This window comes from Grus americana, chromosome 1 (genome assembly GCF_028858705.1).
Source record: "Grus americana isolate bGruAme1 chromosome 1, bGruAme1.mat, whole genome shotgun sequence".
Lineage (NCBI taxonomy): Eukaryota > Metazoa > Chordata > Aves > Gruiformes > Gruidae > Grus > Grus americana.
The window spans coordinates 189,504,974-189,577,062 of NC_072852.1; the positions used below are offsets into that span (position 1 = coordinate 189,504,974).

At 41.1% G+C, this 72,089-nt stretch overlaps 1 protein-coding gene across 3 annotated transcripts; it reads left to right on the forward strand.

Annotated features, from left to right (window-relative positions):
- Positions 1-8,351: 8,351 nt before the first annotated feature.
- RNASEH2B (ribonuclease H2 subunit B) lies at positions 8,352-52,919 on the forward strand. 3 transcript variants are annotated; one of them, XM_054837303.1, is made up of 11 exons: positions 8,352-8,483; positions 21,053-21,124; positions 24,046-24,153; positions 26,426-26,502; positions 29,086-29,206; positions 34,410-34,474; positions 35,705-35,810; positions 39,165-39,243; positions 40,165-40,207; positions 44,866-44,946; positions 46,893-47,637. In XM_054837303.1, exons 1-11 carry the CDS (start codon positions 8,420-8,422, stop codon positions 46,998-47,000), a joined length of 924 nt encoding a protein of 307 aa, XP_054693278.1. In that variant the 5' UTR covers positions 8,352-8,419; the 3' UTR covers positions 47,001-47,637. The 3 variants fall into 3 exon arrangements, with proteins under 3 accessions (XP_054693278.1, XP_054693283.1, XP_054693293.1); XM_054837308.1 differs by having other exon boundaries at positions 29,089-29,206; XM_054837318.1 differs by lacking the exons at positions 44,866-44,946; positions 46,893-47,637 and adding an exon at positions 50,938-52,919.
- Positions 52,920-72,089: the final 19,170 nt, after the last annotated feature.

The following is a 72,089-nucleotide window of genomic DNA, read 5'->3' on the forward strand; positions in this document are numbered from 1 at the left end:
GTGCAGCCCACATTTCTGGCCCTGTGGAGGTGTTTTTTTGCATAACCTCAGACCGGATACAAGTAGAGAGTAGGCAGATCATCCCTCTCAATATATTTGGTTTTTAGAATAACAACAACAGAACAAATTCACCAGTGAAGCCTGGTTTCTAATGAATTTGTGTCCCGTAGCTGATGGAACTTCTCTTTGAATTATGACATGAGCTCAAGTTCTTATTAGACATGAGATAATCCATGCAGATGCTAGCCATTTTATGAATGGTATCATTCATAGATGGGAAGCCTTCAGAAATACTCACACCTAGTTTGACATGAAAGTATTCTTAGAAGAGAGAAATCTCAGCTATGATGTTGCTACTCCATTGCCTTGTGGGGCCTGAACATCAAAATACTCATGGCTAAGGTGTTTATAAATTGTGTTTCTTCATCTCATAATCCTCTTCTCCCCTAGAAATGTCACCAATGCCATCTAAGATACCTTAAGATATCTGACACATGCATATGGAGCTAGAGGATATGACGAAAGACCTACAGGAGACCAGTACCCCACTGGACCAGAAGTGGGTGGCCAGCTGTTCCCTCTCTGCAACTAAATCAAGCCTGCAGTCAATAAATGCCATGGATTTTAGAGAGCTGTCGGGCTGTCCAAGGGTGGGCATCTGTTTTACGAGAAGCTGAATGTCAGCTGAAGGGTGTTTCTCTCCTCAACCTGGCAGTGTGTTCTCATAAAATATGAACCTGTATCATAGGTAGCTGAAGTCAGTGACTACTTACTGAGAGAGGGCTCAGACTTGCATACATCCACACCACATGCGTCCCTAAGCCCTGCTTCCTTAGGAGACTGGGCTATAAACACCACTCAGAGCTTCCATAATTATTTTTCTGTTGCTGTTAGTTCCCTATCCCATTCTATCCATGGTAGAGGACAGAGACCTTCTATGTGATCTAGAGGAGGACTGTTATGCCAGTTATGGTTATGGTTATGCCAGCCCCAGTGACAGAAATTCAGTGGGTCCACTGCGGGACTAGGTCTGGGTTTGTGCTTGACCATCTTTGGCGACAATTGTGCTTGGCAGATTGGCACATAGTGTTTGCTAGAAAAGAAACTGAGCCTGTGTGGAAGGATCTGTCTGAGGACAGCACTATAAACTTCTTCTCTGAAATCCCACCTGGAAGGTTTTCTGCAAGAGGATAAGTCTGTTGGTTTACACTTGTATGACCAGAAGCAGAAGTTAACTATTTATGTTTCATACTTAGCCATGATGGACCTCTGTAATGCTTTCTGAACATGGAATGCTGTCTTAGTTATTGCTGGATATTAGAATTATGAACGTGTTGCTTTAGTAACAAGATTGCTGTTAGTAAAAAGCAGGGAGGGGAAAAAAATGGCAGAAGTGAAACCATTAAACACACAGAGGTTGCTCAGAGAGAATTCCTCAAAGGGGAAAAATGGGAACAGAGAAGATCAAAGGGAATCATAGCTGTTTAAAGATGGATGAGGAGAAGAAGAAGAGGCATTTTCTGGACTATACAGATAGCATTCTAGGATAAATAGTACTGATTTGTCTGAGAAATCTAGGCTTCTATTCCGCAACATCAAAGGAATGAAGCCTCGGGTCCAATAGACTGGCACACAGACTTCTAAAATATTTCAGTGCACACGAACACACACAGACATATCCATATCCATATTTTATATGAAAAGTATCTACTATATATATTTTAAATGGTCATATCTGTGCACACAGATATATATACACACACATATATGTATGTATGTATCCATGCATATGAAGTGTGGTAATAAGGTATTGTTACAGATACTACATTTCTAACCATTGATACCGTGGAAGGAAAGGGCAGCATTGAGACTGCTAAAGTACTATTGGCTTATAATAATGATAATAATACCATCACATGGCATTTAAGAGGTTCACTGTAACATTCAGACTCAAGTATTGTCGTCTTTCTTACCAGACTGGATATTTTGTTTGCATAGGTTTTTTTCATGCTCTGCTTTTCAAGTCAACACTTGTTTTCTGAGACTCTTCTGATGGGGCTGAGAAATCCCTTGAAATCCACAGTACAGGAAGGCAGGGTTAATATGGCCACTATAATGCTTCTGATGCAACAGCTTTTAATCGGAAAATGTTCAGAAAAGTCTCCATATTTTGCGGCTTTTAAAAAATATGTTAGTGTCTTTTTTTTCTCCTTTTTTTTTTCTTCCCCCCCCCCCCCCCCCCCCCCAGTGTCTGAGTCATAATCTGGAGGATATTTTGCAGTAACTTACTGCTGTGGGTGAATGTATCATGCACATTAAACAAGTGTTGCTACTGTTCACTTTAAGCCAGCTCACAATCTGTATACTCATTCAACTTTTTCTCCAAACAGCATACATCATTCTGAGCAGCTTCTATAAACAGACCAAGTTCTGCTTGCTATAGCAACACACCTCCAATAAGTGAATTTTCTAGTTGATTAAACAGAGGAAAAATAATCTTTCTTAGGTGCTCCGAAAGAAAATTGGGAGATCCAGCATACTTGGGTCAACAAATATCCATTTGTGCTAACCCCCCAATAAGGTTCTCATCCATCTTTAGGGAGGGTGTGATGGATGCACAAAAGACGGGGAAAAATAGTAAGAGATAACGATAACAACAGTATGTAAAGTGGGGCCTGTCCTGATACAGAAAAAGATGATGGAGAAAGGTTCTTACCTGCTGATCTGAGGTATTTGCAGTTTGGATATCTACCTCTAGATAGATGGGCAAACTCTGAGATAAAGTTATAAGGCAGGTCAGATGAATGCTATGCAGTTTCTCTCCATTAACTATAAAAAGACACTAAATAATCAGCTTGAAGCTAGATATTCACAGTATAAAATTAGGCAATATGAATCCCATGGTTTCTGTGGGTGTGTGTGTATTTCCCCATCTAATTCTGATTTCTTTCCTTTTCTCTCTCTTAATCCTATTTGACCTGACATGCAGGCAGACTTTGGAACCCAGTAGGTTATTTCTGTTCAAGCAAAAATTGATAATTGTTACCTATAAATGTGACACAACCTTGTTGCAAAGAATAAAGCGATTTCTGCTCAGACCTGGTTAGAATATTTTTCATCATTGTTTGAATGCTTTTAAATGAATACTGTTATTTTCCTTAAAATGGACTCTTTTCAATAAGAGAAGTACCTGCTTAGATGAATACTGGCATGAAAAACTATTTAAAATAATTATTTTTCAGCTTGAAAAATTGACTCGGAATTTCAGTTAGAAATTCAAACATGGTTTTGAGAGTTGTTTTATAGATTTGTAATGCCTGCATGTGTTCTTCCTGGTCAATGCCATCTCTACGTTAGGCCTCCGTATTTTCTTTTGAATCACAGCAAAATCTTCTGAGGTCACTAGGATTTAAATATAGGGATTAACCAGCTCTTAAGTATTTTTCACAGAGTCACAGAACAGTAGGAGTTGGAAGGGACCTCTGGAGATCATGTAGTCCAATGCCCCTGCTGAAGCAGGATCACCTACAGCAGGTTGCACAGGATGGCGTCCAGGCAGGTTTTGAATATCTCCAGAGAAGGAGACTCCACAACCTCTCTGGGCAGCCTGGTCCAGTGCTCTGGCACCCTCACAGTGAATAAGTTTCCCCTCATGTTCAGATGGAACTTCCTGTGTTCCAGTTTGTGCCCATTGCCCCTTGTCCTGTCACCGGGCACCACTGAAAAGAGTCTGGCCCCTTCCTCTAGACATCCACCCTTTAGATATTTATAAGTATTGATCGGATCCCCTCTCAATCTTCTCTTCTCCAGGCTAAACAGACCCAGTTCTGTCAGCCTTTCCTCATAAGAGAGATGCTCCAGTCCCCTCATCATCTTCATAGCCCCAGGATACCATTGGCCTTCTTGGCCACGAGGGCACGTTGCTGGCTCATGGAGAGCTTGCTGTCCACCAGGACTCCAAGGTCCTTCTCTGCAACGCTGCTTCCCAGCAGGTCAACCCCTGACCTGTACTGGTGCTTGGGGTTTTTCCTCCTGAGGTGCAGGACCCTACACGTGCCCTTGTTGAATTTCATTTAGTTCCTCTCCACCCAACTCTCTAGCCTGTCCAGATCTCACTGAATGGCAGCCTTCTGCTGTATTGGCCATTCCTACCAGTTTTATGCTGTCTGCAAACTTGCTGTCCCCTCGTCCAGGTCACTGATGAATATATTGAATAAGACCGGACCCAGTACTGACCCTTGGGGCACACCACTAGCTACAGGCCTCCAACTAGACTCTGCACCACTTATCACAACCCTCTGGGCTCTGCCATTCAGCCAGTTCTCAACCCACCTCACTGTCCACTGATCCAACCTGCACTTCCTAAGGTTGCTTATGAATTAATTTTTGAATTAAAAAAACCTGAGACTGGGAAATGGTTTTGTGAGGCAAGCACACCTATTCTGGAGGACAAGACTGCACACTTGGACCTGTTCCCTCCTACGTGCCAGCGTGTGTGTTTCATGTGACCGAAATGGCAATTTTCCCCGCCACAGAATGAGATTGTGCCAAGGCACGTGTGGCGAGATGAGCCCATGGCATGAACTGAGGGAGATGGCTGTCACATTTCAGTCAAATCAGGGAGTATTTTTGGTCACACAATGAGGAAACACCATGAGTTGCTTTGGTCAGAACATAGATATTTCATCACTAGTTTATGTTCTGTTAAAGTATGCTAAGAATATACCATTTGTCATTTAAAAGAGCTTATTTTAATGTATAATGAAGTGTGATTCATGTTTCCTTATACAGTTTTATTGGGCTTTTCAGTTTTCACATTTAGCTGTTGTTTTTCTTTTTTTGTGTGTATCCACCAATAGTTGTGAGGAGAAAGGGGTGTGATTCTTGTGTAATAGGAAGAAAAATAAGGGGAAAAAAAGACTGAATAAAATATTTCCTATTTGTTTCAATGCCACACGTGTTTTGAACAAAACCAAACAAAACAATAAATTGACCTGTGATGAAAAGAACAGTATTTCAAACCAGGTAACTTAAAATGAATCATAATTATCTTGGTACATCAGCTAAAGTTACATGGGATGAAATGTAACACTTGCATACATACAGCTGACCCTTAAACGTGCAGATCAATGGATTTAAAGTTATGCATGTAAATGTTTGAACCACTGAAGCGTAAAATAGATAAACTTGGCCCATAAATATAATTTGTTTGTTGAAACAGTATAAAATGAAACATAATTGTAAGTGGAAACATTTTTGTCTTTCAAATGCCAGCCTTGACTTGACTATGAATCACAATGAATATTCCTTCTAAACATTGTTTTGCTTCTTGCTCCCAGCAAGATTTAAAAGTTGCTTTGCTTAATGCTGCCATAGGAGGGGGAGGAAGGGGCAAATCCCACAGCTGAAGGTGGACAAAGGTAGCGTTTGTTTGGCAGCAGAAAATAAGTCATTTTTGTTTGGCAAAAAAAGGTATGGTTGCATTTGCATAGACATTTGGATTATGAGAAGCAGCCCTAGCAGAAAAGAATGGACAGCGTGCAGGTGAAGTCCAAATTCACATCAAACGGCTCTGAAATGTGTAAAACGACTGTCCTATGCCGTCCCATATTGCGTGCATTTAGGTCTCTGGACATGATGAGTCATACGGACCCAAATGAGAATACCCATGTGTGTAAAATTAAGATTTGAGTATTTACAATGATATCACCACAGCAGTTCAGGGCAGTCCGGTGTTTTAAAGTTCAGCATTTTCTTTCTGGGAGATATCATCAAGGTTTAAAAGTGTTGGCAAGCCTGGAGGGAAAGTGTTTAATTCTTAAGCAAATAAGATTTTAGTATCATCAGCTCCTGACAGAAATCCCTAATTAGTATATCTTTTGTTTATAATGATATAGTATATCCTCTGTTTATAAAGACAGATAATATGTCTCAAATGTGCATGAGTAACAACAGAAAGTTTTAAATATTTAATATATATAAATTACTGCATTATTTTTATTCCAAAACTGATGTCATTCTAGAGCCTTAACCAGGCCCATTTGAGAATTTTCATTCAGGGCATTTTGAAGTCTCTGAGAAAAACATTTCTACCTGCAGGTTCCGGGAAAAGGACATTATAGATCCCAAAGCCAATATGTGTCTAGAGATTGTGGGAGATGCTCACAGATCAAAAGAAACGAACAGCTGGAATGACCCATTCAGTTCAATTGATGTTAGGAGTGATCAGCATCTCTGAAAATTAGCTTGCTTACCAGGTGCCTAAAAAAGGATGGATTGGTACTTTGACAAATGTGAGCTTAGTAAGTCGGTTTTGTAAATGCACAGCAATGCTTGCTGTAACATTTCCATCACACACCACAGTCAGGGGGGAAATAGGATGTCTGGAACAACAGCAGGTTATGTCTTTAGACTTGACCTGACACACACGGCAGCTGCAGGCTTGCAGGGATGGATTCCTGGCTTTTCCAGAGCTTTGTTAAGCTCAGTGGTGTACAACAGCCTGTGACTCATCGTCATTTTCAGGACTGGAAGCCAAATCGACACTGTTATTTACAGAGAACCTTTTCTTGATATGGAAGGCTTTCCTTCTAGGAAGGTTTCAAACACAGCCACCAGCTTTGTTCTGCTCTTCCAGTGCTCTTGTATGGATTACAGCAGAACAGTCAGGTGACTCTCTCTTTGCTCACCTAAGTACAGAGGAGGGTTTTACAAGACCCATCAGTGAATGTTGCAATCCAAGCATATGCTACAGCAAATTGCAATCGCTTTGAAAGCAAGTGATTTCAGCGGGGACTTCTTCAAAACACATCATGCGGTGTGGTCTTTGGCACTTAGATTTTGCCCTACTTCAAGCAGGGAAAAAAATCAGGAAAATCAAAATAAAACAAATTTAGATTAATGTAATCTCAGAGTTATGAATGTATATGCTCAAACTTCAGGAAATTATTTTTTTCGGCCTTACATCAACTCAGCTGTTTTGCATATGTTGGCCTTGGTTAGTGCTGCTCTGTCTTGGGGCATAGATGTTAATATGTTTCTAATATTTGTTTCATATCTCTGAGATTTGCAATTGATATGTATACTTTAATACTTCTGATAACATACAATATTTGTCTCCTAAATCTCTGGGACAGTGGCCATCAACCCATTCCTGTGTTGGTAAAGCTAAGTTTATGTATGTATGTACAAACGTATGAAAATATGCATAAGTGTGGAACTTATTTTCTGACTACGGCTCCTCGGTGTGATCTGTAGGTATAGGACCTATTTAACAGGATCATTTTATACACCAGGGAGGATTGTGGCTCTGCCCAGGCCCAGCCTTGGAGGACTGAAGTTCCAGAGTGGCGGAGGCTGGCACCGCACCTCTGGAGAGGGCCTAGTCCAGCTCCTGCTCGGGGCTGGACCAGCTACAGTGAGTGTTCAGGGCAATGTCTGGTCAGGTTTTTAACATCTCCATGGATGGAAACTCCACAGTCTTTCAAGGCAACCTGCTCCAGTGTTTGACCACTCAGCTGGCACCACTGAGAAGAGCCTGGCTCCATCCATCTTGACCCGCCCCCCCCCCCCCTTCCCCCAAGGTATTTATTTACATGGATTAAGATTCCCCCTTGCTGAAGCCTTCCCTTGTCCAGGCTGAACAGCCCCAGCTTTCGGCCTTTCCTCATATCAGATGTCCAAATCCTTTAATCACCTCCGTGGCCCTGCGCTTCTGCCTTTAGGTCCACTCATCGCTCCTAATAGAAGCTGTACCCCCCTCAGGACAAAGCTTTCGGCAGGGGTCGGCGGCGATGGGGCAATGACAGAGACTGTTCAGCTATGGCCGACCGAGCGTCTGTCACAGACCCCTGCAAAACGGTCACCTCCCAGGCTGCGATGGGACAGGGTTAAAAAGAAGCTTTTGCTTGCCTCAGGGTGTGAGGGGGAAGGCGTGCATGGGAAAGCAGTCCTACTGTCTGTCCGCTCCTGGACCGAGAGGGGGGAGAGGAGCTCCGAGGAGCTCCGCGACCCCCTGCCTGCCCGCCTGCCGCTTCCCGCCCCACACGCCCAGCAGCCCGCAAACCACTGGCGGGGTGAGAGGAGAGGAGACGCTTTGCCGCTCTCCGTCCCCCCCGCAATGGCTTGTACCATCTCTCCACGTGGGAGGGGGGAGAGAGGGGAAACGGCAGCGCAGCCCCATTCATCTCAGTGCCCTGCTGCCGCCTGCCCCCCTCTCCCGCCCGCGGGGTGGCGCCGTCCTGCCGCCACGCGCGGGGCTGCGAGGCGCGCGGTCGCCGGGTGGGCAGTAGCGCGCGGCGCTTCTTTCCGCCTTTCTCCCCCCTCCTTCTCCCGCTGTGCGGCCCCGCCCCGGTCGCCATGTTGCGGCGGCGGCGGGAGAGGCGGCGGGAGCGCAACTGGCGGCCGGGCTGTACGGAGCATGCACGGCGCGAAGCAGCGTCCCGCGGACGCGCACCCTGGCCAGTGGGTGCTCATTGCACCAGGTAACCCGGCGGGGGCTCCGAGGTGGGACAGGCTCTGCCGCAGCGCCGATCTCTCATTCCCCACCGCGCCCCGCTGACTGGCCCTGGCGGTGCTTGCCCGCATCGCGGCGTGGCTGGGCCGTCGCTCGGGCAGGAGACGGGTGCTTTTCTCCGAGGAATGGGGCAGGTCTCTGGGCTGCTGTGTGCAGCCAGCCCCAGTCCTGGTGTGGTAAGGACGTTTTGAGACACAGCCTTTATACAAGGCCGTACAGAGTACCCCCTTTCTCCTCTCCAGGGACCGTGTTTCCCTCACTGCATCTGTGCTTTTTATTTTTGTATGTCATTAGGGTTTTCCAAAGGTCAGCTCGCCTCTGGCTTGCGAACAGCGTTGTGAGCCCTGGGGAGAGGAGCTGTAGAAGAGAGGTCTTGTCACCGAGGTCCCTGATGGAGCCTGCTGCTGGCAGCCCACCTTTCCTCTGTCCCCTTACCCCATTCCTGCATTTTTTGAAGGAAACAGTTTAGTGCCCTAAGCCTCAGCTTTAAAACAAACTCCTTGGAAAGCGTTACGTCCTAAGCCAGAGTGAGATCTCCTCAGCTCTTCCTCTCTAGGCTAAAGAAACAGACCTTCACATGGCAGCTCTGCAGATGCAATATTCACAAGGCCTTAAACGCCGTGTAGGCTTAGTTTCTCTCACTTAGCACTGAATAAATGGGAAGATGCCTTTGCTCCTTTACATTTATTTCTGCCTAGTATCAGGTTTTAAAATTTTACATTCACAGATCACAGGAGGTTTTTGTGTTAAAGAGCATAAGTGCAACAGGATGTGCTCAAACTCTAAGACGCTAAGAGGAAGGAGGCATTTCATAAGTGCTTTTTTTTTTTTTAGTTTGCTTTTCTAAGGAAATGAAACTTCCACAATTATCTGTGGGTTAGCTTTGTACTATGCCTATTTCTTACCCCACCCAAAACTTTTGAGGGTTAATTTCAACCAAAGCTGATAAAAAGGAGGAGCTCTTTGGAGTAATTTTAGGAGTTTTGCGAAAATGACGGCATTGATGTGAGAAATGCTATAAATGGCACCACTGAAGGGAAGGTATAGGAAGAGCTTAGTTCAGCAAAGGTTGAAAACAAGGCAGGAGCTCAGTGTTGGGACATGCATCCGTAAGAAACCAGGCTTCTCTAGTTACATGAGAAACAGAACCAATTGTTATGATTTCAGTGATTCCTTTCTTCCTCTGGTTTTAACTTTTCAGTTCCACCCTTTGGTATCTAACATGCTTGATGCCTAAGAAGGTAATTTGTAAGTGAGGAATTCCTTTTTTTTGATATTGACTCTCTGCAGGCTAGGATTTAAAGCTGAATCTTGTATCAGATGACTGGCTATGCCAACAGATGTCCATACTGTGCAAATATTTACAAATATGCTTAACTTATGCATGAGTAGTCAGTTCTGTGCAGTAAGTTAAATTCTTCAGTAAGTGTTTGCAGGATTGGAGCCAGAGCTTGTAACTTTCATGAAGCCAGACAGTTTGTATTACCAATTATGCCAGCACAGCTCAGAAAATTTATATAGTACTCCAGACCTGTAAGAAAGTTTATTAAGCCTTAGTAGAACCTCAAAGCACATAGTGATTTTTTAAAAAAGTCTGTGGCTGATAATCTCAGAACTCCATGGCTGATGAGACTTGCCAATCATATGAATAGGAGTGCTGAAATGAAATAGATTTAATGATTTTTAGTTTGGTTTTAACTTTTTTTTTTTTCAGAAAAGAAGTTTTTAAAGTTACTGTCTATCACTTTTCAAAGTTTTGCATTTCTTACCTGCTTTGTTGAATGGATCTAAGAAGTTCTTCATTGACCATTTAGCAGAATTTGTAGTAGGAAGACCTGATTACTTTTAGGAATGAAGATGGATGTAGTTGGATTTATAACAGAAAATGCTTTTTCTTTGACTACATTAAATTTTATTCATAGGGCAAACCACATCTTCATAATACTTGGCATTATGCTACATACATGCATAAAAACAACTGGTGTAAATAATTGCAGGATCTGGTTCTGGATGTGAGTTTAGTACCATTGGTTAATAAGTCTACCAACAACTTCCAGGTGTAAATAGCCTATTTATCTTTTTGTATCTGTGGCCATTATCCTGTGCATAGTCAGAGGAAGCAGCAAGGTATATTTTAATGCTATGCAAGAGGGTCTAAAACTTTTCTTGTAATAAGGGTACTTTCTGAGGTCCTGGTTTCAAGTGCTGAGAAGCAGAGTTGATGTTCAGTCAGCAGGCCAGTCACCCTGTGCTTCATTTCAATCAGTCTTTCCTATGTCAGTCTTTCCTTGGTCACTGTTCTTAGCAGCAACCTGATGACACTCTTTGCTCTCACCAGCCCCTTGCCACACCAAGACACTCAGGCTGTTTGGCATGGGAGAGTCACACAAGGGAAGTCTGAGTAGGAAGGGAAAAGGAGAGGCTCAGACAGTCACATCTGGGCTGGCTGGTAAGCAACTTCTAGGTGTGGTAGCAAATTTTACCTTTAGAAATGGTAGCCTGCCCTTGTCCCGGCAAGACCTCTTGTCATGGTGTTTCTGCTGATACTTATTTTCATCCATGGAGGCAGGATGATTTGATATGCCAATATAATCATCTTTTGTTTTGCTTTTATAAGCATAATTATTCCTATGTTAGGGATTGAAGCACCAAGGGCAGGACAAAGGGGAAGCCAGAAGTCAGGGGAGAGGAGTTAGCAAGTGTTGGTCTGGAGGAGAAGATAGGATAAGGAGAGGGTGGTAACCATGTTAATCACTCCTGAAAGGCTGGAAGCCACTAGTATACATTGTGCAGCCTACATTTAGAGGAAGGTTGAGAAATAGATGTGAATAGTCAAGAGAGAAAACGATGAACAAACAAGAAGAGGGTAGATGAAGGGATGGTTGTATGGAGGGAGGTGAGGAGGACAGAAAGCTTGGGCATGTGAGTAGGGGTTGAGCCATGCATGCTGGGCTTTAAATAGAGTCGACTCTTTGGGCAGTTTCTCCAGTTGCAGATTAACTATGCTCTGGATATACAGGCACCAGATTTGGCCTAGAGCAGACTCAGCTCAGCACTAACAGTTTATTAGTTCAAGTGCTGTGCCATGTTAACACATCTCTGCTATTTCCAGGACCAGTTTTGCAGTGCAGCTGCTTTCAGACAGTGTCTGAACTAATAAGTCCTGATGGACTGAAGCTGGCTTTGTGCAGACCCACTTGGGTGTTTCTGTGCTGTGCTCCACGTTCCAGGGGATTTTATTAGCTTGGCTGGAAATCCGGATCTGAACTTGCTTTGTGCAGGGTAGTCGACATCAATGGTTAAGAAGACCTCCTGAATCTGGAGTTCTGGAGGAATCATGGTACAGAGACACCAAAGTGCTAATAAGTCCTGAAGGACTCACATGGACTTCATTGGTGGGTGGCTGAGTTTCCAGATTGTGCTTTTCTGCATTTCTCGTAGCAGTTGGATAATCAGGGATGTTATATTACCCATGTATCTGAGCCCCCCTTTACCCTTGAGAATGTAGAGCTTCCTATACAGGCTTGCTGTCGTATTGGTCTAGCTACTGAACAGGTACAAGGGAAAAAAGTAGCGCCTGAGGATTAAAACCCGGCCATCTCACAGCTTGAAAGTTGCTAATGATCTGCTTTAGTAAAGGAGATTCTGTCTGTGTTTTCTGAGTATTCATGTACATTTTTTTTAAATCCTCCTACCTGAACCAATGAGATACTTTTTCTGTGCATATAGGAAATTTCTACTTTCTTTGTGAGTTGGGCCCATGGAACTACCATTTTTAATGTTTTATCTGAAAAAATTGTCTAGACAGAGAAATAATACTGACACCCCACCTAATTGTAGGGTTCTAAGGCCGGTGCTCTGAAAAACCCTCAAATACTGCTCTAAAGTCACTGTGCATGACATAGATCTGATCTAGGCTCTGTATAACAAATAAACATTTTTATGTAATGGCTTCAAACTGGTCTTACCAATAGCAACCAAAATCACACTAGCTGCTTAACAGGATGAGTGTGAAGGGCAGTGCCTTTTCAGTACGCTTTCTCAGGGACAGGTGTTATGTCAGAACTGGAACTATTTATATCCTTCACTGGTTTTAGCAAAGAGGTCAGGAATTTAAGGCAGTTTAAGTCTGGTGTTCCACTCTACACCTAAAGTTAAGACTGCTGTATTTAATTTGTTCTGTGCTTGTCCGTATTTGGAAAAGAAATAGGGGTTAGCTGCAAGCTGAAAATTATTTTCAACCTTTATTTTTCTGAACTAGACAAGTTCAGTTGACTACATTTTTTCAGTCTGCTGTTTTCTTAAACAGTAAATTGATTAGCTTTTTTATTGTTTTATAGGAACTGCCATATGAATAGCACTGGAAGGATTGCAAGGGGGGAGAGAAATTTAACAATCCTATTATTTTTAGGAATTACTTATTTAAAAATAAAAGGAGCAGTTTCACATTAGACTTGGCAAGTTGTTTGAACAAATCTCATATATGCCAAAAGTCAGATGGAGGCAGAAATAAATGGACTGCGATGCCAAACCATAGGGCATCAGCACACATTAAATTAATCCTTCGCTCTTTCAAATGAGACTAAGGAACTTTTGTCTCCATGCAACAACAGAAGAAGCATTTGACTTGAAAATTTGGGGTCATATTGAGAGAAGATGTCATAGCAAAAGAAGCTGTGGAATACTTAATGCATAAAAGTAGTTTGCTTTAAAACCTGAAGTAGGCAGGTTTTGTATTTTTTTTTTTTCCATTCTCGCACCTTGCACTTAACACTTTGGTACATGGTTTTATTTAGCGTTTAAAAAAACAGTTCAATTTATCTGCTACAAAATAGACCACACTGCTGGGCTGTTAGGAGCTTGATTCAGAAGTTGTAATGAATGTCAAAATCAAGCAGGATACTCGAACATTAATACTTCCAGAATAATGTAGATAAAGAACTTGGAAATAATGTTTACAATAAACAAATATGTATAGTTTTTAACAGCTGACTTAAAACATTAGAAGGATTATATAAAATATGTGCACATATTTATATACCTTTTTAATAAGGTGAATGTGAATACACTTATTTTAGAATTTAGCACTCTGTGGGCATATTTTACTTAACCTCCTCCTAAATTGGCATTTGCATCTCCTGAACAAAGCCTTTTGCCTGCAGGTAATTTGCACCGTTTCTTATATGTCATCTCTTAAAAGGCATACTGAGCTCAGCTGTGTATAAAGCAGATATAACTGGCAAGCTAAGGAGCCAGAAGGAAGCACAGCAAATAAAATAACCGAAAAGAGATGTTTTAATGTGTAACACCATCTCCTACTTCTGCTTTCTGCCATCTGGCTTGGAAGAGACCAACTTATGCCAACTTAGGCCTCTCTGCACATGGGAATAGGGCTGATTCAGCCAGTAATACAGCTGCACCAGTGTTGACCCTATAAATATTGAGAAGGGAAGTCTGAAGTTTTTATCCTTTCAAGTGATAACCTGTTCTTGAACTTTTAAAGATTGACCTCTCTCTCATTCAGCTCAAACCCCTGCATGATCTGCCTAGTATCTAGATTTCAGTAACAGATGAATTAGTACTGTCCGTTGCTGCCAGTGAGTGCATGAACATGTTTTTTTTGGCCAAAGAAGTGAACTGTGCCAGCATAAGGGGAAGCAAAAAGATGCTCTCAGGCAGAAGTTTTAATATTTAGCTGTATTGCAAAGCTGTGTACTGGAGCAAAAGACCACTGAAACCACCTAGTAGCGTATCCATGTGAAGTTTTGCTCAAGATAGAAACCAGTGCCATTTTTAGATATCATTGTGTTTTATCATAGGATTTTCAGGTGAAATGGGAGCCAGAAAGACTTTAAGGGGTGTAAACTATGTCACATTAAACGTTATTTCCTTAGGGCACTGAATAATAAATGCTGTGATTACCAAACTGGTAGCCATTCTGTCTTTTATAACAGGCACGGCAAAAGTTTCCTCACTGAAGCTAGTACTACATATAGTCAAGGAGAGGGTAAGTTGGTGAGGTAACATCAAGTTAACATAACTGAGTAACAACTAAGAAGGTATTTCCAAAAATTGAGTGTGTGCAAGTGCAAAGCCCTACCATTATATGCAAGCACCTGCAAAAGAGGCTGCTTGCAGAGGTAAATCGAGCTATATGCCATTTAGTACTCCCCTGAGAGTACTGTGAGCCAAGGAAGCAACAATGAAGTCTTACAGCTCATCTCCTGCTTTTCTGCCTCTGTAAAGTCACATACGATCTAGTTTTCTAATTAGCTTACACTGGTCAAAGACCCCAGTGTCACATATAGACTAGGTTATATGCTATCCCATCTGCTCCTGCCGTGGATTCTGTCCCTTTGTTCCGGTGATCATGTAACCATATGGTGAGTGAGAATAGCTTACTGATCTGGGTGAAAATTAATACTTCTTTTTTGTGACTGGTTATTTCTCAGCTGGATCAGTGAACTGAGCTGACTTGCTGTGTGGCCATGAGATTGCTGGTTTTGACGGAAAGCAAGCAGCAGAGATGCGCAACAGGGAGGGAGCACAGCTGGGGACCTCAGGACTGCGCTTTTCAATGGCCTGTGATCTTTGGTCTTTTAAAGCCATTCATGAAACTATCCTCAGTCTGTATTAATTCATTATGTTAATAGTTAATTACCTTGTAACTTATAAAAATTGTCAAAAGTTTGGGTGATGCAAAGTACTATTTATTAATTTTCATTGGGCATTTTTCAGGGCATGCTGCAGAATAGAGGACACAGGCACTGAATTAAAACCGTTTACTTCAGGGTTGACTGATTCTAAAAAGAACGTAAACAAACTGATTATTAGATCTAACATAGCTGTACCCTTAGGCTACATAGTTTAAAGTCTTCCATAAAATGTCCATTTAATGGGCTTCATCATAATGTCTCCATCTGACACACCTTTCGTGCATGGCTAGAAGTTAAGAAGGGAATGGAAAAGACTTGTGTAGGTGACGTATGGTTTAATATCTGTTTTTAAATGAAATCTTAACTTTATATTTCCAGACTTTTAAATAATCCTGTTTTTCTGCAGGGTGATGGTGGTAGGGAAATTTGTGCTCTCAGAGGGTTTTTTCCTCTTACGCAATTGACAGATATTTACAGCCTTTTTGCTTGCTTGGCTGGCAGCTTTTTGCGTGGGAATTCCATATAACTTGATATTAGTCTGTTATATATAGTATTCTACAAGCAATTTAAAAAAAAAAAAGTGAATAGACCTTGCATCATCCTTAACAGTTTCATAGATCTTAGTGGGAGTTTTATGTTCTTTTCCAATTTATTCAAGTTGCTGTACCAGCTAACACTTTTTTTTTTTTTTTAATGGCCATATTCATTAGTGCCTCGTATCTATCCATTGTGGAAGAAATTATTGCCAGAAATCCTTTGACAGCTGGTTCATTTTCACTTTGTTCTGTTTATATATTTTATAGAATTTGCCTGGTTGTATGTCTGACCTCCACGAAATACGATAGGCTTTTCTCCTTTTCTCTAATGGAAAGCTTTGTTTAAGCTTTTATAGTCTCTTTTGCTCAGCTTCAGGATTCTGAGGTTCTGTCTGTAGACTCCAGTACAACTGATGGATATATCACCCACATTTTTAGATGGACTTTCTGTGATTTGGTTAATAGTGAATGAACAGTAGACTGCAACTTAAGCAAAGTAGACATACTCATCAGCCCAGTGTTGGCATTTAATTGTCCTGCATTGTGCTTACTACCTCAGAACTCCCTCTGGTATAAGCTGTAGCGGTACTGCATCTAGACTGTGCGTTGCTGGAGGTGTTTGTAAGCTGAGTAGAGGCAGAGGCATATACTTGCAGGGGATGATACAGGTGGGTTTAGGCTTTCGGTGAGTTCATCTGCCTCCTGGAAGTGCCCATCGTCTGTCTTCCCTGACAGTTTAGAGAGTGGCTTGCTAATTGAGATACCTCCTTGGAACAGGATTAATTGAACCCCTCTGTACCCTTGTATCAGGTTTTTTTTTATCCTTCTAGTGAATGTTGTCCGAGGAGAACAGCATGCTATACTGGCACCTCTGTTAGTAAGCTGACCTGTACAGTGTGTTACCTGCAGCTTACAGCTGCAAGACAGTTGGTAGAGAGTATAATAGTCAGAAAGGTCTTACCTCTCTCACTTATTATTCTTGTAGATGAACAAGTTTCTCAGGGCTGCGCTATGGAAACTTGTAGTAAGCGTAGTGGCAATCATCTGATGTTTTCCTTTAGGATTTAACAAAAAAAAAAAAAGCTCTTTCTGTAATGTCCCTTTTGTCTGCTTATTTTTTGTCAGATTATTTCTTGTCTGGATGTGAATCCTAAAATGAAAAAAACCCCAAAACCTAGTTTAATTCTTAGTTTTACTAGAAAATTGCTGCAGTACTGCTTTTTAAGAAGTCTTTATTTGTTTAGCTGTAAGAGATCTTTGCCCGAATATAAGGACTGATAAATGTAATGACATTAAAGAAATCCAGTTACCTTTCCTGACTAAAGGCCAGACCACACACAAGTTAGGTTTGGACACCTAAATTCAAAAATCCCTTGCTCAGCATTTTCCTAGTCATGAAGTGTTTAAATTCAGATAAATAGGGCCTTCTTCACCCTTAAGGCCACGTTAAGGCCATTGTATCCAGTTTTCCCAGCAGGTATTCTCCCAATGGCCTCTTTCTATATGCCAACATGACATCTAGTAGAGCCAATCTGTAACAAAAATATGCTTCATGTGCCCCTGGAAATGGAGTGGGGTATTGCCTATGTTTTGAGGAAACTGACTCTGAAAGAAACTCAAAGAAATCACTTTTGCCTTTGCCCACTCCTTCCCTTCTTCTTGTATGTGTGCACATTTGACACTGTCCCGCATGACTTCCTTGTTTCAAATTGGAGAGACATGGATTTGACGGATAGACCACTCGATGGATAAGGAATTGGCTGGATGGTTGCACTCAAAGAGTTGTGGTCAATGGCTCAGTGTCCAAGTGGAGACCAGTGACGAGTGGTGTTCCTCAGGGGTCGATATTGAGACCAGCGCTGTTTAACATCTTTGTTGGTGACATGGACAGTAAGATCAAGTGCAGCCTTGGTGATGACACCAAGCTGTGTGGTGCAGTTGACACGCTGGAGGGAAGGGACGCCATCCAAAGGGACCTTGACAGGCTTGAGTGGTGGGCCTGTGTGAACCTCATGAAGTTCAACAAGTCCAAGTGCAAGGTCCTGTACATGGGTTGAGGCAATCCCAAGCACAACTACAGGTTGGGCAGAGAATGGATTGAGAGCAGCCCTGAAGAGAAGGAATTGGGGGTATTGGTTGATGAGAAGCTCAACATGACCCAGCGATGTGTGCTTGCAGCCCAGAAAGCCAACTGTATCCTGGGCTGCATCAAAAGCAGCGTGACCAGCAGGTCGAGGGAGGTGATCCTGCCCCTCTACTCTGCTCTCAGGAGACCCCACCTGGAGTACTGCATCCAGCTCTGGGGGCCCCAATACAGGAGAGACATGGAGCTGTTGGAGCGAGCCCAGAGGAGGGCCACAAAGCTGATCAGAGGGCTGGAGCACCTCTCCTGTGAGGACAGGCTGAGAGAGTTGGGGTTGTTCAGCCTGGAGAAAAGAAGGCTTTGGGGAGATCTAATTGCAGCTTACCAGTACCTGAAGGGGCCTACAGGAAAGCTGGAGAGGGACTGTTTATGAGGGAATGTAGTGATAGGACAAGGGGTAATGGGTTTAAGCTGAAGGTGGGTAGATTTAGATTAGATGTTAGGAAGAAATTCTTTACTGTGAGGATGGTGAGGCACTGGCACAGGTTGCCCAGAGAGGTTGTGGAGGCCCCATCCCTGGAAGTGTTCAAGGCCAGATTGGATGGGGCTTTGGGCAACCTGGTCTAGTGGAGGGTGTCCCTGCCCATGGCAGGGGGGTTGGAACTAGATGGTCTTTGAGGTCCCTTCCAACCCAAACCATTCTGTGATTCTGTGATGAGTCTATGTGCGTTTCCCTTCTGGTAAACCATCTTCTGTGGTGGCTGTGTGGAGAATGTGATGTATAGTCCGATCCCATCAGCACAAGATACTGTGACTGAAGGCTGCAAATCAGACTGTTCATTAGGGTGTGATTACTGCTGTGCAGTGATGAACCCCATGGAGCTTGGGGACAACCAAAGAAGTAAATGGGCAGAGCTGTGTTTGTCTTCACATGACAAAGAGCTACTGGTTGAGCCAAGACAGCCACAGGGCCAGGCTGTGTATGCAAAGGGGCAGAGCAAAGGGTGCTGAGCAGAGGGTGCTGAGCCTGGGATAGCATGGGGCAGGCCTTAGTGATGGAGGGCATTTATTGGGTTGGGAAGGCAGAGGATTGATGAGGAAGAGATGGGACAGTGTATCCCTTGGGTTTGTTATGCTGAGTGGTCCCTATGTGCAGGTGTCTCCCAGGCATAGCAGGGGTGCATAAATTCAGTGTATTACTAGAAGGTTAGGAAAAGAACATATCAACTAAATAAAGATGTGAACTTCATTAAAAACAGCTACGTTAGGAAGGATTGTCTACTCTAATTGTCCATGTTATACAAGATGCAACTTAGGGCTCAGCTGGACTCATTCCCAGCATTCATAAATCTATGCATGAAGAAAGCAGAGCGCTAGAAGTTCCTTTGGGGTTTTTTTTGTTTTGCTTTTTGTTTTAAATTTTGAAACTCACATTTAGTGTGTATATTTTAACATGTTCATGTGAAACACATCAAAGTAAACACATGCAGTGTGTTTCTTTCACTGTCATTAATCACTGTAGTGTTCTAAAAAGTAACAAAAAATACACTAATGTTAAACTGTGGTCAAGAATTGAAATATACACAGCTCTAGAAATTTGAAGTCTGCCTTTGCCAGGGCAAATGTAGCTTGACAACCGTGTGTGTTTATGTATCAGCATATGAAGCAAGTCTGGTTAGCAAATACGGACTTTTTAGTTAAAAACCCTCAACTTGTATTGAAACTTTTTAAAGCACTTTTTCAATCCATCTGAAGACCCAGCTAAAAATTCAGGGGAAGAAAATGACTGTAAATTCTCCGAACCACTCTGAGAACTATTATCCTCCAACACTTTATCACAAAATGCACTTGCTTTTTAAGCCCTGCTGATGTCTTTATATGGGCAATTTCTGTTAGTGACACAACTGAAAAAACAGGAGTGGATGTGAAAGATGAGCATTATTTGGGGCTTTTTTTGCCACTGAGGTGTGTTGGGGATAAGCTTTCAGCCAGAGTGGAGGACAGCTATTTTTGGTTGTACTTGAGGTTCCTACTTCCCTGTTTTCCATAGAACGGAACTGTGCTGTGTCCCTCTCTGCAAGCCTGGATGCTGCTGAAAGGGGAAGGACGATGTGGCACTTCTGTTCATTCCAACAGCCTCTTTCGTGAATAGCTGTGCAGCCCGCCTCTGCTGCTCTTCTCTACTTTCCTCAGCAGCACCATAACGAAAATGTCAGCTTGATCCCTGTCAGTCCATTCTCTGGGGTCTGGATACTGGTTATGTATGTGAAATGCTTTAGTCATTTTCCTTGCTCTGATGAATGCCTCTATGAAAGGAACTGGGACAGAACTGGCAGTGTGCAAGCTGAGAAAGATGATGCTGTCATGTTGCTCTTCACTCAGATGTGGGAAGTTGTTTTCATAAATATAAGTTAGACTTTCTCTACAAAGAGAACTTGGATAGAATGTAATTAACTGGGGATCCTTATAGATGTTTTTTCAGACTTGAATCAGCATCCTTGTGGGAGCTGTTTCCTTTGTAATTTTTTTTTTTTAATTTCACAGAGAAATCTTACTTTTATGGCTCTGGTTTTCTGGGTTTTTTTTTGCTTAAAGACACAGAAAAGAGAACAACTGTCACAAGGCTTAAGCCAGAGGTGCTCTATTCTCTCACCTTCTTTTTCCTGAGGGGGGAATTAAATGCACTCTTTATTTTTCAAGATTATACATAACAGATAAACAAGTGTGCATATTTTTCACAGAAGTAACAACCACTCAGACAATTCCTGCCCCATATTCCTGATTAATCTGACTTCCTGAAAGCTTTAGATAACCACTGTTTCTTCCCACAAATATTTTACCTTTTGCACTTTTAACTTTCTGATGTCCACACTGTGCTTGGCCTAAATTACCAAAGCATTCTCATTGTCTTTTTGACTAATCAGGGCAACATATCAGTTCATCTCACTTAACTGAGATGTCAAACTTTGGAGCTGTCTTGCCTGAGGCTCTCTAGGGGGAAGTGGTTTTCAAAACCTAAATCATCCCCAGGTGCATATCTTTCCTATGGCAGATAGAGAGTGCCAGGAAGTCTGGAATCATAATTTAGGTGCCTTGATCAGGTAGGACGAATTTGGGCTGAGGCATATAACTTTTAGGCAGAAAATATGTGAGTTTTGAAAAAGTGTCAGTCTAATTAATTCTGAATGTCTTGGAGAAGCATGGCAGAATGTGAAATACTTCTCCACTTACAAGTTCCTAACTTTTTCCTCTCCCCTTACAGAGGCTGCTACTGACCCCCCTAAGACACCTGACAGCGAACCTTTGTTTACAAAACTGCGCAATCCAAGCACAGGCAAGTTTTGGAATTGTGACATTAGCCTGTTAATGTTCTGGTTGATTCCCTCCACCACCAACAGATTCATATTTTGCAAGCTGAAATAATGATGATAGTATAAGTCTTATGTGCCAAAGATACTGCTGGTGATGCCAGATAGTTAATGCTGTGCAAACATTTAGGATTTATTTTATAATTTTAATTGGTTGAAGTGTTTATTCATCAGGAATATTGGCAGCACAAAAGAAGAGGTGTAATTTAAGTTCTGTTTTTAAGTGCATTGGTTTTGGGGAGCTTGCAGTGTTGGGTGTTGAGTCTGAACTTTTTTTTCAATCCAAATTTAGGCTTCATAGCATTCATATTATGCTATAAAATAAATAGTCAGAGTTAGAAGAAGTGATTCAGTTATACTTACCAATCTTTTTGAGTCTTTTCATTTTTAAATCTAATTTTCTTCTTTCCTTGGTCCAAGTAGTGGTGTCTCTTTTCTTGTTAATAGATGATGAGGCACTTTGAATTCAGAATACATTGGAAAGACCAGCAAATGCAGGTGATATAATGACACCACCATCCCACAGTTAACTTTCTTCTAGCCCAGTTGTTCTTTTTGTCAAGGATTTGTTATTATTATGTGAGTCATGTAATAATTGGAGTATGAGATACTGCAACAGAAACTTGCAAGGCCTTTGTTAGGGTTAACATATTTTGTTGAAAAACACATGCTGTTTTTTTTTTCTTTTTGTAAGCTCGTTTTCTGTAGATTTAAGTTGTATGTTTTTGTTTTGAAATTCACTGCTCATTTATATATGTTTGTAACCAAAGTTGTAAGGTACATTTTAATGTCACAATATAGTAACTTCTCCTTGTTTTTGAAAGAGGAAAATAATTAAAAACAATAGATACAAAATGTGAAATCACTCATCATGATACCTGTTTGATTGCTCAGATTTACAGTAGGAATATATAGCCATGGATATTTTCCACCTGCTGTATTATATTGGCTTTCTAATTTTTTGCATTTTTAAAAGCGTAGATATTAATTTGCTTTTCTCTGTGGACGAAGAGATCTGTTTACCTTGTAGAATCAGATATCTTGAGAAAGGTTTCTGGGGAAAACCTGAAGTACAATGATTGCCTGGGTGTGTTCCTTCAGAATTTACAGGAGCTTATTTATAGGCCTGCATAAACTTTCAGTTATGTAGCCTATTATAAGTGTAGCGTCTGAAGATGGAAGGACTGAGAACACCCTATTAATGTATTTTCCTTGCATTCGGGTTTAACAGATGAATTGTTGATGCCAGATATTGTATAAATATGCACTGAAGGACTCAGCACATTATAGAATTCATGCTAACCACTTTATTAAATAAAAGTATGCATGGTCCTTTTTATAGACAGGTAAAAAGGACAAAATTTCTATCCCTTACAAAGACTACAAATTAGGTTCAGCCTGCAATTCAGAAGTATCACAAGAAGCATTTTTCAAAGTGCTGAATGTAAAGAAGGGAAATAACCACACCAGAAGACTTAAGCAACTAATTGAAGTGGTAAAGTTGTGAGCAAAGCTGCCTAGGTTCTCTCTCCATTCCCTAGAGTTTCTATCTAACGACACTGTTGGGAACCTGTGGTGACTGTCCTTTTAACATAAATAAATGAAGGAACTGGAGTTAGGCAATTGAACGGTCCCTTTCCCAGGATTTCGTAGCTCACCACTGCATTTGGCTAGCACTCTCACTGATAGGAGTCTGAAGTTGTTCAGTGAGCACTTCTGTGAGTAGTTTGACGTCTGGTGTTGATCAAACTGTGGTGTAGACCCTTGCTGAGAAGCACATGGTAATGATTGAAACCTCTGCTCCTCCTTGTATCTACTCTTCTCTCCTCCCCCTCCCAAAAGAAAAATTATCAGAGAACTGAAACTGTATCCTTAGGTGAGGTTAAACATCTGGTCAGCCTTTTGGATAAAGGGGGAAAAATGCATTATCAGTCATTTTTGGGAAGAGATGTGTCTGCCCATTTTAGCTGACCTCCATCCGCACCTAGGGATCTCCGCAGACTGAGAAGGCGGTGCTGACATCAGCTTGCAGGGGCTTACATTGAGACTTTTTTGAGCCAGCCCATAATCTGCAAGTCAGTGCAGCTTTGCAATTTATGTGTTTGGAGTAGGACTGCCGTGTTGTAGTTGTTCTTGTCTCTTGAAGATGGATTGATAACCAAGACAGGACCAGACTCAGCTGACCAAATTTCAGTGACCCCTTCTGTGGTTCTGGCAACTTTCTGGTTTAGATATGGAAAATGCCAATCCTGTTTGCAATATATTTGTCACCCTTTCATTGTAACCCAGAACTAATGTGAAACGGCAGAGCTGTGCTATGGAGTGGCCTAAAACAAAGCTTTCCTTTTCCTTTCCAAACTATCAAGACTCTGATGGGCACTTCAAAGCATCTCCCTTTAGTTTCCTTGTTCACCTTCTTTGTCTACCCATATTGAGTCATCAGCAATCCATTTTGATGCACACACACAAAAAAATTACTTCAAATTGTCACTTAAAGGTTTGAGACTTTTGTTCCCCTAATCCAGAGTCTGATATCTTGGAGACAAACTTGGAAGGAGTTTGTTTTCCACCTTCCCCCTTCAGTACAGACAAAAGCTGATTTCTTGAGTGATTTTGTTTTGTGTTTGGATCAAAGGCTTTGTGTTGTAAGATGAATTATTCGTACATCTTATGTATTGATTCAAATTCAGTTTGGTTTATAAAGCTAGTAAATGAACATCTGTATATAATAGTTTTCTTTGTCTGAGCTTTCTTTGTAGTAAGTTTATGTAGAATGTGTGTATGTTTGTGTGTCTGTATGTATATAAGGCGCATTCTTCAGACTTATTGGGTATTCTTTTGATTTTTGTGAAAGCTTACAAACACAAACCAGATTTCTTTTCAACAGGGGAAGCAACCCTTTACTTATTCAATAGTGGTGCACAGCAGCTGTTTGAAGTAAAAGCTTTTCATGAGGAATATCGTTCCTGGTTTATAGGTCAGACTGTTCAACAAGGTGAGTAATACAACGTATCCTTCCCCCAACTGTAACTAATGTTCATACACAGACCTTCCCTCTTTCTCCTAGTAAATTTACAGGTGTTTTTCCTAGTTGTTTGAGGCATGCTGCATCACATCCCCACCTTCTGACACACTTGTTTGCCATCTGGATTTAACCAGGGCTGGGGGCTTTGTGGTCTCTTTAAAAGGCTGCCTTTGGCAGCCTCAGTTAGACAGATGTTCATTTGCCTTTGAGGAAGGGGGAGGGTGCGGGGGAAAGTCATTCAATTGTATTTAAACTGAAGTGCCATAAAATACTTAGCTTGCCTTGTCAATCAGACCAGCAAGTCCTCAGTGTAAGTAAAATACGTGTTATCCTACAGGAGAGAAAAAGGGCTGGAAGGCCTTAGCTAGCTAAGCAGAGCGGTGTGTTAGAGCTCCAAGAATTGGAATGTATGGTCTTGCTTTCTTTTAATTACCTCTGTAGTCCCCTGTTGTGAGTACTGGGTTCTCAGGATAGGCCTCCTGTCTGAAGGTGCAGTTTCAGTGTTTTCTCTGAAGTGAGCTCATCTATATGTACCATCCCAGACATTCTCTGATCTTAGCTCACCTTTCTGAAAATGAGGAGGAAACTTTCCTGCTTGTGACAGGTTTAATAATCCTTTATCAGTAAGGATGTCATTGGAGTAGTGTTTCTCTGCCAGCATGTCCATAGACCAAGCAATAAGTATTAATTCAGGAGATGAGGATATATTTATTTTGTCCTTTTTTTAACTAGGAAAAAGACCATTTATAGTAATAAATAAAAGCAACCCCAGCAGACGTATGCCTTCTTTAATGGTAATATCCCAAAGCGTGTGTTAACTTTTAAACATCCTCTGCAGGTGCATATAGCAATGCAAGCAGTATGTCTGTGAGCTTTTCCTTGCTCCACCTGGGACTGAGCCAAAAGACTGGGTCTGCTCCCTGCTCCCAATTATGTCCACATTGTATTCGCCCCCTCCCTTTCTAACCTGTATTTTGGCCCTTGAGAGCCAGTTGCCTTAAGGAATCATTGCCTCCGTTTTCTTTAAAAGATACAGGGGGAAAAATTGTTCCTGAATGTTAGGGCTGCTGCATCTCTGAAACAGTCAGGGGAACAACACCACAAAAAAGCTGTGCGTTTGCAGTTAAAACAAATTATCTTGTTATCTGCAGAGGTCTTTATACAACAATAGTGAGTCTGAACTGTTTAGAACAAATAAAAATACCTCTTCCTGGAGGTACAGTGGAAAGCATTTAAATGGAGGCTTTGAGAAAGTGGCTAGTCTTTTTTTTTTCCCTCCAGTTTTACTATCAAAGCTTTCAGGTTTCTAAGTTCTGGTGCTTGCTTTGCCTCACTCAATGCATCATGTTAGTAATACAGATGTTAGACTGGGTATCAGCTATATCCAAAGCATGTTCTTCCCACCCCATCTTTTGTTGGTTTTAGGACCATTGCGATAAGATTTCCTTTTCTTTAATTATCTTAATCATGTGAGTTAAAACAAAAAAAAATTACATTTATTTGCTTTTGGTTTGCTAATGAATGTCAATTTGTCATCAATTATTTGGTCTCATTAGTGAATTTCCTTGATGCTACATTGTTTTCAATTATCTACAATTATACAAAAAGCCTGACTAAGCCATTGTTGTGCAATGAGCTCCAGGTGAGCAGAGGTGTCTATTTCAGTGGGAGACCAAGTTCTTCCTTTGTGTGTAACTTTGAATACAACATGGTGAGCCATATTTTGTGATCTATTTAACTTTATTTAGTTATAGTAGGAGACTGCATGCAGATTCTCCCCTTACAGATGAGAGGCAGCTCTAACTTAACTAGTTCTTGAAATTCTTTCTTGCCCATCCCACCTCTTACGCCAGCAGTGTTGCCTTGTCCAGTTTGAGGTGGAGTATACTGGATAGATCTGGTATCCCAAAACAAGTTTCTGTACCACCCAAATCTGCCAATAGAGGGCAGCTTCAATTTTGCTGGTTTTGATATAGTCCAGAAAAAAGCAAAACTAAGAGTGCTTGAAGCCAGCAGAGTGCTTTGGTTTGACAGGGTTAAGAATTGAGTTCTCTCTGTATTTTTAATATAAAATCAGAAATACTGTTTTCCTGCCCATTTTATTACAATATTGGGATACTTACTGAAAAAAGTAATTCTCCTTCTCTTACCCACATTCCTGAAAAACATCCTAAAAACCCAAAAAAGGCCAGTATATTGTGCCTCTTGGTACTAAACTTACTTTTACATACCTGTCACTTAGATGGGCGCCTGCTGTTTGTTACACCGATGGACCCCTTGTTTCTGATACTTTACTACCTCATAAAGGCAGAAAAGGAGGTAAGCCTGCTTTATTTTTTCACTGCAATTTTTAGGAGAAAGCATTATTTCTGACTTCATTTTCTGCAGAATTTATGTTAATTTTACAAAGAGAGGCTTCCATAATAATGGGAATTTAATTTGCATTTAGATGCCCAGCCTAGAACCATTTTTGTTTGTGTAAAGTTTTTTGGTCAGTAAAATATATTCCAGGAGTCAGCTTGCAATCTCAACAAACTCTATTCACCTCCTTTTTAAGAGAAGCAGACAATCTCTTTTGTCGTTTTGTGAGAGCCTATCCCAGAACTATTGAATTTAAAATGATGGGATGTCAGCAGAGTAAAGCAAACTAGTACCCTTTGAGGCATCAGTAGATGAGTGATTTTGGGAAAGAAGGGCAGAAGAAAGAATAATTTAGATGCTATGGAGGAGGAAGAAGAAACATTTCTGTGGCAGTTCGAACTTGAAAGGAAACATTGTCTTTTTACAACCAGTATTTGTAAAGATGTGGTATCATAGAACAGCAACGGGATGATCAAGTATCCAAAAGTTGGATAATTAATAAATGGTTTGAGTTATGTGTGTGGGAAAATCTCACTTAAATTTCCAAAGTGTATCAAAAGGCATAGGCAAAGTTATTGATTTATTGTTTATTATCTGCCTGTGGAAAGAAGGGCATTTAAAAAAATGTGCATGTTGATTTTTTTGTTTGTTTCATGGAGGCAGTAATTTCACTTTATGCATCCTAGGAGGTTTTGCTCTAAGAGCATTTCCTATAAGGTTGCATGCTATTTTCTGCTTTAGATTGCAAGTGGAGAGTGCAGGAGAACAATTTTTGTATGGTGAAGAAATGAAGTCCTACTAGACGTTTGTAATAGTAGCCTATTGTTCTGTAATTATTTTTAAATTATTTATGGTATAGGATGTGCAAATGTATTCTGTATTTCTGTGGTCTGTTCCTGCTTCAGGGTGGCCCATCAGAAGAAGTCATTTCACAAGGAATAGTTTAGCTCATTCTCTAGGCACTGTGCTGTGTTTGAATTCAGCATCTCTTTGGAAGCTTTTATGCAGAACTTAAATTAGGGAAATAGTAAATATCCTCTGTCTATGTGGTAGAGTGCTGAGGTAGCCTGAACAGAGGACTGTCCCTGCTGTTTCTGTGCATGGGAAGAGTCCTGTACTGCCCTTTACTTTCTTGGTACATTGTTTTCTAGGCCAGGCATGGTGTCAGATAAATGCATAGAGGTGTTCTGGATCCCAAATAAGGGCACATGCATTCCTGCAGTGCCCTGCCTAAGTTCGCGTATTTTTCAGTAAAGGGGAAGTCTTGAGGATTACGTTGCAGCTACCTCATGCAAGGCCAGCCTGAATGCAGTACAGTCACTTCTGGCTTGAACTAATGACTACCAAGGTACCCACTGGGTATCTTAGGATCATCCTTTGCACCATCCTTTGGTTTTGATAGGGTGATGCAGGGTTGCTTTAATATGTCTTCTGGGCAAAGCCATCTCCTATCCAGCAGACTTTCTTGGTTTAGGCTCTGTGCCCCTGCACAACGTAAATGTGGCTGTCTTGCTTCAGGACACAAGCAGGTTTGTGCAGGTACGTTACCTATAGGAAACAGTTTATTGCAGCTTTATTTCTGCCTCTTATAACATGCTTTTTGCCATTGTTACTGTGCCTTTTCTTTTTTAGGAGAATAAAACCTTTAAAACCTTTCTGTTTTTTTTTTATTTTGGTTTGGGTTTTTTTTCTTGTTTTTATTGTGCTCTAGCAATGGGTGGTTGCTTAATTAAGCCTCAGACTGTCTAGCAAGAGGATTAATTAATAATGAGAGCAGTATACCCAAGTGCTGTTTTTTTCCTGCTGACCAGTATAATGACTTCAGCTTTGGCTCCTGAGACCGTGCGCTCTCTAAGGATGGAGAGCTCACTGAGTCTTTGTACTGATGCGCTAAAGGATCTTTCCAAAGGGAGGGCTGCCAGTTGTGCCAAACTGTGCTGAATGATTATGCATTGTTTGGCAACGGCAAAATTTGTTTGATGGTTCTGTCATGTGTGGGGCTATTTAAGTTGTGCCAAAATCATTTTATATACATAATCTGGCCAAACTGGAATTGACTTTGCAGAGGTGAAAGGTTAATACTGTGTTCCAGAAGCTGCCCTGCTCCTTTGAGATTTATCTTTATGGAAGGAAAAGCAAAATTTCAATGGAAGTTATGACACTGGGTTTAATCCAATAGGTTTTGGTCTAAAACACTATTGGCACATACTGACTACTGTGTCTTATGTCATCTTCCAAAAAATTTTGCTGTACTTCACATTAGTTTCTCCCCATGTTGTTTTAAATTTGGTCTTTTAAGTGCAGTAATTGAAGAGTTCAGCATTTTGCAGGTATTTACTGCTTTGAAATAAATATTTATACTTTGCTTTGTAATCAGTTTCTGAATGCATCATATGTTACCATTCAAAATATGATCTTCTTTAAATCCTTTATTTTAAAGCCATGGCCGTTGTATGCATATAGATTTCTATATATGTGTAGTGTGTGTATGTGTCTTAACATTATAATGATGCCTTTATAATCCCTTTGATGTATTTTCAGCAGCAAGGAAAGTTCCAGCCACTTGATCAAGTTGTGCTAGACTCAGACTACCCTAGTTGCCCATTGCTGCTGAAGTGTGCGGATGTTAAACAGTACATACATCATGTAACAGAAGAAAAAGGTGAAAAAAAGGGGCTGGGTGGCAAAAATAAAAAAATACTGGATTTGTTAGTGCCACATCATTACAAGATAAATTTAAATACTGCTTTTTGCTTTGCCAGACACCTAAGGTGTGCTGGATGAAGCTGTACTTTAAAAACAGAAGCTTAGGCTTAGAAGTCGTCATTGTAGTATTGTGAATAGTAATGTGTGGATCTCAGATTATGTGCTGTAACTCTGAAATACTCATGCAGTCTTGTTGCTAGATGTCATAAAAATGATAAACTGATTGGAGCTGGCTTCTGGACATTATTGTATGTGTTGTGAACTTTCTTTGCCTTTTGATGAAAGTTTTACATCTCTGAATTCTTTATTTAGTGTAGGATGGTCTGGTGTGGAAGAAGTTAACTCTTGTCCATTTGACTTTTTTTCTCCCTTTGTCGCAAAGCATTCAAACAATAAGTAGGAAAAAGCTAGAGAAGAGAGAATATGCTGCTAAGAAAGGACAGGACAATTTTTCTAGCTTTGCATAATTTAATGTTGTGGACTTAAGTTCAAAGATGTAATTTTTTTAAAAAACAGAAACCTTGATTGGGATGCATGTATGAGAGAGAAAACCTAAATGGGAAAAAAATAGCAGAGTATCCATTCTGTACACAGTGTCTTCAACCTTTGCCTGGAATTCCCTTTGGTATGAGGACTTTTATTTGAGGACAATATATGCTTTCTAGGGAAGAGGAAGGAACATTACATATTTTTTGCAGTTTGGCAGACCTGCAAAAGATGCAAGACCTCAGGTTTTATATTCAGACCTTAGGCTTGCTGACTTCCTGGTAGTGAATGGAGATTTACCTACACGCAGATGGAGATCTACAGAAGGAGGTACAGGATTCTGAGAACATGGAATCTACCACCAAGTGCAAAACAGCTAAGCTGTCTGACCCTTATGCATGTAGAGCTCCTCCAAGGAGGAGCACAGATTAAAAGACAGAAATATTAGGAATTTGCTTTCACTAAGCACTCTGCCCTTGTCATTGATATATATAGGAAGAAATATGTAGGTGATCTAGAGGTAATTGGGAAGCAGCAAGGAAAGATGATGGAAGAACCAAAACCCTGCTGAGAAGTAAAACACCAGACCTCTTTATTGCTCCATAGAACGTCAGTGAGAGGAGGTGTGTAGTGTGTGTTTTTCCTGAAAGATTTATATGTACAAGTTTAAATATTTTCTGTATGATATGGTGCATATGCAGTAATGTAGGGCAATTGCTTCCCCCAGAAAATCAGTTTGAACTTCAGGACAGGACATGTTTCCATTGACAATGATCAATTTAACAAGAGAGCGGGAAATCTGGGCAGCAAGACCATTGTTACATTCTTGCTGGGACCAGGGCAGTTGGGATTATGTGGTGTTGTGGTACTCCTGGATTTCCAAAAGGACCTTCAGACAACATATAGTTACATTCAGTATCATTGGGAGCAGGCAACCTTTTTCTTTGGGAGAGTTCTGACTTTTGAGAACGCTTAAGACAGGTGCATCTGAACTGCAAAACTACTTTTGCCTTTCCATGAAGTGGTAAATACTTACAGTAAAAACTATTGTTAAACTTCTCAGTAATTGCTGTGCCCTGCAATTTGTCTAACTGGCTAAGGAATTAGAGGTGAGAGAAGGGGTACTAAACTTCTGTGCACCCATCTGAGAAGGTGAAAAATCATGCCAGATCCTCTCGGCTGTCAAACTAAGAAGTCTGTATAGGAATGGAGGACAAGGTCTGGATTATTTTTCTGAAGGGGTACTTCGTCCAAACAACAGTGCTGCCTTTGGACAATATTTATGTTCCCTTCTTCTTAACAGCAAAATAAAAAAATAAAGTATTTGCTATAGGCAAGGTCTTATAACTTGATCTAACCTCTGTATCCATTCTGAAATTGTATTTGCAGTTATCCATCAGAGCATCCTCTGATAAACTGTATTCTGTCAGACAGTAGTGAAGATGCTTTACTGCTTGGTATTTTGCATTGATGTTTTTAATAATGCATTATGTACACCTGTAAGTCTGTGTCATTTTGCCAGCAAATGATACAAACTTTTGAAGAAGTTATGTTCATATCCTGGGGTTTTTTTTGAAATGTAAGATAAAAATTGTTTTTGTCATTAAAGCTGTACACACGCATGCACACCAGCTGTATGTGATGTTCTCAGACGTCCATAGGCATGTACCTGCATGTACCTGCTGCTTCTTTTCTTGTTCAGGTTTGGGCTGGGTAGAAGGTAACAGTGGGACTTTTTCTTAGGATTTCTTCCTTTTCTTAGAACACCAAGCATATTGTTATGCAACAAACACGTTGGCGCTTGCTTGCCTGTCATGCACAGATCCCCTTTCTGTTCAATCCACTTCTATGTGTTTCATATTCTCATGCCTTTTATTGCCTGTAAAAAATACCAGTATTATGACTAAGGTACTCTTTTCTAGCTCTGAGACCTGTTGTCCACTTTGTAGCCTTTCTCGTTTAAGGAGTGGGGCTTTAGGGCAAGAAGCAGAAGCAGGTGGTGTATTGAGTCTTCTGCAGCTCTGATCTGTTTGGCAGAACCTAACAACATAATTATTTCACTCTTAATTTAATCTTAAGGCATTTAACATCTGTCTAACAAATTCTTACCCTAGAGTGCTCACAGTTTACACTTACTAAATTAGCAGAAAGTCCACTTTCTCTGGCCTCCGTGTTGAAGGGCACTGAAAATTCATTTTGCTGGATTAAATTCCTGGTTACCTGCTTTAGTAGTTGGGGAAAGGGTGTGTTACAGCTTGCTAAATCTGGGTGAGGCAGGTTGTTTGCTAATAAATTCAAACATGGGATAAAAAGTACAATAGAGAAGGTTTAAGAAAGGGTTATGAATTCCAGTTCTAGAGTATTACTCTTTGGTTTTGCAAGGCAAAAACTGCACTGTGATCTTGTCTGATGTGATTAACATGAAGAGCCAAGAAAACTTACCTGATTAGAATAACTAAGTAATATTGCCAGGCTTGTATTCCCAGAAGGTTGGAAAAAAAGGGGCCATATGAGTTTCAGAGTTATGGAAAACACTGAGAAAATGGATGTTAAAATGTGCTTTAGGCAGTTTGCTCAACAATACATCAGGGAAACTTCCAAGTCTACATAGCGATTACCCGATCGCTGAACATATTATTTAATTGTAGAACCACTTATATTCCATCTGTATTTCTCAAACCCAATCTTTCCAGATGTCTCAGACCAGTTTTATAGGCACCAGACACATTAGGGAACAAAAGGCTTTCCAATATATACTCATATTATCAAACATAGTCACTAACTCTCACCAATATCAAATGTGCATCACATGCTAAATCCACGTTCCAATATTGAATCCTTTTGTCAGCAGTTTGTGACTTTCATAACTCACTTTAATTCTTCAGAGGTCTCAAATATTGTCATTTTCTAGAGTTTAATAGTCAAAACTGTCAAATACAGAAAATATTTTCAAACAAAGTGATCTCTGAAGGGTTCTGTGTAATTATTTTTCACATGTTTTAATGAAAATGGCTTCATAGTCCTACGTTTCCTTTCCCTAACTGAGTCACTCTGAATCATGCTGTTGTGGGGGAGTCTGCCTGGGAATCCGGACTAGAATTACTTTTCAGCATGGGTTGGGGGATGGTGGCCGGAGGATGTCCCTTCCTCGAACTTTCTTAGATAAGAGAGGAATCCACGAATCGTACTCACTGTACTTGGACCCAAACCATGTTGGCTCTTTGAGAAGCAGGTTAAAGTAACCAGAGTGTCTCCCCCATTTTCTGCTTCTTTTCTTTCAGAGTTGTTTAGAGCCTTCTAAGTTCTGAAGGCTGCAGCCAGCAGTGTCACAGCTAATTACTTTACCTGCAACTCAACAACTTTGTGAAGCAAAGTGTATATTAGTGGGTTTTTCCTTTTTGCTCTGAAGAATTTTTGTGTTTTACTCTTCTACAACTGTTGAGATAGATTTAAACTTTATCTTGTAAACAGATTTTCTCGACCTCTCTGTACCCCCTACCATGCATACACAAAGAGCACATAGTAGTTATTTGTATGCAGTTTGAAAGAGCCAAGATAAACCCCAAAGAAGGAAGTGCTGAAGGAATCATAAATAATATGTTGTTGTTTGCAAGGGGAGAAGGAAACTCCATGAACTGAGTGTTGGAATATGATACTGGATCAGTAAATGACATGAAACAGATGTAGGTATTTATGGGAATGGTATACAGGAGATTAAAACTTACTGAAATACCTGTTAAAGAAAAAGACTGAAACAGTGGGCTTTAAAATCTCCTGTGAAATCTTACTAGGCATTTCATTCAATTTCCAAAATGTAGCTTTCTGTGAATTAATACTGAGTTTTTATACTGAAATTTCCATGAGTTTTTGTAATTTTCTCTCTCCTTTGCCTCAGGATTGTGAACTCGCATATCTCCAGATAACTGATCACGTATGAATAGCAACTGTTCACGATACACTAGTTATCACAGGGGAAACACTTTCTGAAATTCTTATATCATTGAGTTAATTTATGTTGCTCAATAAATCATAAATGAATTATGTACTTCCTCCCATGAGGAGTGTGTTTCACTGTTTCGGATTTTGTATTTTCTTTTGTCACTATATTAAACTATATAAAAGAGGGATAGAAGAACAACTTTTGCTTTAGTCACCCTGTGAAGTGAGAGAGGAGAATGGGGAGAACTGATGGTTTGTCTTCACACTAACTAACTCTCTGTCCTGGCCCCTTACTGGATGCTAGAATTCAATAAGATTTAAGATACTATGTATTAAAAAAAAAAAGCAGACGTGAAACCAACATTTTGTGTTGTGAACTATGTAGTTAAAATGACCAGTCTGGTGACACAGGGCAAACTACAAGGGCTTGACAAGACTCTTAGTGAATTCAGGCAGCCCAAGATTACACAGAAATAAAATATGTGCTTTGCTGGACTAGGGCCTAATTAAAGAATTGTCAGGTTGTTCAGACTTGTGCATATCAGCTCAATCTGTTTATTTTTCCACATTTCCAGTATTTTTGAAACTTATTGCCCTGATATCTAACGTGCAAGCCGCAAATTAACTTTCATGCTGTATCTACAACTTAAAAGATTTTAAATGTATTGAAAATGCAATCCAGACCAAAGCCAAATCATTACTTTCTTCCCCTTACTTGTTTTTTTTTTTCTCAGAGATTGGCAGTCAGAAATTCCACAGATACAGCCAAGAGAAGACACTGAAGTGGTTAAAGAAAAAGGTATTGTGTTTCTCTTTTGCTTTCAAAATTGCTTTATGTTTAAAATGAAAATGCTTATTAGCTTATCCATATCTGCATTTGAGCCATGTGCTGTGCCTTGGTTCAAGGTACACGTCCTGTCCAAGAAGGACAGATATCACAGTAAAGTTGTTGTTCTTGGGAATGTGATGAGGTATTAGAGAAATGGCGAGTTTGTTACGTTTCTCTTTCTGATGGGGCTGGCATGAAAGGGATTCAAGTGTGGGGAGGCAGAAGAAGCAGCTGAAGTTCAGTTTATCGCTGTGTTCTGTAGGCTTTGCATAAGATACATAATTTGCTTCATCCACTTCACAGATGGGCTAGAGGAGAGCTTTGACTCTGGTGAGTTTTAAATTCTGCCATGCTTTAAAGCTGGACATAAATGCCTTGGGTTTGTGCTACAAATGGGTTTCCTCGTGAAGTTTTGGCAGTATCTCTCAGAATGGTCCTGGTATGGTTGCTGCTATCTTGATCCAATCACGCCGTTCAAGAGATGGGTACAGTATGCAGAAAATAAACTAGTGGTGTAGCTAAGCTTGATGTGATCTGTATTTTGGTATAAAGAAGGTGAATCTCATTTTACGCATGCATATGTGCCCCTACTATGATGCTACTTCCTAGAAAAAGATTGTATGCATCACGTGATACAAGGAAGCCTTGTGATTTAAATTAGTCAACGCAAGCACAAAATCTGGTGTACTTACTGCAACGAGGCATGGGGATATCTATTTTGCAATGAATACTTGAATATTTACATTTGAACAGGTACCTGCCTGCGTAGATTGTTTAAAATAGCTTCCTCTGTCAGTTACCTCTGTTAGATGCAGTATAGCAGTGCCCTCTAAAGTCCTTCATCTTTGATTTCTATCAGGACTGCCTTTGCAATCCGTCTGAGCTCAGGCATTCTCTGTTCTCTGAGCAGGTGTATTTCTCACCTGTATAATCATGACTGTTGCATCTGAGTAGCTCAGCTCATCTTAGGGTGCTGCAAAACTGGTGCCGTGTTGCCAAGGCAACATGTTCAAAGACATGCTAGTTTCTTTGCGTTTTTTGAGCTCATATGCTAGTCATTACAAATGTATATTAAATTTCACCACAGTCCATAACTTGAGTGTTTTATATGCTTGAAACAAAATTACAAGAGCTTTGTCACTGCATTAACATGTGCATAACAACACTGATACGGACATTTCATTCTGTGGTTTCCTATAGGTCAATCAAACAGTGAAAGCACTTAAAAGCAACAATATATCTGTAGGTGAAAGGGTACATGCAGCTACATTTATCAGTGGTAAACAGATCACAGATACTAAAGAAGGTAAGAAAACTAAACATTGTAATTCATTCATTCTTGTGAAATCATATATGTGGAGGTAAAATGCATGATTAGAATCTAAACTGTATTGAAATTGGCCTTTGCGGTAAATTTATTCCTTGTAGAGAAAATTCCATAGATGTTGTGACTGTGTGCCTTGGCTTTTCTGAGTTCTTTAGTACCTTCATCAGATGACATTGCAGTTCAAAGATTCATAGAACGGTAGGGGTTGGAAGGGACCTCTGGAGATCACCTAGTCCGACTCCCCTGCTAAAGCAGGATCACCTACAGCAGGTTGCACAGGATGGCGACCAGGTGGGTTTTGAATATCTCCAGAGAAGGAGACTCCACAACGTCTCTGGGCAGCCTGTCCCAGTGCTCGGTCACCCTCACAGTGAAGAAGTTTTCCCTCATGTTCAGATGGAACTTCCTGTGTTCCCATTGCCCCTTGTCCTGTCACTGGGCACCACTGAGAAGAGTGGTCCCTTCCTCTAGACATCCACCCTTTAGATATTTATAAGTGTTGACAAGATCCCCTCTCAGTCTTCTTTTCTCCAGACTAACTATTTAACAGTAGGTCTCACCTGGGTTTCTTTTAGCTTCTCCTTAGTTCGAGGAAGAAGGTGTTTTTCTCAGTGAAATATATGCTGAAGTGCTTTGCTGAACTGAGACTGTCTTGGACAATAGCATACATACTTATATATGAGTATCCAATCAATAAATGTCTCTCTATTAGAACAGACTTCTTTTTTATTATTATCATGCAAATGCTTTTCATAAAATTCCCCAAAAAGGGAAGGGATCTTAGGAAGTCATAGTCACAAAGTTCCGGTTCCAAATATTGCTTTACGTGACAAATGTACAGAAATACACAAGTGTATGCTTATTAAGGGCAAAAACGTCATTAATATATGTATTAAATTGCCCTGAAATTGACAATCCTGGTATCAAAAAGTCTGGAGTGATTCTGTTTGCTTCCAGTCACCTTTTCCCTGGGGAGGGCAACGTCCTGAGTGCTACTGGGATATGGAGTTGTGTAGAAAAACCTGAAAATAGGATAAATTGTTTGAATGTTAATGAAAATTAAGAAAAGTTTAGAACAAGACAAACAAAAGTAAATTGTTTCTTATTACAAAGACATTCAGAAGTCATTATGCTGTTGAAAAATAAGGAGAAACAAAGCAACTTGCTGACGAAGTGGAAAATGAGTTACCAAGTAATGATATCAAAGGAAACAACATAAATGAGATTTAAGAGGCAACTAGACAGTTTTATAGAACAGAGATGCTAATATATGGTTTTTAAAAAGAGGCAAAGCTGCAAAACTTGTAAGTGACTTTAACTTTACAGTAGCTTTTCATCTTTTCTCCACTCCCATTTTTTTAAAGAAAAGGAAAATTGTCCTGACAGCAACCATCTTGACTATGCTTAAATACTTTATCTCTGAAATTTGTAATTAAATAGCTCATCTGCAGTGTTTTTTTCCCCTTCCTCCTTACTTATTGTAACATGGATATAATAGCCTTTTAAAAAAAGGCTTTTTTAGATTTAAAGGAACAACATTGAAATAAGGAATACTGGGGATTAAAAGTAGGTAAGTTTTGGAGGGAAGTCCGACTGTATGTAGCAAGGTGAATGACAGGAGGTCAAATGGACCTTACTCAACACTTATTTTTAATAAGTCTAATTTTCTTGTCTGATCCTTTCACTGCCATGACAGTGCAATTTATTTCAGTAGACAATTGCTTTCATAGGGATATTATGAAAGCCTTATGAATAGATGGGTGTATGCAGTTAGCATCTACAGATGTTGTAGGGCAGAAATCTAGGAGCATATAATGAGTGCAAATGGGGAAGGAAGCAAAGTTTAACATGTGAGACCTGAATATTTCATTCGGAAGACAAAGAAGGGAGGTGTGCAAGTATGCTTGATGTTTGACCTGAGGTTAATAACAAAGCAAGGTGAGAACACAGAGTCCCTAGAAGGCAAACAGTGGTATTTTAAAATTGGTAAAGGAAGTCAGCGAAGATTGCTTCAAGGCAGAAATGCAGAAAATTGATTTGTATTTAGTACAAAATAATAGTAGTTGACTTGGCCTCACCATTCAATGTCATAATGCAATGAGCGAAATGATGGAAATGTTTTTCTTAAGCGATAAATTGGACATATTAAGTGCTGAGGTGAAGTTGTCTTGGATTGGAATTATTTCTTGTTCTTTCCTGACCCTGAAGTGGGCTTAGGGAGTGACAAATACTTCATGAATATAGGCAGTGGAGGAAGGAGAAGTACAGATAGGAGATAATAAGAATTTTATGTCAGTGCAGTTGAAATGCATATGCTAGTGTCAGTTTGCTAATGTTTTCTACTTCAATGCCAGTTTGCGTTGGGCTTTTTAGATTAAAAAAAAAAAAAGAGGAAACTATCTCTGGCACAGAAGAAATAGTAGTTTACCAACCTGAGGCCAGTTTAGTACGTGCTTCTGAACTCTCTAAGTGTGTAGGCATATGAACAGATAGAGCTGGCCTGTTGTAGATGGAATTCAGAGGCAAGATTTTAGCTTAATGTCTGTATGGCAAATACTTCCTGTGCATGTGTGTAGTTACTCCTTAGCAGCCCCAACAACAGCAAGTTTAAAAGATCCAGCCCATGATCAGTAAGTGCTTGTGTAGAACGTGACTGGAAAAGATCTGGTTTAGGACTTCATGTTATAAAAGGGTCATTTTTTTTCCAAGTCTCTCAGAAAAAACATTTGTAGCAGGAGTGCCCTGTACTGAAAACAGCTTCTAGTAGTTCATATTTCCACAGATAATTATCCCGTCTTGCCAGTGATGTTTAGATAGGCCTTGGCATTTTCCGTAAAGTACTGAAATTAAGTACAAGACTTTGAAATAGACTCATTGTCTCATCTAATTGTTTTCAGTTGAAGCCAGAAAATGTACTTTAGTACTGAAGCCCTTGCCAAATAATTGTAAGATCCAGATGCTTTAAAATTAATGATTGCGTGTTCTGTTGAGTCAGCTTTTTACTTTTGCAGGTTTTTAAAATTTAATTTCTTCGGAAAAATACATGATATCTAGTATTCTCAGAAAGTGAACAGCTTTTGTAAAGCAGATATTAATAACACGTGCTGACAAAATGAGTGTAGTAAGTCTTTACTTTTTAAATAAACCTACAAGTGTCATATAACATAAACTACTCAACACAGAGAACCATCACAGTGTATCCATTCGAAGTCTCTTACTATTAATTCAACCTTATGATTTATGATAGCACATGCAACATGGCTAAGGCAACGTGACTATATAATGTGAATGTTCTTTTTCGTCTCCTTCCCGCTCCCTGCCCCATTCCTGAAGACTATGTACGGTATGCCCATGGGTTAATATCAGAATATATTCCTGAAGATTTGAGTAAGGAGTTGTTAAAATACTTAGGGTAAGTATTGTTCCAGCTAGCTCATAATTTTATGTGGCATGCATTAATGTCCTTGTTGTTTCTATTGAATACTGAGATTTGTTCATCTTGCTTGCAGTGAATGACACAATGAGATTATATTTGCTGCACTTTAAATGTGATTTCAAATGTAGATTTTGTCTTTCTGTTGTTCCTATGATGCTAAGAAGCACGGGCTGCCAGAGATGTAATATAGAAGTCCGATATGTCTGTTACCACAGTTGCATCATGAAACCCTGAGTAACATATCCCATTTTAAAGCAGGGCAGGGAAGGAAATCCAAAGAGTTAAAGCAATTTATCTAGGACTGTCAAGCATGAGCAGCAGAGCCAGGAGCAGAATCCTCATCCCCAGTGCTCTTTCCTTTTCCCTACTCACTCAGTGCTCCTGGGGTTTGACTTCACATATCTAACCTGTGTTAGTTTATATTTAAATCTGGAAGGTGAGCCAGCATCCTTATCCTGGTGTTCCCTGCCAGCAGCTGACTTTGAAGCATCACTGAGACCCTGCACCTGCCCCTCAGTCCAGTTCTGTTCAAAGGGTTCTGTTATGGTGGCCTATGGAAATGTGCAATTTGCAGCTTGAAGCCCCATAGCTTAACAGTTTCATTGAAGAGATATGTGCTTTATAATATCATCTTACTAATAGCCAAGGTTTTCAAAAGTAAGGTGTTCTCCTGTTTTGGTTGCCAGATCTAAGAACTTTTAAAAAAGAGCCCATGTTTCTGTATGGTGCCTGGCTCTCTTTTAGTTATCTAAGACAGAAATACAGAGTCCATGATCTGCTCTTTTTGCAAACACATGCCATGTGTAAGCAGTCGATAACCAAAGCAGCCTTTGTGGGGAAGGAATTACAAGCTTTAGGTTGTGCAATCCAGCTGTCTTAAAATCTTTTGTTCTACAGGCTCCCAGATCTTAAAAGCCCAGCACCAGAGCCACCACTGAAGGTAGGAGAACATTAAGATATTGACAGATACATTATATTGTAAGCTAATTTCTCTGAAGTATTATTAAAACTAGTCTAGGCCAAGCACTGGGTACAATACAATAAGTAAGTTGGCCTTATGAAAAGCCAGTCTGAAATAATGCAAGACATTTACCAGGTACTTAATATTTTTTAATAAGGAATATTTTGGTTGGTTTTCCTGTTTAAAAAGGGGAGGGAAAGGGAGAGACATATTTTATGGTTTTGGTCAGCAGTCTTTTCATACGTGTTTTGCTTATTTAGTTTTATTGAGGTTGATGGGACAATGTGACCTCATAGGTTTTCTTTCATATGTAATTTATGAGGACCCTGAAAGGGACCTCCTGGGTCATGGATTCCCAGACAACCATGTTGGATAATCTCTCATACACTGACCATTCTTCACTGTGAGTCTCATTAGGATTTTTTATTTCCATTACTTCTCTTGGAAGACTGTTCTATAACCTCATTCCTCTGATGCTCAGAAACCTTCCTGTAAATTCCACCTTGAATTTATTCATGGCCAATTTATTCCCCTGTGCTTTTGTGCTAACGTTATCTTTTTTTTTTTTTTTAATTGAAATGGCTCTTTTCCCTCCTTAACATTAGTTCTCTCAATGTGTAAAGGGAAAACATATATCCTTTCTGTTTTCATTTTGTGAAGCCAAACTTGGTTGTGTAAGATGGATTCTCCATTCTCTCATTATTGCAGGAGCATTTCTTTACACCTATTCCAAGATGAATTCAATTGTTTCAAAGCAGGTGACCGGAATCGTATATAATTATTCACGATAAAACCTTTACCAGTGTAATATAATGGCATTCTTCCTTTCTTGTCTTAACTGGAAGTATTTTATCCCATTACATCTTAGAATCCCATTTGCCTCTGTTACTGTGTGATGTAACAGATAGCTCACAGTCATGCTGTGAACAGTTAAGACACACAGTTGGGTTTTTTTCTCCACTGCAATTTTTAGTTGATCAGCATTCAGATTTATGAGAAATTCATGCAGTTAGCTGCTGTGTACGTGACCTTGTACTTCTGTACATTTCATCCGTTTTTAACGTTTCCAGTCTTGAAGGTTCTCTGGGTTTTCCTTCACAGTGTTAAAAGCTCTTTCAGTATTCATAATGCTACTCAGTGGTATATAGTCAGGAAATGTTAGCATGCTGTTATCTTTAATGAACAATTAATGAGCATTTTGAATAGATATTGTTCATGGCACTCCACTAGTAATCTCCATCCGATCCAATGACACCCATTTCTGCATTATTTGCCTATGTTTCCCTTTTACCCAGTTTCTTGCCTACCTTAAAATTCTTATGCAATTTTTGTTCTATAATTTCAGTTGCTTTAAGTGGCATCATGTCAAGTCCTCTGGCAATCCTTCATATTTTATGTCACCAGAAAATGAGTTATCTTTGAGAAAAAAAGCTAAGTTGCTAGGCATTACCTTTGTTTAGTTTTCATTTACTCTGTATCTTTAATTATTCTTCCTTCTTTCACTTTTTCTCCCCCCCTCCATTCTGCTGAGGCCTACTATCACTTTTTCCTCCTCCTTATATATAGATGGGTGTTTGGCCATTCTACAGCAATATGGTCCCTACCTGATAGAATAGTTGCCAGGTTTTGCCTCTGGACTTACGATTTCAGAGGCAGTCTCCAAACAGTGTCAGCATATTGAGTTTTAATTCTATCTTGAGTAATTTCTATTATCTTTTCTGCCCCTGTGTTTAACCTCTTCATCTTTATTGAAAACAATTTACTGAGGCAAAGGATTTATTCCATTTTGGAGCTACACATACATTAGCTTTAATATCTATCCAGTCCTTACTGTATAGCAGCTTCACTTTTTCTTTTTTGATTCCCTTTTTCCCTCTGTGTCTAAACAACCTTCTACTATTTGTTTTCATTTCCTTTCCAAGGTCTAACTCAGCTTGACTTTTTGGCAGTTCTCACTTTATCCCAGTATTACCTGACCCTTAAAACATTTTTTTTTTTGGCAGTCTTTTTTTCCCTGTTCATTGTAGAATTCTGCTTACTCCTAGTATCTTTTTTTTGGATGGGGGGGAATATGTGTGCATCTGTGTGAGCAAGGGGGAACATTCATATAGTTTAGTCTGAGAAGCTCTATCCTTCAAGATTTTTCACTTTGTTTGAAGTAAAAGATCCAAAATCACTTCTTCACTCTTCACACATCAAGTCCTTTAGCTTTGGCTTAAAGAAGTAAGGCATATATTTTGCAAAGTTTGCTCCTCTAGAATCAAGAACCCCACTTTTGATTATCCTTTCCATTTAATGTAAACTGAAGTACCCTATGTCTACTGAAACTAGATTACTTACTACACCGACCTTTCCTGCAATGTCCCTGCTGCTTACCGAAACAAAGTCTAAAATAACCTCATTTCTGGCTGGTTCAGTGACTGTTCTGTTAAGTGGTATGTCAGCTAGCACATGCAGGAATAATTGGGCCTTACTGTTATTAATAGCATTTGTTCTCCAATGTATATCCATGGATATAAGTTATTTCCATGTGGTTGGACAGTTGTTCTGGCTGCACAGTTACTTGGCCCTTTGATTCAGTTAAGAATTATCTTTATGCATTGTAAGAAGTATTAAAACACACATCAGGAGCCAAGTGATATTCATTAGCCATATAAGCATGTTACAACAACTATATTAAACTACATGTGATGTACATTACATATTATGTACGAATAGCTTTTATACCATTGGGAGAGTTCTGAGAATCTATTTTTAAAAATACTTTTATTTCAGCAGTTTGGTTACAGAGGAAATGAGGCTTAGAACTGTTCAGTTGTTGGGCAGTGAAGTCTTGCTGAGGATCTGATTAATTTCCAGAGCACTGACCAGGGTGTGTACGATGCTTCAGTGTTTAAGTCTTTGCAACTTCAGAGATTAACACACTTCTTAATTTCACAATCTCAGAGAAGCAAGGCAGGCTTGTACACTGGAACCTATAGTCTCCTTCAGACCATTTTTATTCACTTGCACTGGCATTTCCCTTCATGAGGGCAAGGTGTATTGGCAGACATAGTATAAGATAATTGCGAATAAAGAAGGGTCTAACATATTCCCTATAACGATGTTAAAATAAATTCTGAAGGGAGGAGAGATTTAGAAACTTCAGTGGTTAACAGAAAAGCTACAGCAGATTCTCTCTCTTGTAGCACAAGAGTAAACTGGGTACAGTCTGGATTCTGTGATTTAATTATTAAATCAAAATTACATGTTCTTTGTACTAATTGTAAGTCATTGATCTTGTGTTGTAATCGTCATACTGTTCAGTTCATCAGCATAGGGAGTCTGGCCATTGGCAGATGATGACAAACATCTACAAAGACTATGTAGGCTCTGCTACAACTAAACAGCAAATGTTTTGCTGAAATGCAAACATTTTTTTGTAAGTTTTAAAAACTTACCAGATTCCAGAAAAAGGATAATAGTAATTATTCATTAGATTGTCATTTGAAAATGTAATCACAGTGCTGTAAACAGCCTCCTAGAGAGGCTGATCCAGATCCCATTGAAATCAAAAGAAAAAGCTGCTGTTGGATCTGGTTCTAAGAGCTGAGAAATCTAAGCTGCAGACCTGGCTTGTGTGCCAAAGAGAGAAGGGGAGGGGGAAGAAAGAGGGAGAGAGAGAGAGAGAGAGAGATCACAAGCACCATAAACAAAATGAATAAAACAGGATCTTAAAATGTATGGTACCATCCAAGTTGCTTGCAAAATCACTCTCTTTGGCACAAAAACTAGGAAGGCCACAGTTTAGATTTCACAGGATATTAAGGACAGGGTAGTAATATCAGATATATAATAATAATAAAAATACAGTGTTGTAAAATACTATATGCTTTTTTTTTTCACTGTTGGAAACATACCAGGAAGTTTTCACCTTTAAACTAAACACATGCTCACAGTTTATGGAAAGAAATATTCATTCTTACGGCCTGATCATGTGAAGTGCCGAGAACCATTCACTTCCATTATTTCTGAAGTTAGAAGGCACCCAGCACATGCCGAGTCAAGCTTCTTAATATACTGTTGGATTCAAGTGATGAAGCAGTCAGCAGAACTATGTCAGTGTTTCACTGTTGCCAGACTGTAGAAACTAATTACTTCTAAAGGTTGTGCACAAACAGATAATAGACTAGATGATGATCCGCTTGTGTTGGCAGATAGCAGTAACACTGGAGTTGCTGCACAGTTCCATGAGACCATGGGGACCAGAGTCTAGGTTCCCTGGCTGTTAGACACTAACTTCCAACAGCTGCTCCGTAAAGGTTCTCTAAACAGACTCTGACACCAAAGTCACAATCATGGAAGTTAAAAACGGTATTCAAGCAATTTCTAGAAGTCATTCTTCAGAAGGCTAGGAAGAAGAAAATGCTTCCCATGACACTGAATGATCTCTTCTGAATACTGTAGAGATGGTATATATTCATGTGTAAAGAAGACAATTACAAAGAGAGATCTTCCACTGTTACTGCAGATTCTTCATTTGATTGCCAGTCCTGTTTTGGTGTTATGGTTATGTTATAAAGCCAAAGCTTTAAACTTCCATGGGTGTACATCATAAAAGTGGTTGACAGAGCAACTTCCTCACTCTAACATTTCAGAAAAGGAAATTATCAGATGTCCCTGTGGAAGCAGAAGAAGACTATACTAAGTTTAACAGCAGCAATCTGAAAACCAAAAAGGTAAGCAAGCCTTGCATTCATGCATGATTTGCTAAAGCATAGATTAATACCCAGCATTAGCACAGAGTGCCTGTTTTTCTCCTCCAAAACACATCAGAAAAACAAATACAAAATGGCAGATGCCTGTAGTTATATCTCCTTTAACTTTTCATTCAGGTTTAATTTGACTTTTGTAGTCTTATTAATGTCCCATTCTGAACTCTTCTATACTCTTACTGTTTGACTGTATTTTATCAGTGAACATTCCAGTAAACCACACAGACTTTGACATGTGTTAAGGTGCTCAGCTAATGTTTGCAAAGATCTTTGAGATCTTTAGATGAGAAATCCTATGGCTTAGTGATAGCAACTGTTAAATTTCAGTTATTTGAAAAAGAAACAAAGATGGCAACATTCACTTAAATTCCAAGGGATTCTGAGACAGGCTTTATTTTTACCTAGAAATATTGCTTGTACACTTACTTATGTCAACTTAATGAAGTTAAATCAACACAGAGCTTGCTGATCGCCAGCTCCAGCACAAGTTTGGAGGCCAATTCAAATCTGAGTCCAGTGGTGCCTGCCACTGTACTATTCCTGGGAGAACAAAAGAGATGTGAAAAGAAATAGATTGTATCTGTGTGTGCCAAAGTTGTGAGGCTTGCACTGGCTTATTTCTCTGAACACTGAAAGAAAATGAATCCTTCTGCAGTCCATTGGGAACCCAGAAGGCCCTCTGTGCTGGTCTTGTGACCTTCAGACTAATGCTGACTACTCTTTATCCCTTTGCAAAGAGAAGCAGCTGGTGACAGACGCATTCCTACCCCCAAAACCCCCAGAATTTTTTTGTATTCAGGGCACATGCTAGTTTTGAAGTAAGAAGAGGATTGCCCCCTAAGTGAAGGTAGTATAAATAGTTTAAAATATGCATGTTTTCCCCCTTCCCCCATTGTGTACCTATAGCTTTTGAACTGAGCATAAAGATAGGAATAAACTGAGGAAAGATAATTCATTTTAACATAAATATGATTTACTTCTGAAATAATGAAGCACATTGATGAGAGAATCTGGGAAAGAAAAGATATCTCTTGGACTCTGTACAGTATGCTACTCTTTTTTAAACACTTTGGCAGTGGTTTTGTTTGTATAGTAACACAGACGATCATATTGTTGTTGCATATTGCCATCCTATCCATAACCTTCTAGCTGATCCCAAGTATTGTAATTGTGAAGTCCTGCAGACTGAGGAGTATCATAAAGAAAGGTCAATGCAAAGTTTTCTTAACAGGGAAAACAGCTAGAGATTTAAAACATAACATTATAAAATGTAAAAAAGTAAAGAGGTCAGGTCTATAAAACGTGGCTCATAAAATGTGTTTTAGGTGTAAAGGTCTGGGAAGTTTTCCCAGTGGCCTCAAAGTGCTTTGCAAATGCTAGTTACCTTCTTCATTCTTAGTTCTTCCATCTCTTTTCCTTTATTTCATTGTGCATGGAGTCTTTGATAATAAATCAGTGTGAATTATTCATCATCTGTAATGCAAGGCTGTAATTCAGCCTGCTGACAGCATAATCATGAGATTGAGTCAGACGGTACAGTATGCATCTGTTATATTGCATGCATTATTCCTCTTAATGTATACTCAGGGATTATCCGAAAGTAAACGTTTGGGTTGGGACACCTCATTCTGCAGAAAGTAAAGATGTTTCACCTCCTTGTCCTTGTAATTAATTCTCTGTCTTTGTCTGAGGTAATTTGTGACAAGTATTTTTCTGTTTGAATAATCTCAAATTTGTTTAGTAAGGTTTTTCTCCTACAATTTAAAGCCTGCATAACATTATCTTTACTGCTGTATACTAAAAAAGCAATTCAACTTCTTGCTTGACTTCTGTATTAAGGAGTTTGTAGCTTATACTCCCCTCCTACAGAGATGCTGCTTAACTTTTTCTGTTTATCATTTCACTAACAGGCAAACAGCAAGATGTCTGCAGCACAGAAGGCGCTGGCCAAAGTTGATAAGAGTGGAATGAAATCCATTTCTGCTTTCTTCAGCTCCAAACCTAAAGCATCAAAATAAAGACTTGTTCTTGAAAAAGTTTTATACAGTGGTTATTTTTATGTTAAGCTAAAGATGTCTCCTGGGTTTTTTTGTTAGTATAGTATATGCAGGGCATGTCTGTGTATGTGGTGCAGTGTGATGAGGAGATCTGTGAGCTAGCGTGGGACAGAGCTGTTACGGCTCAGGGGGGCAAGGCAGTACCATGCAGATACTCCAGCCGGGGTCGGGAAGACAGCCTAACTGCATTAGCATGGCCCTGTGAGCTGAGAAGCAAGGTTTAGCATGGTACCATACTGTACTGCTGCTTGTTCTAGAGCAAGCTTGGTCAAGGCCACCAGAGTTTCCTCCATTGCACTCCATTCTGTGCTGGAAACATGCCTTCCTTTGATGAGTTTTAAAGGAGAGCCTTATCATTCATAAGGAACATTATTTTTTGAGACTTTCTGGAGATTTTTACCCAGTATAACACCAGAGTAGGATGACATCGTTAGATTTTTATGTAGACCCATGCTGATGTAAGTATTGCCATTGGTGGCAATTTATTGAGGCAAAGATAGTGTCTATATTGGGATTTTGATTGTTTTGAATATGCTAGAAACAAATTGCAATAAATGTCGATATGCATGTAATGCATTAAAGTTCTTTGTGTAACAAATCTGTGTTTGTTGTATTTGCTGTATGTTTCAAGAGTTCGATTATGCTTCAGGACATTTCTTAAGGGATTTTGGTATTTTCCTGTGTATAAACTTTAATCCTTAAAGAATTACATGATAAATCTCTTAACACATACCAATATAGGGATATTTTTATGTTCAGTTCCAAGGTCAATAGGTCCTTATAAAAATAATTAGGGAAAGATTTATTTAAAGGCCAAACCTGGGCTTTTAAAGAAGCCTATTTGGAGGTGGACACGTAATTCAAAAGCTTTAAGTGTGAGTGTCTTGGATAAGGTTTAGTTTTATGAAGTTTTGCACAAGGTAGGACTGTTACTTAAAACGCACTACTCAGTCTTGGGTGTGTTCTTTCCTCATTACAGAGTATATTCCTGTATATTCAGAGGGATAGCTGTCTGCTATGTTGCAACTTCCCTGATTAACAGAATTGAAAAAGGGATGGAGTCACTGGGACCATTTGTATAGGTCTACCCAGTTCTACACGACACTACCTCATAGTTTCATCCACCAGTTGCTGCACCAAGCCATTCCTGTGGATCAACTACAATGTGTGTTTTAGAAAGACGCTCTTAAAATACGTCATTCTGTGCTACTTCAGCTCAGTAGAGAATCTGCCTGTATCCCTTGAGAATGGGGAGTTTCAGAGAAACGTAGGAGTTTCTTCATTTTTAGTAACTGTGCCATTTTTGCACTTCAGCCTTACTTGCTGCCATTTACAATGCATGGATTACAAGTGGTGTCTGTTAGGTTAAAGAGCTCTGTGGCATTCTCTTCCACCCAGAAATTAATGAGAAGCCTCACTGCATGTTGTGTGCAGTTCTGCAATTGTTGTTGGGGTTTGTATGCCTTTCAAACCAGTGTTATTTTTTTAAAGTTTCGGGCATAGTTTTTAAATGGGGAAATCAGTATGGTTGAAATTCCCAATAGACGAAAATATTTGGAAATCTATGATAGAGTTATCTCTGATTACAGAGAGATTTATTTAACAAATGTGGATGGCCTCCCAATAGCATATAGTTAATATTCCCAGTTCTAAAAATATTGAATTATCTAGAATCAAAATGAAATTCCTTAGAAAAAAATGCTTTTTAGGCATTCAAAGAAATTGCTACTCTAAGTCTTCCCTAGCTCTGAACATCAACCCATAGTACTAGTGTTTGAACATAGGTTGAGGTGTGTGATTCAGATGCAGACTTTACTGATTTTTCAGTTAGAATCATTATCCCAAGGCATTTGGTGCTTTAATAAAATTCCAGTCATGAATGTCAACTTTCTGAAACAATATAAGGGGGTGGAGAGCAGTAAGGGTACACAAACCAAACCAAACAAAATAAACCAGGAATTGCTGCATGGAGCCATAGAGAAATTCCTGTTATACAACACTGCCTTGTTGTTCAGCTGTCATTAGCAGAATTTCACCAGCCTGATCAGTAAAGTTTCCTTTTCTGACATCAACTATCAGACAAGTTTAAAAATTAATAGTAGGTGTCACTGTATGTGACAATTTCTATATGCACCACCTTTAGAATTGCCATCTTGCTTTTTTCCTACCTCACTTGTCTAGGCTCTAAGCGATGACCAGCCCTGTAGCAGCACGTATGGGTCCAATGGGTCCTTGCTGTGATGGGAAAGAACTAGCATTTGGTGAGCAAGAACGAACAAATGTGGTTGTGAACTGGAAGGGTTAGATTTTGAAAAACATTCAACTTTGCCCAGCAGTTTATTTGACAGTCAAAGAAACCCCCGGACTTCATATCAGTAGGAGAAGGGATGCAGCAGTGATGTCAACTTTTGAAAACCACCACTCAAACTGCAGGATAATGTTATGAAACAAAAGAAAAAGAACAGGCACATACTGTCATGTTAATGGAGAAGTTTTGTGCAGTAAGCAGCATCCTAGGGAGTGTTTTGGTAAATGAGAAGAAAGAAATTGTGTACCTATTAATGTAAAGCAAAGTCCAAGCACTAGAAGATGTTGAGAAGGCAGACAAGCATGGGATGGATGTTTGAGTGGAAAACCAAGAGTGGGAGAGAGTTACATGAGAAACAGGAACTACGAGGTAGGACGGATACATGGTAGAAGCTTTTCTTCTGGATATTTAAATCCACCAGTTTCAGGTGTTTATGGTTTAATAGTTCAAAAATGTTGTGAAATAAATTTTGGAAATGCGTCTTTTCATTGACTGAACAGTTCAAGAACCTTTCTTCTAAGAAAAAGTCCCAGTTTCTCTGGTCAGAATTTGGGACAGAAGGGGGACAATTCTGACAGAGAGGGGAGGCCTTTGTGCTGACTTCTGATCTGGGGTACCGTTTTTTTTTCTTTCTCTGTACACAACTTTCACATCTGCCACTGCACTCAAGGACTAAGTCTAGAGTTCTTCCTCTGTGCATAGGTGTGTTCCGCTTTAGCGTGTCACATCTCGACTTCAGCTGTCAGCTATGCCGTAACTTACAACAATAGTAATTTTATTAGTGACTGTGCTTTTGGTTGAGCAGGAATTTGTGCATGACAAAAAATAAGCCATTTCCAAAAGCCATTAAAGCTTTCACGTGAAAACAAAAACTCTTTTCCCTTTAGGAAAGAATGAAATACATTTAGTAACTTTGAAACTTCCTCAACATGTAGCTGTAAGAAGTTATGAAGAGCATGTGGTGCCAAATACATAAAACAATATTTCCTACCACAACGAGGATTTAAATATAGTTACTATGCCTGGCCAGCAGTAGCAGTAGGTCATTATGAAGTGCTGCTTTGCTATTTCTTCCTTGGTTAGCTTAGTATGAAACGATATGCCAGCACTATTATAGAAATGTGGTCTTTTATTTCTTTTTGGCATTAACATGTGATCTCTACATGTTCATGTAAATATCTGATGAGTTGTGATGCTTTTATACTTGTTGTTTTGGGATTAAGCAGTTCTTAACATTTCCACTTTTTTAGACTTCACATTGCAAATGGATTGACATCAGCGGGCGTGGAAAAATTCGTATGGAAATACCAGCACCGACTTAGGGTTGGACTTGCACGTCATTTTCAGTCTTAAGTAATAAACTTAGTTCTATTTGTAGAAGTGACAATTGGTGATTTTAATATTTTCAGTGGAAAAGGCGGCATACTTGGCAGGATTTGCATTCAGATCTGAAATTTAGAAGAGTTCAGTGATGTTTGCTTTCAGGTGTTCAGTTGCATCTGACGATGTTTTTTAGAGGGAAACTAAATGCATGAATGCTTATGTGAATAGATTAATATTTATGACCAGGGTTTTCTCTTTGCTTTTTAGATGCCTGCACAAAGACATGCAAAGAAGAAATGAAAGGAGCATAAGGAGACTCGCTAATATTATTTTAACTTGCCATAATCTCAAAGCAGCTTTTAAAGGCTTTTTTTACGCACTTTCTGAGAATAAATGCTTGAAGTTAGACATGCCTTGTTCCAAGAAAAAGCAAATCTCAGCAGATTAACATTGTTAAATATGCGGTGTGTTAAACATACACTGCTTCAAATTTTATAGCTTACACACTATTGGTCTGTCGGGCCCTTCCAGGAAAGCACTTACAAGCATGCCTAATGTTAAGCACATGAGCAGTGATCTTAAAGTCGGCAGTGTTGTTCGTGTGGATAAGTGCTTTGCTGGATCAGCGCCTAAAGTCCTGTTAGGTGCTGAGCATCCTGATCCATATCCAGCAAAGCACTTACGTCCATGCTTATCTTGAAGTGGAAGAGCCAGTCTAACTAATATTTGTGCATTAGTGTTCACCATAAAATCCCTCTTGGCACAATGACTCACATGCTTAAAATTAAGCACCTGCCTAAGTATTTTGCAAGGTCAGACCAACAGCATCCTTGAGCAAGTCCTAAATAATTACTTGATTTTGTATGAATTTTCTTTTTTTGTACTCTTTTTTTTTTCACAGAGAATATGATTTTAGTGGCCACAATTACAAGTTTTAGAAGCCGCATAGCAAAATATGTTGCATGCAATTTACTGCTTTCTTTTTCAAAATCTAGCCAAATTCAGCAAGATGGCCTTTTTGGACTAGAAGTCCAATGTTCAGACTTAGAATCATCCAAAATGATAAAAAGTTAACTCTATTTTTTAGGACATTTACATTTTTTGAAATTATTTCACTGAATTTGATTTAAATTATTTTGTCCAACCCTGACCTCTTATCCAGAAGATGTCACCTAGCTCTGGTTGTATGGGCAGTCTGACTCTTGAAGTGCTAAAGCTTGAAGTGGGATGTGTGTTCAGAAGGGCAGATGGAGAAATTGTATTTTGATTTTACTTCTTTTTTTCTACGGGATTGAAACCTTTGAAACATGTATAAAACAACATGTACGTTTTGAATTGTGAACTAAACCAGCACTTATGTAAACCTCAGGTAAAAAAAAAAAAGACCTAATTGTTATTTTTTTTTAATCATTCAAGAAACACTTTCTGTGGTGTGAACTTCAACCAAAATGTCGACTTGACTCTACATAAAGCACGCAGCAAATGGATGCTAATGAGATCCGTAAGTGATCTGTATCAGATGTGGTCTGATGTTTTTAACTCAAATACCTGTTTATCAAACTACCATTAATATCTAACTCTTTGCAACAAAACTTTTTAAAAGTAATAATTGGCAGGATTTTGAACATAATGACTGTGTACTTCTGTAACTTTTAACTATGACCCGAGTTCACAAGCAGCTACAGCAAATGGCCAAAATGTTCTGTAAAGCTTGAATATATTTGAAGCATTCTAGGTAAGAAGTAAAAAAAAATATTTTGCTTCCACTCTGGCAAATTCTGGCTAACTTCAAATCAAACAAGAGCTCCAAGAAGAGTTTGTTAGGACATTGCTGAAAACTAAATTCCAAGACAAAGAGACAATAGCTTATTTAACTTTCTTTTCAACTGATTCTGATCAGCTGTTTCAAAATATGAAAAACCTGAACTGTTAACCATTTAGAAATCATGTAGGAAAGAAAATGTAATCTGAATGCTTATTTTAGAAATTTGCACTGAATTATTTTTGTTACTTTTACGCTTGTCTGGTTAAGCAACATGCACTATCCCTTTTCAAGGAAAAAAATATTTATTTTAACATAGCTTTCGAGGCAGTACTGCAAGAATATTATATGGGTCCAAGATGAAATTTCTATTTTTCTAGCTTATATTAAAAAAAATGCTTGACATATGAATAAGATTATATATTTTGATCAAGTGTGGTTCCATTTTTTGGTAAGATTTTATTTTTAACTCATGTACAAGAAAGAAATAAATAACTTTGGAATAATTTGTTGATTATTACTTCATTAATTTCACAGAGAAATACAAAGGAAAATGCAATGCAATCAGATCACTAATACTGCTAGCCTCCACAAGCTAGACAGTAATCCTTAGGCTGAGTTGAAGGAAATAATGAATCCTGAGATAGATCCGAATCTAACAGTTCGTTAAGACAGATTCAGTGAAGCAATTAGGCTAATCCTTGGGGACCTTACTGTACAGATGTTCTAGTGAAAACCCATTTCTGTGTACATATACATGTTGGCCTAAGTACTCTGGCCATTTTGATTTTCATGAGCGTGGTGGTGAATCTCTAAGCGATGGCAGGATGAGGAGAGTCAGAGTGAAGAGAATTATGTGATATTCATGTCATTTTTTTACATATTTTGTGTTCTTCACTGTCACATATGTAGTATAGAGGTGCTCCATCACAGACTTACAGAGAACTGATAGACAATTCTTTTCCATGTTTTTTGTAGCAGGCAGTTAATCAAACACAAGTGAAAAGCTTTTCCTCTGCCAAAACATTATCACCATGATGCTGTGCTAAGTGCTGACATGAGACTTCAAGGCTGTTAGGAGAGTTATTGTCATTTCGTTTGTAAAATCCAGAGAACAAGGGGCAAAGCAAAGGTGGTGTTTTTTTCATTTGGCAGTCAAGTTGGTTTATTGGTATTAATGAGAACCAAGCAAGAAAAGCAGTAAGATTTGTACCATTCCATAAACCCATCACTCACCAGCATTTATCTGTAGAAACAGAATTACCAGTGCTAAGGACAAAGCACTAAGGCAGCTTCTATTTAAATGTGAAATAGCATTTACACTGCTTAGCTCAATAAAGTCAATTCGCAAAGTAATGCAAAGACTAAAGAAAATGGCACATTTGTTTATGTCTTTAAAGAACTGCTCAAGTGTCTAAGCTTAGCTTTCTAATACCTGCTGTGTGCACAACTGTTACGTCTCTTAGGGTCTGTCATGTTGCAAATTGCCTTAATTTTTCCAAAGCTCCCTTTGAAAATGCATTTGGTAGATATTTGAATAGTTTGGTAGATATTTGAGATAGTTGTTATCACAGGTAAAACAATGCCTCAGTGAGGCTCATCCATTTTAGAGAAGGGAAGCTAATAGAAAAGTGAAAAGCTGTGCTTTAAAATCTGGCTTCTAATTTCATAGAATCATATAATGGTTTGGGTTGGGATGGACCTCAAAGATCATCTAGTTCCAACCTCCCTGCCATAGGCAGGGACACCCTCCACTAGACCACGTTGCCCAAAGCCCCATCCAACCTGGCCTTGAACACTTCCAGGGAGGGGGCAGCCACAACCTCTCTGGGCAACCTGTTCCTGAGGTGGGAGCCTCACCACCCTCATAGAGAAGATTTTTTTCCTTATATCTAATCTAAATCTACCCTCCTTCAGCTTAAACCCATTACCCCTTGTCCCATCACTCCATGCCCTTGTCAACAGTCCCTCTCCAGCTTTCCTGTAGGCCCCTTCAGGTACTGGAAGGCTGCTATAAGATCTCCCTGGAGCCTTCTCTTCTCCAGGCTGAACAACCCCAACTCTCTCAGCCTGTCCTCTTAGGAGAGGTGCTCCAGCCCTCTGATCAGCTTCATGGCCCTCCTCTGGACTCACTCCAACAGCTCCATGTCTCTCCTGTACTGGTGCCCCCAGAGCTGGATGCAGTACTCCAGGTGGGGTCTCACAAGAGCTGGTCATGCTGCTTTTGATGCAGCCCAGGATATGGTTGGCTTTCTGGGCTACAAGTGCACATTGCCGGGTCACGTTGAGCTTAAATTTGGGGTTATGTGCATTGTTGTGTTCATCCTTTGTATTTTCACTCTGAGGGCCTGATTCTTTTTCAAAAGATCTTTCGTAAAAGATGCTAACTTGGTACAGCCCCACCTCCCCTTGACTTCAGGCCAGCCAAGCAAACCATTTCAGATCAGACACACGCATTCATGAAGACAGCCAAAATCAAAGCTTTCTACAACCCTACAAATGAATGAAGCTGGTGCTGGTTGTGAATGGAACCACCAACCGCTTCCTCTTGAATTCCCTGTGCAGCTGGCATTGTTAGAGGTGCTTCATAAACAGTTCAAACTTGATTTAGTAGGAGTGAAAGTGAAAAAAATAGCTGATAGACTTTGTGATCTTGTAGTCAGTCCTGTGTCAGAGAAACTGAACAGAATGGTTACAGAGGTTCAAAGCTATGGATAACTGAAGCTTCCTTGAAGGAAGTCATTAAGGAATCATTCCACCTCATTTTAATCACTTCAAAGTTAGGTGTCTATGCACCTTTACACAGCTTCTGTGTTATTAATAGAGAGCATCCTGAAAAGGTGACTTTTGTATTCCCGGAAGAATTGTCCAATGGAGCTGTGGCTTTTTTCTCAGGCACAGTGAGATGAGCCTAGACACTGAGTGTGCCTGCATACAAAATTTGTAGACGGCTGTCTTCAATATGACTCTAGTGCCTTCAAGAACTGGAGGCAGTCCTGTATTTGAGGAATTGAATTTAGCCTCCAGGCTAGACAGGAAAGGTCAGGCTCTCAAGATGTCTTTAGTTTCCCAATAAGTATTGTTTCTCTCTTCTCTCTCCTCATTTTATAAATACATAATAAACTTAATTTTTAACCTGTTCCGTTGGGAGGGGAAACCTCCTCTCTCCACCCTACAGATTATATTCTGCAGTGTTGCCATATTCTTTTCCCTTACAGCCCACTAAAATAATCATCGAAATTTTGCCCTATTATGCCCACCCCCCAAACACTGTTCTCTGTTTGAGAAGGCAAAATTTGTTTGTAATAATTTTGCAGTCCACTCACTGGTGCCTAGAACATTCCCATCCACCCACAAGGAGGCACTGAGGAATTGGACCAGATTATCTGCTTTATCTGCAAGCAATGAAGGTAGGTAAGTTGATCTTGGCCTTTCCCTCCATTTCCATATGTACTCTTGTGACTGATTTTAAGGAGTTTTAGTCCCTTAATTTCCAGTTATTGTTTCTTAGCTGTTAACAGCCCCCTACCCCTTTGGCTGTGAGGCTGTGACTTATTGTGTGAGGCACATTCAGCCTTTCAGTGTGAATTAAAACAGCAACCAACAGCCAGAGGGTCGTAACTGTTTAAGCCGTTACAGCTCAACTGAAAGAGTATATCCAAGTGTACTTCAACTCTCTGTCCCTCAGCCTTCAATCTATAAACCGTGAATTATGTCTCCCTACCTCATCAGAGTAAGTTGTGACAGTTACTAGCTCACAGGATTACAGTTTAAATAAAAATACATTTAAAACTGAATCTGATGAACTCAACCTGAACTTCTTTGCATTCCCATATGCCTACCACAAGCAGGAATATGTCTTTGGAGATCAGAGCTACACAGAGACACTGATTTGCTCCGATTTCAGGAAAAGCGATGTGAGATTACCACTTGGTTCGTAACACCGTGTGAGGCAGACAATCTGCTGCAGAGTAACTGGACTCTGACTCAGGCTCCCAAATACTGATGGGGGGAAGTTTTTCTCTAGATCCAGGTCGTGAGTGGCTTAGGCTGGGCTCTGTGGAATAGAAGATTTGTGGAAGATTTAATGCTGCAATTTGTTACCACAGACAAAAGCCCCTAGAGTTTTTGTGCTGCTTTGGTATGATTTTGCCCTTACTAAGCACAAATTGTAACTTCTGACCTTCCTGGAGTCTGGTTATACCATAAGCCTAGCAAGAAAACATGTTCATGAGGTTTTAGCAGGACAGTTGCTCCCAGGGTAACTTATTGAATGACAGGTTATTTAGGCAACTTGCAAGATCTGTGAAGGCAAGGAGAGATTTCCCATGCACACTACTCCCAGGCAGGACAGGAGTTTATCCTTTGAAGTGCTCCACACCCAGCAAAGGCATCTCTGCTCCAGCTCTAAGCAGATGGAACAGTGGCAGAACTGGAGTAAGATTAAAATGAGGAAATAAGTTTGAATGTAGTGGGGAAATCTAGCAGAGACAGAGACATGATCATCCCACTCTGCTCAGTGTTTGTCAGGATGCACCTGGAGAACTGTCCCCACAATTCAAAGAAGGCATGGACAGACTGCAGAGGGTCCAAAAGAAGGCCACAAAGATAATCAGAGGGCTGGAGAACCTGTCCTATGAGGAAAGACTGAAGGAGTTAGATCTTTTCTCACTGGGGAAGAGAAAGCTCAGGGAGGACCTCATCACAGTGTTCCAGTAGTTAAAGGGCAGCTACAAAGAGAAATGAGGCACTCTCCTCCTGAGGAATCGCACGGAGAAGACAAGGGGCAACAGGTATAAGTTGCACTGGGAGAGGTTTTATCTCAACATAAGAAAGAATTTTTTTACAGTAGGAACAATCATTCACTGGAACAAACTCCCCAGGGGTGTGGCAGAGACCCCATCACTGAAGGTTTTCAAGATACGATTGGACAGGGTGCTCAATAATCTCATCTAGGCACCCTATCTCACAAAAGGTTGGACCAGATGATCTTTCGAAATCCCTTCCAACCTGGGCTGTTTTATAATTCTATGAAATCTGTAATGGATGTACTGCCACAGAACTGCAGCAACTGTGCTATGTCCTTTTTTCCCAGCCAGTGGGTTAGAGAGTGCAGCTTTGGCAGAAGAGAGACCTCCAGGGAGGATTGCCTGCTGTGTTTTTTGTTTCCAAGGCTAGTTGTCCCTCTGTGCACATGTTGGGCTTGAAAAGTTTGACATTTCCCTTCCAGGACTACTGCTTAGTGACTAGCAGCGTGGGCCAAATGGTCTCCTACAGAGATCAGAGTTGGTTTTGGTTTTTTTACAGGAAGTTATGGGGGAAAAAGGCTCAAGATGGGAAATAAAGGAGCAGAGGTAGGAAGGGCAGAGAGGAGAGAGAGAGCTTGGACAGCACAGGGGAGCAAAGAGGACTGTGGTTCAGCACTTTTCCATCCTCTCATTTTGTCTGGGAGTTGTGCAATAAATGTTCTTCTTTACTTGTGCCAGTGGTATGTGAAAACCACTAGGTAGCAGGCAACTACTAAAAAGCAGTAACTCATTAGAATGGACATGCTACTCCATGGCAAGAAGAAACCATTACTGGACCTTTTTAAGAGAAAACCACCACGGAAGTGAGTTTGCCAGTAGCACTTACAAGGATCAGAGAGATTCTGGGTCCAGAGTTTTCCATGGCCTTTTTCAGCAGTTCTTTACAGAAGAACTGTTTATTTTTACAGTGTACAAAAAAGTCCTACTTGGCTTTGAAGACCACTGAGAGATGAGTATCTGTCCCAGAGGACTTGCAGAATAACTACAAACAGTGACATTCTCAGATGTCCTCATACTTGTGTCCATGTGTTCTGCTCTATGTGTGTGTGAGTATTTTCAACTCTGCCAAAGTGTAACCACACAACTCCTATTGAGCAGAATGCTGGGTTGCTAAATGCTCTCCTGGGTTTTGGAAGCACTGAGTTTAAATGAACAGCGTGTATTAACATACTTATGTTTATAGGTTGGCAGAGCCTAAGCCATTATGCTTACAATACCTGGTCTCCATGAGTGAAGGGAAGGGTTTGGGGAGGAGTAGTGGGTCCAGTGGGACCACACCTGGTTGCACACCTGGTGTCACCAGGAATTGGGCATTTACAACCATGGGACCCACTCTGAGGATTGAGGACCATGAGGGAGAGATGGGATCCACCTGACAAAGTATAGCAAAAGCATCTTTGCCAATAGGCTGACCAGCCTGGTAAGGAGAGCTGAACTAGGAAGGGCAAGGGAGGGAGGCAGCAATGATGACCCAGTTAAGTGAGGTAGCAGTGTACAAGGTCAAAAGCAGAGGCTGCAGCGTGTTGGATGAAAGAAAGATTTCATAAGTGATAGCAGGGCAAAGGGACACTTGCCTCAAGTGTAATTACACAAATACATTCAGTCTGGGGAACAAGCAGGAGGAACTAGAGCTCTGCATGCAGCCACAACACTACACCACCATTGGTATAACAGACATAGTGGGACAGTTTGCCCAAGGGAGAGCTGTGATGAACTGATACAAGCTCAGGAAAGAGGCAGAGAAGATGAAGAGAGGGGCTATTGTCTAAGTGAAGAAGTGGTTTGGATGTATGGAGCTCCTCTACAGGACCAACAGCCTGATTGAGAGCTTGTGGGATGGGACCAGAAGAGAAGACAGTGAGTATGACATCATGATGGGAGTGTGTCACAGGCCAGAGTGAGGAAGCATATGAAGTCTTTAAACAGTTTGAGGAAGTCTCTGAATCACAGACCCTGGTTCTCACATGGGATTTTAACCTACCTAACATCTGCTGGAAGGGCAATTCAGCTGGATACAAGCAGTCAAGAAGATTTCTGGATGGTGTCAGAGAGAATTCCTTCTCTCAAGTAATTGGATGGACCAACCAGGAGTGATGCATAGCTGGATCTGCTGTTCTCTAACAAAGAAGAACTGCTTGGGGATGTGATAATGGCAGCCTTAGCTATAATGACCATGAAATATTGGAGTTTAAGATCCTAATGGGAGTGAGGAAGGAGAGCAGCAGAATACAGACCCTGGACTTCAGGTGAGCAGAATTCAGCTTAGTCAGGGAACTGGTAGGTGAGATCCCATGGGGGCTGCTCTGTAGGGCAAAGGACCTCATCAAAGCTGGCATGTCTGTAAGGACAGCATCCTCCAAGCAGAGTAACAGGTCATCCCAAAAAATGAAAACAATTAGACCGGGAGACCAGCTTGGTAAAGCAGGGGACTTATGGTAGAGCTCCAGTGCAAAAAGGCAGCATACAGGAGGTGGAAGCATGGCCAGATGACAGACAAGAAATTTAGAGACATTTCCCAGGCATGAAGGAATGGTGTCAGGAAACTGAAGCACAGCTGGAATTGAGGTTTGCAAGGGACACGAAGGACAACATGAAGGGCTTCTACATTAGTAGTAATAGGCCAACCAAGAAATATGTGGGCCTGTTGCTGAATAGGACAGGTGATATATTGCAGTGGACACCTGCTTAATGCCTTCTTTTGCTTCAGTCTCCACCAAAAAAGGTGTCCCAGACCTCTGTGCGCATTGAAAGGGTTCAAGGAGAACAACCTGCAGTGTAGGACTGAGTCAGGGACTACCTGAGTGAATCCAATTTATACAAGTTAATGGGACTGACAAGCTGCATCCAAAGTTAATGAGAGTTCAGGCCGACACCTTTGCTAGGTTGCTCTCTATCATTTTTGAAAGGTTGTGGAGACTGAGGGAGGTCTCTGATGACTGGAGAAAGATGAACATTGTGCCCATCTCCAAAAAAAAGCCAAAAGAGTAATCTAGGGAACTAAAGGACAATCGGCCTCACTGCAGTCCCTGTGAAAAGCATGGAATAAGTCCTTTTGGAGCACATTTCTGGGAACATGAAAGAGAAAACCAGCACAGATTTACAAGAAGGCAAATCACACCTGACCTACCTGATGGGTTTCTAAGATAAAATCACTGGTTTTGTGGTTGAGACAAGAGCGGTGAATGCAATTTGCACTAATTTTAGTAAGGCTTTTTACACACTTTCCCATAGTATTCTTGTACCCAGGTTGGGACATTATGGTCTGGATGGGTGGGCAACCAGATGGGTAAAAGTCTGGTTGGATGTCCAGGCTTGAAGGGTCATGGTTACTGGTCAGACCCTACCTGGATGTATGTAACAAGTGGGGTATCGCAAGTCTATCCTGGAATCTGTCCTGTTTAACAGCTTTATCAGCGACCTGGATGAGGGGACGAGTGTGCTCTCGTTGAGTGTGCTCTCGTCATGTTTGCAGATGACACCAAGTTATTGGGATCACTCAATATACTGAGCGGTAGGGCTGCCATCCAGAGGGACTGAGACAAGCTGAAGGAACTGACTGACAGTAATCTTATGAAATTCAGCAAGGACAAATGTCTGGAAAGGAAGGAGCCCTGCAGTGACACAGGCCAGAGGCTGCCTGGCTGGGGAGCAGCTCTGCAGAAAGGACCTGGGGGCCTGGGGACAACGAGCTGCACAGCAGCCAGCAGCATGACCTGGCAGCAATGATGGGCGATTGCCTCCTGGGCTGCAGTGACAGGAGCAGAGCCAGTATGTCGTCAGTAGTACACTGGGCCCACACCGTGCTTTTTTCTCAGATTCATTGCTTCCTGGGATGGCCTGGGTCCTCTACCCCTAGGCACAGCAGCACGGCCATGCATATGGATTACTTGTGGCCCACTGTCCCGACAGCGTCACTAACTTGTTTTTCTCCTTTAGCACCCTATCAGCTGCAAATATTCCTAGGAAAAATTTTGTGCATTTTGACAAGTTGTTGTAAAATATGTATTTGTGGAGGGTCAAAAAAGATAATTTCCCTCCACCCCAGCCTTGCTTGACAGGAGCCCAGCTGATGCTGATACTGATGCCCCTTCTGCACTTATGGGGAGCTCTATCATTTCAGCTTGTTCATTTGTTCATTTTACCCACTTAATCTGTGGGGCATTGATTTTTGTCTCTTGTTGAAGAAGCCATGTGGTGCTAATCTACTGGCACTACAGCAGCACCTGTTCATCCAGTGATCTTTAATCTCCTCAAGGAGCCTTCAGGTTTCATGTGGTTTGTCTTTGGAAAGGGGCTGAGAATGAAATAAATGAGACAGGAGGAAGGATCAGGAGGGAGGGTGTCTTAATGAACAAGTGGTGCCTTCCCTGGGGGACCAGGAAAAGAATTAAAACCAGAGCCTGCAACCAGGGGCAGTGAGTTGGTAGGAAAAGTGAGCAGGGAGCTGCAGAAGACAGAGACAGAAGGGTTCATGTCCTGAAGCCAGTGACATTAACAGTGGTTCCCAGCCTGAGAGCTATGGGTGGCAGTGGGCAGTTTCCCAGTGAGGCTCCTTGGGCTGCGGGGATGGGCTAGGGTCTCCTCAGGTTCAGCAGATGTGTCCAGGTGTCAACAAGTGCTTCTGCTCTGCATCTCTAGGAGCAGCAGACCCTGGACACCTGCCCCCAGCTGGACCCAAACCAACAGCTGTGGGTTTTATTCCCCTCTTATATAGGTAAAGGTGACCTGACTGAACAGAGCAGGAGCTTAAAAGCCCAGACTGGCATCTGAGCGGTCTGGGTTCAGTTCTTGGCTTGCTCCAAAACTCCACTGAGACCTGGGGTGAGATATATACCTTTTCTTTGCCTCATGGAGGGGAGGAAAGATAGAAATCTCTGCTTTTCCCCCGTCAGTGGTTTTGTGGTGCCTTGTATTTTTAATGTGAGCTCCCTGAGGCGAGGCCCATTTCCTCAGCTGTGTTCATGCAGCTCTTGGCTTACAGGAGTCCTGATCATCAGTCGTCCCTCTGCAATCTCAGTCATAAGAATTTTGCCTTAGTGAAGACTGCAGGATTTGCCCATCTAAAATATCCATCAGGCAAATAAATTCTCCCTGAACGGTGCTAAATGCTTTTTGATCTTGTCCAGAGGTCTATTTAACCGAATGCTTCGTTTTCGATGTACACCGCTGTACTTCTTTACAGCCCTTGCTGTAAAACATGTGTGTTTACTGGTGTATATTTGATTGAAACATTTTTAAAAAGACTTCTTTTTTTAAGATATTCTCTTCCTTGGGCCCCAGATTCCTGTTGATTTCAACTGGGCACAAGTACAGCCCCTTGCCTGCGCTCACTGGCTGCCGGCTTTGGACTGCTGTTGGTCTATTACTCCCGGGGGAGTAGTATGAAGCTAATGACCAAGGGCAGAGGAGAGTAACACAAAAGACTGCTGAATAAAGCCTGTAACAAACCAAAAATAACTGGGGGGGAGGCGAGGAGGAGGGAAGGCGGGTTGTGCTGCACGAGGCTCTAGACCAGCGCCGTGTGCTGCATTACAACGATGGAGCCACGGGGACCGAGCAGAAGGTCCCTGTTCCTCTTTCATGTGCAGCACCAACCTGCGGCACACGGTTCTCGGCAGGCGAAGAATCCCCCAGCTCCCTGCCCCAAGGACACTGCCCGGCCAGCTCGGCTAGAGGGATGATGTTTAATAAACTGGGAACCAGCATGGCTTTTTGCTCCTACAGCACTTGTCCTGGTGGCTGCTTAAACCAATTCCTAAATAAACAGTGCAAATAGTAAACACATAGTAGCATCCTGGTTTAACTGGGCTGGAGGTGAAGATGGGGTTGAAAGCATTTATTTGTGTTTTAAAAGACTACTCAAAACCTCATTTTCAAGGATGAGTTAAGTAGCCTCATTGTCATGTCATTATTGCATTTTGAAGTTAAACAGCTCCGTGATCTATGAACTCGAATCACACAGTTAATTACACTACGTTCCCCCTCCTTGCTCCCCTCCCCCGCCCCGCTTTGCTCTTGAAATACATTATATTTCTTTGACAGTCCGCCGAGAACAATGTCTGCTTTTGTGACAGCGACATTGCCAGTGGTGTAAAAATCTATGCGTCTGTCAGGTTTCCCCATGTGAAACATAATTGCTTAATTTCCATTTGAAAGTACATCCCTGACATTAGAACAACGTAGACACACCAAGGATAACAATGATTTCCTGACACCTACAATGGGGCATAATGCGGTAATAAATATGTGTGCAAAATGAATGCTCCGCACACAGAGGGAGCAGGTCTGAATTTACAGCTGCAGATGAAGTGTTCCTCAGGAAAAAAAAAAAGAAAAAAAAAAAGAAAGAAACCTACAGATTAGCATCAGTGTGAGTCTATGTCAACCAGATGGCTTGCTATGGAAAAAGAGCTTCCCTGCTTTATTCCAGTAACCCTGGCTAGCAGGCTGAAGTCTGAGATGAGAAAAAAATGATCTCATTCAGTTGGGTGGTTTGTTGGATTTTTTTTTCCGTCTTGCATACATACAGCCTAAGCTGGAGCAGAGTAAAAGCTCTGAAAAGAACACAGAAGTTGTCTCCTAACAGTGGTGTGTGATGGACCAGGACATCTCACAGATGTGGGTTCAAACATGCAGAAAACCTAGCTGAGAGCATTGCCAGCAGGGAAGAGGGGAGCCCTCGTCGGACTGCCGCTGGTTCTAGCCAGGCATCTACACTGCACCTTGAAATGGTGATATGCTTTTTCTTCTGACTTCACCCTCCCTTGCGTGGCCCCTAAAATGTTTGGAGGAGAGGACATCTCCCCAGGCCCTAGTTCCTAGCCTCCTTAGATGCTAATGTGATGCCAGTCATGGCCAGGCATGTTGGTCCTAACCTGCCTATGGACTTGGCAACACAGCGCATCATAGATGGTTCATGTGGAGGCAACTACACTGGGCTACTGCCTGGCCCAGGTCACCCTGCCCTGTTTTAGGCATTTAACTGAACACTTTGTTAGGAGCTTAGTTCCCTCCAGAGTCACTAGAGACAGAAATGTGTCATCATTCGAGTGCCAAAAAATGGTCTGGTGATGCCTCTCCCTACAGATTGTGGGAAAAAATCCTGGTGTAATAAGACTCTCAACTTGACCTGAAGTTAAATTAGATGAGTCCAGGCTCAGACGCCTACCCTCAGGACGATGACTGCTCTCCGTTGCCGGACCAGGTCAGGACGTCCTCACCATCAGACTATCTGAATCGCACATCACCTCTCCATGGAGACACTGCAGTTTGACAGCTACGTAAGGGACCTATAACTGGCAGTTTGAAGAAGGCCAAGTGTACTTATCTTTATAGACTTTTGAGACCCAATACTAGATTTACAGCAATGGCTTGCTGCTGAAGTATCATTTTAAAAAAGCCTCTCGTACAATGGTTCCTAGGTCAGGCATCTTCTTTGGGCAATGTGTTTCACACAACAGGCAATTTGGCTTGGAGATTCTGGATTCCAGTGGGAATTAAGTGCATTTTAGTGACACTGTGATGAGAGTCATCCTACAGAGAGGTTGTAAAAGTAATTGGGGTGATTTGACCTCTCTTATCTGCAACAAATGATGAGATGTGACTGTGCACCAAGAAACCGGAGATGAGAGTCCTCCTTCTCAAAGGAGAAGGTGTGCCGCTGTTTGTCAAGGCCTGCTTCATGGCTAGGGCACAATTCACAGGGCAAGAGCTGAATAGTTATTTTTCGTTTTTCTTTGTTTAAATTCTGTGCCCAATGGAAATTTCTCACAGTAAGAAGGGAGGAGGATGTTTAACTTTGATTGGGTCTATGGTAGAATTAATGCACGTGGAATATCCAGTCCTTGATTCTTTGCTTGTCTTTGGCAGTGAATGAATGTCTGTCATTGCAAATGTCTACAAAATTACTCTTTTAATGACCTGTTTGCTTCAATTAAGGCCTGGCTATTATCTTTCCAAGAGGCAGAGGGTTGGGGAGGGGGAGACAGAGGGGGAGAAAAAAGCTGATCACTAGGACGTGTGAGTAGAACATTTAAGGGGCCAGCTGAAACCGAGAGTGGATTTGGAAAGGCTGTGTGATGAATCTGTGACATTGCAATATTTCAATCATCACATTTCAGATTCTGGTTCATGCATCATTTGCTATGAAAGTTTTGAGATTTTAATCAGTGTTTCAAGAGTAAATTGATACAGCCTAATCATTTAGAATCTCTGGCACAAGACCAAAGTGTATTATGTTAAGTGTATGTTATGTATTATAAAAGCTGCTTGCTGAAAATTAATTGAGTACTCCCGTGCTATATAATGTTTCTCCATTCCCCAGAGCCCATCCCTTTGCGTGCGAGTGTTTTCCCAAGTGCAATGCAGATGCCAGAGAAAAGGTGAATATATAACATATGTAAAAGACTGGCTCGGTTAGACACAGCACAGTATCAAGCCTGCTAACCTCCCTGGCTAGATTGTGGGGCTGTTTATTTGTCTGCATGATGTGTAGGAGGAAAACTGCCGGGTACAATATGAAAAAAAAAAAAAAAGTATTTTCCATAGAAGCAAAATATAAGAAAGCCTGTGCCGTGACTCTATTTCATGTAAAAAATTGGAAATGTGTTTGCATTTCTCTTGATGACTTATGAGGACTTGGCAGAACAAGCAACCCAAGTAAATGACACGGTTAGCAGCCAGTGAGTCTAGGTAATGAATGTGCCATCATACCGTGTGTTCAAAGGCTCAGTAAATTCCCATGTTATGCTTGTCCTTCATTTTCTACCTGTGGCAATGCTGATAAAAGGAATGCATTCAGAGATGAGGGTTGGGCACACCTTTAATTTGCCAAAAGCCAACAGTGGGTGGCCACCAGCAGTATTTATGCTCAGTGATGACATTTCCGATACAAACCATTTCCATCTGGATGGGTTGGTTTCTCAGGGGTCTTGGGCCCCTCTTGCAAAGAGGGGTTATTTTTGGAGCTTCCCCTAACTACCCGGTACACAGGCAATCGGTTCAAATACTTTTAACCTGAGTTCAAATACCCTGTTGCCTGATTCATAGCTCTGTGCATAGGCTTCCCAACTGAATCTCCCCACCATCAGGAATTTCTCCCCACCATCCTGGTTGAAGCTGTCCTGACAGTGTCAGGTGCAAGAAGATGGGTGTTCACTGCCCATGGCTGGAGCTCACTTCCTCCAGCTCCAACCTCAAATCCTCCTCATCACACATTTACTTCCTCTTGCCCGCACAATTGCCATTTTTAGAAACTGGAACTCCATCAACACCCAGAGCATGTGCCCATCCTCTCACCCTCCCATAAGATGTCAATGCAACTCTGTTAGTCTGAACTGAGCAGACCAAAGGTTTGAAGCCCATTTATACACGTCCTGGGCAAGAGACCCCACTCACTGTTGCTTAAGACCTTCAGCCACAAAGTGAGGAGAAAGGCAGCATTTCTTTCAACAGCTTTGGCTAGGACACATAGCCTCCCCATCTGACTGTCTTTCTTTGCCTCTTTGCCTTTTTTAAAGCCCCAAGGCAATGGAAGGAAAGCGTTTGTTTGGGGTCACTTCAAATGCTTCAGTCAGCCAGAATTAATTGTTTCATTCTGCTGAATATTGGGAATTTTTTTCTTTCTGTTTCAGTTCAATGCATAATCTCCTCCCCAAATGGAAAATCAATAATTCTCAGTGGCCTTAATCAGAGCATGGTCATTACCAGGCCTTTTAAGATCAGATGTGGTCCCTAAGATGGAGAAGGGAGATAGCTAGCAGGAGGTCATCCTGCTCTCCTGAGGAGAGAACATCCCAAGACACTCAAGCAACTCCTTTCTACTCAGAAGGTTTGTAGTGCCTTGCCTCCACACAGGATCTGGTTTGATTAAGACCATCACAGAAGGGTCAAGAGTACATTTGCTGGGTGCACACATACCGTGTCTTGTTTACTGAGCAGGGAAATCCCACATCTGGCTTCCCCCTCAGGGCTTTGTCATTCTGCAGTCATACATCTGCAGTTCCACTCTGTAGTACTCTCTGACCTCTCTTTCAAAGGACAGCTAGCTGGCCTCATCTGTCAGCAGCTTACTCATCGCCCAGTGGACACAAAACAACTGAGGGGTGTTCTTTTAGCGGGTTCTCTGCTTCCGAAGGAGTCCTCCTACAGTTTAAGGCTGCAGCCTTTGTCCTATCACCTGACCATCTGACATGCTGTCTTTGATCACTGGTGAAGGTACTTGGGTGTCCTATGGGAGAGGTTTCATGCTCACAATCACAGGTGATTTAACATTGCAAGGAAATGCAGCTTAGCTGCCCACTCATATAATTAGCAGAAATAATCCAAGCATTTAATCACTAATTCTCTGTTCATAGTGGCATCTTCTGGTAGGACAGTGAGCAGGAAATAGAAATGGGATATCCAAGAAAGTAAAATAACCCTAAGGTTCAAAACTGATATCCCTCTTCAACCCTGGGGTTGAAAGTTCTTCCCTTTAGGCAGAAGTGAATGATTTGGTGATTATGAAATCCTCATCCTTTCCCCTTGTGTTATTTGGACACATCAATATTCCTCCAAGGACAGGAGGCCAAGTTCTTTTTTCGTAGATCATGGAAGAGCTTGAACAACTTCCTTGGAATATCCTTCAAAGGTATTGTAGTCTTAATACCAGATGCCAGAAGACACAAATGCTTCTGCTTCATTTAACACATATGTGAAATGGCACAACCAGGCATAAAACCTAACAAAGCTGGAAGTTCTGGGCTGCTAGAGCTGACCACCTCCTTCCTAAAGCTCAGAGTCCATTGCTTCCTTCCTGTCACTGGCTGCTTATTCACCATACAACTGTGGCCATCCAACCACACCTGGTCCCATTTGCTGTTCCTTTCCAGGTAAATGCCTTGCTGCTGAATGCCCAGCCTAGTGCAGGCCATGACATCTGTGAGGGTACATCTATGTGACCTGTTGTGGGCCAGGGCACCTGGCTCTGCACACCACTGCTGGGGCACACAACTCTGGAAGTTGTGTGAATGTGGTTAACACAGCCAGCTCAAACAGGCCATAATAATAACCACAGCTCAGCACTGCCTTCACCTGATTTCCAGTCAGGGAGGGTAGAAGTGCACTCACGGAGAGAGGACAGCATGAGTTAATGCTTGCCAGCCCTGCACCACTTTTGTGCTCTTATATCTTCCAGGGATGGGCGAGGGAGTGCTTGTGAGACCTTTTCTATGGATGACCTAACAGAAAGGAAGGGATTGTGGAGGGTGAGAGCCCCAGCTTTCTCTTTTTCACATCCTGACCTTGGCCAAGTCATTTTGTCTTTCTGTGCCTGCTTCCCCTTGAGCAAAATCAAATAGTGCTTATGCAGCTTGGTGAGGCATCTGGTGCTCCTACAATGAAGGGGCTAAATTGTGTCAAGGAGTAACCAGGCTACCGTGAGCTGTTTATGGGTTCTGATGTTGGGAATGCCTGCAGCAGAAAAGGAAGAAATCACAGGCAAAATATTCAGGCGGGTCTGTGCAGACATCAAGGAGGGGCAGAGCTCATCACCATGAGAATCAAGCAGGTGTTGGGGCCAGAAGTCACAGCTTTACTCGATTCTGTAGTTACGGTTTCCAACTTTTTTCTTCCTTGTTTACAGACCCTTTAAAGTTTTTCTAAGGGAAGGACACATCACTGTTTAGTGAATTTAAGTGCGCTAACAAGAGGCATTCCTGGTCTCCATAGGTCACAGAGACCCAAGGCTGAAAATATCTACTATAGCTGTAAGTAATAACTCTAAGGTACTTGCTGTTCCAGACCTTAGAGGACGACACAATCTCAGTTTCTTAGCCAAAGTATTACATGGGCCACCTACTACCGGATCTCTGGCTCCCCATGCTTCACTTTCTGCTGCGCTTCACTTGTGAATGAAATCAAGCATATGGAGCCAAAGTCCTTGGTCAATGTTACCTCTGAATCTTCTGTATAGTGCAGAGGACTTGAATTATGGCTCCAGATCCAGCTTGTAGATACCTGCCCTCATCCTGTATGTTTTTTATTAAAATAGTCTCTCAGCGAATGTCATATTAGCAAACCAAAGTTTGGGGGCTCTTTCTTCCTTTAAAGGGTAGTCACTGTGTCATGACATTATATCTCATCATCAGCTTTATATTAGCAGCCAAAGAGAAAGGCTCTAGATTGTATTTGATTTTTAAAAAATAAGTAATGAAACTTAATCTTTTTTTCATTTTGGGACTCGATAGCAAAGGCACTGAACACTTCTGTTTACCTTTTTTATTACATAGTATTGGCATTCTTAAAGTCTGGACTGAGAACTCATCATCTTTTTTCATTAAAGTGCTCAATATCAGACTTTCTGCAATTTATTGTTCCTTATTTTCCATGTATTATGACAAAACACTAAGCCTAGGATGTCCGTTGCCATTGCTAAACCTCTGCATCCTTGTCTGATTGGAAAGCCACTCTTCATTGTTCCCTTTTGTACACTCTCCGTTAAGCCAACTGGCTTCAGCTGCTGGCAGATAACAAGTGAGAACAAAAAGAAGTGTTAAAAAAGGTGCCAGGAAAATCTCCAAGCAGTCCTCAGTGTGAACAGATCTAGCTTGTTAGCTACCCCAGGAGAAAACTCTGGTGAAGTTGACAAGACCCTTTTTTAGATGCCTGTGCTGTCCTGTGGGACTCGCTTGTTCTCCTGGACAGGGCTGGTGCATTGCGGCCAGCTCTGATGGAGCTGCTACTTCACTTCTTGTTTCTTTTGTCATCTGCCGTATCGCAAGTTACACAGGTTGTGTACCAAAAGCAGCAAAACCAAAAACCTCAGAGCAGAAGTGTGCTAGAAACTTGCTTATGGGAGACAGAGGACAACAGGCAGGGTGGAGCATAACGAGGCACAGCAAATGCACGTGAGGTGGCTTGAAGGAACATACCAGACCAAAGGAATGGAGCTCAAAGTCCTGGGAACGATCCCCTTTTGCTTTGCAACTGTTACCCAGCAGACTAGAGGTGAAGATGATGGGCTGAGGGAGCGACACTGTAGAAGCACAATGTGTCTGCAGTCTTATATCCATTTTTCTTCCTTGGAGCTGTACTGACTCATCTACCTTCATTTCCCCATGAAGTGAATAGCAATTTTACAATGTCCCTAGGAGATTCCAGACCCCCCCAAAACACTCTCGAAAATTCAGTGATGAAGGTGACTTGTGATTTTGAAGTGAGGCTGCTGCAGGGCAAATGGCTATTGGAGACGCAGGTGATTTGGCATCAGCAGGACTGGTTGCCAAAACAGCTTGGGAGGTGATGGCTTGTTCTACACAAAGTAAATGACCCTCATAGTAATTCATCGTCAACCCATAAAAGTGTGAACTCTGCTGTGACCAGACCGGATTAATAATGTATTTAATGGCAGCAGTGTTCAGAGTGAATAAGACCAAATCAGGTTATAAAACTGCTTCAACTTGTGTTAAAGGGTCCCACATAGTGTAAAATTTGAAATCTGGCATTTAGCATGGTTTGCTGTGGTGGGAACCTGGTAGCAATGCCCTATAGCTATGGTTGGGTTTAGCACTAACATAAATCCCTGCTGCCAAATCCTGTTGCTGCTGTGTAGGTCCACCAGGCCGGAGCATGGCTTTCGACTGGCATGGGTGATCATGACTCTTTGCCCCAGGAACATCCAGGGACCAGGTGCAAACCCAGGTCAGCAAACAAAGCCACAGCTTCCGCCAGCGACAAGCAGAGGTAAATCGTTAGGGATGTGAGGACTCCAGTAGCAAAGCCAAAGAGCCAGATTTTATAGGGACTTAGTTCCCTCGCTCCCAGGGCAATCAGGAAGAGTGGAGCACATAAAGGCTGTGGAAGAAAAATCTGGCCCTCAGGGCGCTATTTGCCATAGCAACCAGATGAGGTATGGCCTGGCTTTACTAGGCTCATCTGGATCATCCTCAGCCCACCTCCCCTTGTGTGAAATAAAGTATCAGGACCATTTTAAAACGAGCCTTTGACGTACTCACTGCCGGCAGTGCCGCTTGCGGTGAGCAGCTGCTTGTTATCGGTGTACTCCATAACAGTGACCACCTCGCTGCCCAGGCTTCCTACAGCATCTGCCTCCAGAAGGAGTTAGAGGAGGAAGAAAGCAGAGGTGACAATACCTCGTGCCCTGAGGAGCCTGGAAACCAAGGACTCAAAAAAGGAGTGAGAGGGAAGGAAGGCTCTTAAGGGCCAGGCTTTCTTACATTTTATTTTCCTTTAATGAGCACAGCCTTGCTTGGATCCTCACATCCACACAAGGGCGTGTGTAGTTGCCAAGCTGCATTTGTGTGCACAGCTATCACAGAGCTACAGAGTAATGGGTCCAAAAAGGGATTAGACAAATTCAGAGAGGGTAAGTCCGTGGTGGCTGTTAAACTTGGTGGTCTGGACACAACCCTGGGCCTAGAGAGCCTTTAAGTCGCTGGTTGCTGGAAACCAGGAGCAGATGCCAAGTGGAGCCTCAGTCTCTGCATTTCCCATTCTTAAGGATCTTCCCTAAGGATTTTCTACTGGCCTCTGCTGAGCGAGACGGACCTTTGATCTGACAGTGTTTCTCCACCTTCATGTTGTTATTCCCATATGTAACTTGGGCACAAAAGTGGGAAACGAGCTTTGCTGACTGCCTCGATCCCAGCACCATCCCCAGCATGCCTAGCACATGTAGGATCTGCATTCCTCCGTGTGCTGGCTACAGACTGGTGGCTACATGCATGGAGGAGGAGGAGGAATTCATAAATCTGTTACTGTTTTCACACTCCTGAGGTTCACTACGTTGTCTTTGGCAGAAACAATAGCCTTTTTGTCTTGCTAGATGGGAAGTGGGATCCTGCTGACTT

Coding starts and splice junctions, on each gene's coding strand:
- RNASEH2B (XM_054837303.1), top strand. CDS start 8,420: ATGCACGGCGCGAAGCAGCGTCCCGCGGACGCGCACCCTGGCCAGTGG. Junction 40,208..44,865: donor CACCAGAGCCACCACTGAAG/GTAGGAGAACAT, acceptor CTAACATTTCAG/AAAAGGAAATTATCAGATGT. Junction 44,947..46,892: donor GCAATCTGAAAACCAAAAAG/GTAAGCAAGCCT, acceptor TTTCACTAACAG/GCAAACAGCAAGATGTCTGC.